The sequence below is a fragment of the Gallinula chloropus genome, assembly GCF_964237585.1.
Source record: "Gallinula chloropus genome assembly, chromosome: 7".
Lineage (NCBI taxonomy): Eukaryota > Metazoa > Chordata > Aves > Gruiformes > Rallidae > Gallinula > Gallinula chloropus.
The window spans coordinates 18,057,346-18,129,434 of NC_140092.1; the positions used below are offsets into that span (position 1 = coordinate 18,057,346).

The 72,089-nt window shown below is 44.0% G+C and overlaps 2 protein-coding genes across 2 annotated transcripts; one reads left to right on the forward strand and one right to left on the reverse strand.

Moving 5' to 3' along the window:
• Positions 1-15,778: 15,778 nt before the first annotated feature.
• Positions 15,779-42,771, reverse strand: CHIC2 (cysteine rich hydrophobic domain 2; the record flags this gene model as incomplete). The annotated part of the gene is made up of 6 exons (XM_084266945.1): positions 15,779-15,917; positions 18,663-18,722; positions 18,889-18,945; positions 35,136-35,291; positions 35,421-35,475; positions 42,653-42,771. The coding sequence occupies 6 exons, from the start codon at positions 42,769-42,771 to the stop codon at positions 15,867-15,869; spliced, it is 498 nt and encodes a 165-aa protein (XP_084123071.1). The 3' UTR covers positions 15,779-15,866.
• Positions 42,772-60,630: 17,859 nt separating this feature from the next.
• GSX2 (GS homeobox 2) lies at positions 60,631-61,640 on the forward strand (the record flags this gene model as incomplete). Its single annotated transcript, XM_084266740.1, has 2 exons — positions 60,631-61,087; positions 61,300-61,640. 2 exons carry the CDS (start codon positions 60,631-60,633, stop codon positions 61,638-61,640), a joined length of 798 nt encoding a protein of 265 aa, XP_084122866.1.
• Positions 61,641-72,089: the final 10,449 nt, after the last annotated feature.

Below are 72,089 nucleotides of genomic sequence, written 5' to 3' on the forward strand. Positions count from 1 at the left end.
CAACATTAGCTTCCTTTCCTTTCCCTGCCAAGAAGTGCTGCAACAAGGTAGAGAACTTACCTTTATAAACCCCTGAAGAATCAATGTTCCTTTTGGGCAGCCAAGCAACAGCTCGCAGGGGCACCTGCCAGTCTGCCCACCCAAAGGCTGGCCTTTTCCTAAGCAGGGAAAGTGGGAGCAAGGGAAGGATTAAGTAAAGAATCTGTTCTTACAGGTCTACTAGTTGCCTGCCAGAGTCCTTGAACAGGTTGGAGTAGTAAAGGGAAGGCAGCAGGCAGTGTGTGGAGCTGGGGAGGGGATGGAAAATCTGTAATTAATAGGCACCTTTTCATCTTTCTCTCTGTGTTTCCATTCCAACCCTGGCCAGACAGGGGGACAAACCTTCCCATAAACAGTAATCCTTTAGAAAGTGCTCGAGTACAGCTACTACTTAACTTCCTGATTAGTAGCGGTCACCACCTGCTACTCCTGCTCCTCATTGTCCGGCACAATGGAAGTGTTCATTTCCCTGGCTGTGAAAAGGTAACGGGAGGGGAGCCCCTCTTCTCTGTCGCGGCAAAATGAGCAACAGTCCCTCCTTTTCTCCTGTAACTAATCCCAGGCCATACTGATCCGAGAAAATAAAATTCTACTTCTGCTGACAAACAGCTGGATAAGGTGGATTATGAATACTAAAAATAAAATTAAAACCCCCACCAAAGCAATCACTCCAATGTCTTTGAACTGAATTAAGGGTTCCTGCTGCAGGGTGTTTTTATTGCCTGACCATGGCTTTGAGATCCCAGAAAGCACTAAGGAAAGGCAGTATATTCTGTATTTTTGACACCTCCAGCATGCAAAGACTTCACCAAGACTTCTGTTTTCTTCAAACCTTACTAGCTGAAGCTGCCAAGAGAGCTGCACATGTTGCCCTGAAAGACAGCTGTTAAAATAGTCTCCTTTGATCAGAATTCTTCCATGTTTATAGCTAGGGCAAGATAAAGTATTATGGGATTTTCTTAGCGCGGACTGAAAATCATAAAAAGAATGAAACTTGCAAAACCTGAGGAGTGCATTTGTCATGAGCGGGCATAACTTTTGAAATGTCGGTTAAAAGGAGACATCCCATGAATAGACTATGAGGATTTTCAGACTTTCCCTAAAGTCCTCTTTTGTTTTACACTGGGAGTGGTGGTGTCTCTTCCTAGGGAAGCACAGGCAGGCAGTAGATTAGTCTTTATTTAGATGGTAAGTTCCAGCCTATTTGAATTGTATTAAGCATTCTCCTTACTTCTGTGGGATTTGTCATAAATCTTGAGTAAATATACTTAGCACAATCTCAAAGACTGAAGTTTTGATTTCTCAGAGGGCTCAAATCTTTAAGCCTTAAAACTTCTCTTGTTTAAGAGAGATAAAGCAAAAGAATCTACTTGTCAAAACAAACACGGGGGAAAAAAACCCCTCAGTACAACCCTAGACATTATCTCAATGGGAAGTGGCACTCATTCGGGGCTTTCTGGTGGCGTTCTTTGCCCAGGAGTGAAATCTATTATGGGAATTAGTACTGCCCCTTAAAACGGTAGCATCGCTAAGAAGCAAATGAATCCTACTCTCTTTCCCTCTGTTTTCCTATCCATTCTCCTTCTTCTAAACAGTATTCAAAGGTTTCTTCAAAGGTCTTCATCCTATCTTTGTTGCCATGGTCTCTCACGGAGTTGAAACAACATTTTCAAAACTAATGCCTGCTCTAAATGCATTGTTGTTGGGATGCTGAGTCAGTTCTCTGCTGACTAGGGTGAAAGAAAAAGAAATCTTTGAAAATCAGTTTTAACATTCAACTAACCTGAATGGGGAAAAGCAAAGACATCTATACGCTGCTAGACAGAAGCAAAACTTTTCAGGGGTGAGATGCCTCGTATTTTGGGAAGAAAACAAAATTCTCTTGAGGTTTTTGTATCAGCTATGCTGGTTTTACTCTTTCTTTTTATTCATACCAGACCTGAGAAAGACAATCACTCCTCAGAAGGGGGGAAAAAAAACCCTCACAACAACTTCCCCCCCTCAAAACCCACAGAAGAATCCTGTTGATTACCACATACTCACCCCCAACTAAATCCTTGCTGGGGGCAGGAGGGGGGTGACAGAGGAGTCTTGGTATGCATTAGCAGTGACAGGCAGGGCTAGCTTTGGCACGGCTGAAATGAGTAGGGGGAAAACGATGAAGCACCACCATTATTTCTCAGGGAACTAAGAAGGTATTTTGCTTGTATTGAGCTTTTCTGCTTCCCTCTCTTGTCTTAACTACGTGCACGTTCTTTGAAACAAGGTCCATCTAACACACATATTTGTACAGGAGAACAAGTTTACTATCCCAATTTGAACTTTAAAGCTTTGCTACAGGAATAAGAACCCCACTCTGCTGTGTAAATCAGAGCGCCACTCACTTCCCTCATGCGTTTCAAGAAAAGACAGCATCTTTGTTGCAGACTCCTGAAGTTAAATCAACTTCAAATTGGTTTTAGCTGCCTGGCTTCAATTTTTTTTATCGATGCTTTGAACATCTGTCCTTAGCCCATGGTCTGGCACGGCACGCTGCGTTCTGTATATTTGTTCATTATTCCTAAGGGAAGAATTTGCATGAAAATTCTGTTGGTCTAATTACATGCCTCAGCTAGGGAAATTTTATTCATCTGTCTGCAGCAAACTTCACCTTTATGAAACAGATGATAACTTTGCCAGAGAATTTCTGGACATTGTGGTAACTGAAGGTTTTACAGCCTACATTTGTAACGTGGGTCATAAACTTAATTGAAGGAAAAAACAAACCACAACCAACCAAACCATCAAAAACTATAGATCATTATGGTGTTTTTGAAAACAGCCCTTCACCTTTAGGAAAAAAAACACCACATTTCAATGGGGAAAAATGCTTGCAACACTTTATTAAGGGCAAAATGCAGCCTCCTCTGCTACAGCTATCTTCCCCCATCAGGGAATTAAGGTTGTGAATGAAGAAAAGCTCAACAAGGATCTGAAATCACAGTGGAAGAGCATGCTGTGGGTCTCAATCTCGGAGACCAGCAGAGAACTAAATACTGGAAGTGTTTCAGGGTGGCAGGATGCAGAAAGAATAATAAAACGAGACAAGAGTTCTTCCTGTAACTTAAAAACCACATTAATGTGGAAGTGCATTCAATAAGAGGGAAAGGTAAGGGGCTTCCCTATTTTTCACTCTGTGGAAAGAAGACGGACACACCAAATCAGAGCTGGTGATCACGAGATTTGTGGTTTCCGGGGCTCTCCACATTTTAGGAAGTTTCACAGTATTCCTAGAGAGGCTGTATGCAGACTGCACACTGTACACTCCGCCTGCTCCTTTTTTCCCCCCTTCTCTCCATGACCATCTCACCTTTTGCTGCCATGGTTTTAACTCATGTAACCCTCACCTTTTCACCTCCAAATCCCTTCCCTCTTGGTCTTGGGAGTTTCCTCTTCTACTTTTCCTTTCCTATTTGGCTTCCCTTGCTCAGAATTTGCTCATCTTTGCTAAACTTCACTTTTCCATGTTCTCCTAAATTCTACCCTCCCAAAACTTTCCTGTTCCCCTTTTCTAGTCTGTTCTTGGCTTTACAGTCTTTTTTAACAGAGTTTACACGCTGCCTTTGAAGCTTCCATGGCCTTTTTAAGGTTCCCTCTATTTATTCCATTCTCGGATCAGCTGTATCAACCCATCAATCCTATTGCCTACTCTACCATATGCCCTTCATCCTAATCAACCTACCTCATCATCTGAAATCCACTTCTGCAACTAATTTCTTTACCAGATACCAGTGCAACACATCTGCATTGATCTTCTGACTTTCCACCACTCGTATCCTTCCAGGTTAATTTATTTTCTATCCAATAAGCATCTCTTCTAATGAGTAAATTCTCTTGAGCTCCTCACTATGTATTTCATAACCCTCCTCTTCCTAGGTGGGTTGCTTTGTTGGGTTTTTTTTTTTCCCCAGTTGACCAAAATCTCCTTCCTTTCTGTATGCATCACAGTGGCAATCGAAGAACCCAATGACAAGAACGAAATGGAGAACACTCTCCCTGCTTGCCAGCCTGGGCTTCCCCTGACGTCTTCTTTCCTTGTAGCTTGTGGACCTTCTATGGAAGTCATACTTTCCCAAGGGAGCCCTCAGCGGGATTCACGCAGCTGCGGGCAGAGGAGAGCTGCCTGCTGGATGCCATGCAGCCACAAGCTCTCACTCTCAATGGGTCACACCAGAAGAGTTCTCACCCTCTTCCCCATCCATACTACATGGCTGGCTGTCCTCCTCTTCTTCTTGGGCAGATTCACCAACTGCCGTGGCACTACCGCCGACAGAACGCAAGGCAGGGTTTGGCCCCAAGTCAAAGACCTCAGGGACGTGTCAGAGGAGCTAGCAGGAGTGTCTGTCTGTCTCTGCTTGGGAAGGGCTAAGAGCTAGAATAGCAAGGGTATTTCAGGTCAGGCCTGAGGCGAATTAGCAGACAAGTTGTGAAGCTTACACAACATGTGGCCACATTATGTGTGGCTCCAGTCAGCGCTAATAGCCTGTCACTGAGCTCCATGTTTAAACAATTTGAGCAAACAGCAAACACAGAAGATGGGAGGAGGGAAGAAGGAAAAAAAAAAAAGGCCTTCTAGGAATAAGAAAGATCAGGCTACTTAGCAGGCTGGGCAAGTGAATATCGCAGTGGTGAGGACAGCAGAGTACCTATTAGGTAGTTAGAGACCTGACCCAGTCCCTGCTGTGTGAAAGTAAAATAATATGCTACAAAAACTATACAAGTTGTCCAATTTTAAAATTCCCTCAGCCAGCGATTTCTAGAGCTACATAGGAAACCGACTGTTGGCTTAGGCCATGTCTGATCATGTGAATTATCTGAGAGAAAAAAAATAATATGAGTTTGGTTTAGCAGCAAGGAAACAACAACAAAAAAGTGGGGGGAAGGAGGGAAAAGAAAAACAAGTTTGAGTAACAACAAAGAACAAAATTCAGCCACATCCACATAAATAACGTTGATACTAGTGCAGGGAAGGAAATAGAAAAACATTTTAAAATAGAAGAACTTAGAAACCATACTGCATTGTTTAGTATGAAAATAATAGCCTTTCGAGCCAGTACTATTAGGGAACTTATTTAATCCAGCGCAGAATTGGCTATGAAACCATCCACTCTACCATGGGAATGCTTAGCTCAGTATCTGGTAGGTTGCCAGCCATTTAAAATGTTTTTGTGTTGGTTTAATGATTGTTCCCATGAGCACTGATGGTAAGGGTTGACATTAATTAAAATACTAAGTCATCAGAGCTTGCATTGTGGGGAGAGGGAGAATGGGCTGGATCCAATTGTCTTCAAGGTTTCTTTGGCCTTCCACATTTTTCTCTTAGATGCATCGTACATGCCAAGTATCCGCTTTGCTGAGGTATAACAATGTAAACAGACTGTCTCCACAAATATAAAGTAATCTTTTTAGGTTTTCCACACACTTTCATTTAACTGATTAGAGGACACTCATTAAAATCAGCTAATCATGTAATGTGGCTGTGTTCTGAATGCTAAACAAAATGCCTAAATGAAAGAGGATTTTAAAACACTGTCTGCCTCTCTTAATTTATTTCTACTGTATGCTCAATGGCACACAGTACAGTAGGAATTCTGGGCCCTATCCTCATTAACCTCAAAACTCATTATCTCATATAAAAACAAGTCCTTTCCGTACAGCGTGTCGGAAAAGGTATGAAAAACCATATTAAAGACAATGTGTTTAGGCACACGCTCTTGAACCACGACGAAGGATTCTGCTTAGAACTGGGAAATTAATACGGAATAGCACAAAATCCTGAGCGAGACCCACTGTTAAAAAGATCTCTGCAGAGTCTGTGTAGGCTTCCTGTTCTTACGCGATTCTCTCCTATTCAAAATAACCACTCAAGATCCAGATCCTCAAAGGCTCATAAATAGGGACAAGTCATTTAATACTTGGGAGTCCTCAAAGGGTCTTGTAAAGAACAAGTATGGACGCTGAGCTTTTGTAGTCCTCCCATCTACTCAGCAAACCCAAGTTCCCATCTTACTGGCAGGGGCTTATTACAGCAGACAGTGAGAGCCCAAGAAAGTTCATGCTGTATGTATGTATGTATATAACGTTATCTAGCCTAAAAACAAAGACCCCTGGCTCCAACAATGTGGAGCAATGTGAAGCAGCAAGCCAAGCCTACAAAAATGCAAGGGGACATTCTTCACAGTAAGCAATACAGAGGTGGTCCCAGCACAAAAAGTAGAGCAACCCTTTCCATTTCAAAACATGTTTTCTCCTTTGGATCAGAAGTCAGGCTACACTGTGACTTTGGGCCACCTTCCCCATGCCAGGGGAAACCCAAAGCCTAAATGAGGTGCCTGAAGCCAGTTACTGCCCCAGCTCGTTCACTAGCAAGCAGCATGGGGCACACGCTGCTTCCCTGGGACACCAGGGTGCCATGTAACAGAAGCTCTTCTCTCCAAATACCGCTAGCACAACCACCAAGGTGCTTTGTGGTACCAATGTGACTCAGCAAAGCCCCCTTTGCCATGCTTGCGGATGTAGATCCAGCCTTTCTCCACCCCATCCCATCCCATCCCATCCCATCCCATCCCATCCCATCCCATCCCAACATCAACCAGGAGGCAGGGGTTTAGATCACCACAGGATGAAGATTTCTGTGACGGCAAATCCTGGAGGATGGGGATGCTCTTTGGCTTTTTGGTGTGGATGTTCTCTGAATAACCAGTTCACACGAAAAGCTACCAGGCCTGTGAATCCTCCAGGAGTTCGTCCATGTAACAGGGAAGTACAAGAGCAGCCAAGGGAGGTCCTTGTCCATGAGGGCAAGAGGGCTGATGTCCTCCTGGGGCTTATCTTCAGTGGAGCCACCTACGAAGACAAGGTTTAAAGGCTTTGGGTGGGTTTTTTATTATTATTATTATTTTGTAGAGTTTTCTCATTGGGTGGGTACGTTTGGGGTGAATTTGGTGGGGTTTTTGGCGGGGGCTGTATTTGTTTGTTTGTTTGCAAAGTGCAGGCAGGCTTGGGCAGCGCCAGGCAGCCCCACCAGCCCATGCCCGGGGCACAGGAGCCCGGAGCGGCCGAGGGTAGACGCTGGGCACAGCCTGGCCACGGCGGGGCACGGACGAAGCAGGTCACACAGCATTTCTGCGCCCCGGCGGACCGGGGCACTGTACCTTAAGGGTCTCCGGCCCGGAGCGGGGCGGGTGGCTAGCCCGGTCCGTAGCTACGTTTCGGCAGCTCTCGCTCTCGTCCCGCCCCCCCTCCTTCCCAAAGGCAAAAGCGGGTCTCGGTGCGAGCGGGCGGCCCCGAGGGGGCCCGTCCGTACCCCCGGTGGCGGAAAGGGCCCCGGGGCCCCGCGGCGGCGGCGGCGGGACGCGCTTTGTGGCGGCCGGTCGGAAGCGGCGGGGTAATCCGCGGAGCCGGGCCGCAGCGAGTGGGTGGTCTGCGCGGACGGAGGCGCGGGCTCTCCCCGCTGCCCCGGCGCCGGCCCGAGCCCGCTCCCGCAGCTGGGCCGAAGGCGGCCCGCAGACCGCTCTCGGCACATTTCTTCATTTCTCACTTGAGTGCCCTTCTTTAGTTCCCTTTCAACTGCCCACTTTATATCGGCTTCATTACACCACCGCTCCGTTTGTGATGTAAATCGGGAAACTCGGGGAAGTTTTTCTTTTGGCCTTGTCTACGGAAGAATACCGAGAGGTATTCAAAACGTATTAACACAAATCAATGGCACCAATAAAAGCAAAATCTCCTTAGCAACATAATCTTGATTGCAAAAGGAGAACTGAGAGCATTTAGCAGAACAGTGGCCCACATGGAATACGCATTTGTCTCGAAGAATGCGGCACAAAGCCTAAAAGGGAGATGCTGAAAAAATCCAAAATTAACTCACACTGAACAGTTACTCTTTTTTTCAAAAGTACACAATTGGCTACATTAAATCTATCGTGCGCTTTTCTGCTCAGCAACATTGTATCATACCGCTTTGCAAGCCCGAATTACAACACCCGGAATGCTCGGCAGCCTCGCAGGAGCACCCCGTCCCCTGCCCCTGCCCCTGCCCCTACCCCTCCCCGCGCACGCTGCTTCTGCGTGTCTCACACGCACATCGATATATACACACATATAATATAATACAATACAATACATACCTAGCTCATACGCACGTTATAAAGAGCCTGTGAAGATTTCAGTACCCGAAGAGCTGCAAAACGCCTCTCTACAGCAAGGAAAGCAGCATCTGGGCCATGCGAATCCAGGCGGGATTAGTTTTTGTTCCCAAGGCTCAGGTTAAGCGGCATTTCGCATCCCAGCACCTTACAGACACACGGGTTACAGAGGTGAGAGTGGTTCTTCTCTGGGCACATGGTGCCTGCGTTAGCTCGGTAGGAAGTATATGGAGTATGTAAAGTTTGTGAACACTGGTGTATTAAAAAAAGCTCCAAGGTTACTGTTTAATGGAAATACATGTAATAAATCCTACACTGCCCGGGGCTGGGAAAGCTTGAGGAACTCCAAACGCAGACTTCATGAAAAGCCAGTTTCAAAGACTTTGGGGCAGGCAATGCCTCTAAATTTGATAACTAGTGCTAGAGCCACTTAATTACCCAAACCCATTTTCTCTTCCCCTCCCCCCTAGTTTAGACTAAAAGTATCAACAGGAAATTAGAAGAGACAATTGTATGGTAAGGCAGAAGTTTCAGGGGAGGTTTCTTTCTTCTTCTTCCTCTCCCTACCGCACACCCACCCCACGTATCGGATCGATGAGAAACGGAAAGGCTCAGTCAATAGGTTAACAATTATTTTATTAGTTTATAATACATACAACTTAAGAAATGCTTTAAAAAAATTTATATTGGAGTCCATTTCAATTCTGGGTCAGGTCAGGAAAAAAACAATGCTGATGTATTAAATAATATTCTATAATCCAACAATAGATTAACTTCAGTAATTTAGCAGACATGGTTAAATACTCTTAAATATGCATATATACAATTGTGCAGCCTTAAAAAAAAAAGAAATCCTTTTCTTCCTATCTTCTCCTCCCAAAGCCGTGCGCCCTGTGAACAACATAGTACTGGCCTCTAACCTTTCAGTCTCTCACACAGACTTAAAATATTTCAAGAGGAATGTTACAATAATGGAAATCACTGCAACCCTATCTTTCAAAACCCTTTATGAGAGGAGATGCCCAACAGGCAACATTTCCACCATCTCTCCATAAATAGCAGCTTCCTTAATATCCAGTTATAGGTAAATTATTGCTTACACATTTCTGCCCAAAATGGCTTTTTAGCATAGTCCAAAATATTGTTTGCATTCTTAAAAGGTAACTTACTATTACTCTCTATGCTTAACAGGTATTACCTAAGCACATAAAAACCTACGCTTTCCTCTGCAAATTCTTTTAAAGCAACATGAATTACATAGGGCTAATTTAGCACACAACATTTAGGCACTGCGTTGTGGATTACTGTCCTATTTTAAATTTATGCTTGGAATCGGTTTCATATTCTGACTGCCAGAACAAGAACTGAGTTAAACTTTTGAAGAGGGGAGCTACTCTGCATTCCTCGTTATCTTGCTGAACCAAGCTGCTCACTGGCAGCATTAACAAGTAGGTACACCACATATCCTAACAACTTCGCCTGTTGCAAGCACAGAAGGATCAGAGATAAAGAGAGGGGATGAGCAAAATATGTATACTGCTACAATTAAATCAGTGTAACCATAGAGTCACTAAAAATATCAGTTCTGTTGCATTAGGGTATCATATTGAAAAATTTCTAAACATGTTGTAAAAAAAATAAATTCACAAACCTAAAACTAAACAGAAAAAAAAAATTGTAATCTAACTACCAAGTCTAGTTTTCAACATGAGGCAGCATAGCTTTAATGATGAAGTGAGAAATGGGGAGCAGGGGGAGGGGGGAAGCAGCATGTTTCAATAAACATTATAAAATCAACTATCTGCCCTCCAAAAGTGAGCATTTGTCAATGGTGCCCTTCTCCGCAAGAGCTACAACTAGCTACAAAAGTCTCACTCACTTACCTGAACTTAAATTATCCTATCTGGATCCTACTCCTGGGCCTTAGATACTGTCACATGACAGGAGCTGTCTGGACAAGTGAAGCATTTTCTTTGGAAACAATTAGCTGTCGTTACAGGCTCCAGCTTAGGGAAAATCTGTTCTGTACTCGCTGCGCAGCTCTCATCAGCGATTCCGTTCTGGCGTGGATATTTTACACTCAGAGATGCTGAGTTTAGAAGGAAGCTTACCTCAAAATCTGCACACTAGCAGATCTGTCTACCAATTAGGGCATAAAATAAATTAACACACTTGCTAAAATAAAACATGTAATACAAATTAAGACACTCTGTAGAATTACTGAAAATAATTGCTGTTCAAAACTATTTTCCATCACACTGAGAATTCCAAACCTAATCCTCAAGTTTTATCTTTTGGGCTGTTGCTTCTCTGAATTCCTATGTTTCATCCTTTACCTCACTAAAGCCTTCCTAGCAGTCTGTTATATTTCTGGAAGTCAAGCATTTACGAATCTGTAAAAAAATAATCATCTTAATGAAATAGTAATGAGCTAAACAAAGAAGATTTTTTTTTAAAAGGACATCTTCCATGAAAATGGTAAGATTTAGTTCATATAAACACATCATCCAGGTGTCATGCAGTGGAAATAGATGCACCAGCACAACAAATGTCAACATACAAGTCCTTGCAAGAAACATTTTTTTTAATTAAAAAAAATAGTCTCTAATTCAGCCCATGCTGAAACATCAGTGTGCAAAAAGATGAGGTTCAAAAATTAATGAACTGCAAAATACTGTTAAAAAACCCAAATGGTTATCTGTAACTAATGAAGAATAAATGCATGAAGCTTTCAGCAAAGTTTTTGCTTCTACAGTACTTCTCCCCTTGAAATTTTTCCACTTCCTTAAGAATGATACCATTTTCTCATCACAAAATACCCCGGTTCACCCAGCCCACAGAGAGAACTCTCAAGGAATAAACATGGGAATTAGGAAGGTAGCACCATTAGAAAAAACCACGCTAGCCAAACCAGCAAAACCAACTTCATTTATCCTTATCCAACACCCTCTGACATTCCAGCAGCCTAATAATGCAGGGCACAGGGAGCTCTCATAGCTGTACATTGGTAACATTCATAATGGTCATGCATATTACAATCAGAAGTTTGTTAGGGTGCCGTTTGCAAAGTAAGCCTTCATGCAGACAGGCATTCAGCTCATTAACTCCATGTTCGTATTTCTTATTAGTCCCTGAGAAGTTAATATTTCTACCTACAATATGGCTATTAAAGGCATTGTAACGATCATACACTTAGCTGTTTGTGATGGAAATGCAACGTGGCTTTAGGGAGAAGAAGCAGAGAAATTACAGCAAATTAGCAGTGATGAATACAGATCTTATTCCTAAAATGCTTTCTTTTCCTAAACGAGGTTGCTGAAGAGCAACATAAATGATTTTAGTCACGGATACAAAACTAGCCAGCTCCACTTAGGCTTAATAAGTCGCTACTATGAATCCAAGACATTTGGGGCTCTGAGACCTCTCTAATTGAGCATTTCCTTTACATAAAATCATCTGGATTTTGACCTAATGTAGGGTCATCATGATCCTTCTTTTAATTACTCAACAACAGTGCTGGGAGAACTTAAAAGAACCAGGGATTTTCTTCGCTTAACAAGTCTTTTGCCTCTTCAATTAAAGTGATCTCTTTAAATTGTTCAGAATTCAAATGGGGGTTTTGGTGGACAATTTGCATTATTGCCAGCTGCTCAAAAACCATAAGCTAGGGCTCCCAAAACAAGGGGGCCGATTTAAAATTAAGACTTTGGGGTGGGGGCTGTAGGGAAGGGAATAAAGACAAGTTCTTTTTCTTTCCTTCTTGCTTTTGAACAGTTACAGATTGCGCTTTAAAGCTCTTCCCTACAATCTTCAGGGATAAATAATGACTTTTATGGGGAAAACAAAAAAGAAGAAGAGAACTGACTTCTAAGTAAGCAAGTATCTCAGAAATAGAACATTATGTTTAAACACCGTGGTCTTAACCTTTACCACATAAGTATCATTTAACAAATCAATTTAGAGATTATCATTTACATCTAATGACTGTTAAAAGTTTTTACACTCTTACTCTACTTTCGGGTATCGTGGGAAATTGTGGATCTGCATACAGATTATTAAAATGACTCCTACTGAGCCATTACAAAAAAATTACTGATTCTGTGTAACCTATTGCTACAAACATTTTAATTTCTGGTGAAGTTTGCCAATCCCAGTGTAAACTTTGAATCCTAGCTATTTAACAACTGATGTGCTCTACAGATTTCTTCATATAGTATCAGAGAGAAAGCTCTTCTCCCTCAGGATTCATTTCTACCTACCACTAAAAGGTTAAAAATAATTTATTTCTATTAAACTACAGTTAAGAAAGAAATCTTTCTTGGCCAGTTAAAGGCCACTATGCCTACAAATAATAACTAGCTTTCACATGGAGCTATTTATTGATGCCTTTGCCATTGTTTTTTGCAGGCTAAGGGTGAAACAGACATAATTAGCATCATTTGTTAAATGATGGTACCTCATGGGTACCTAACTCTTACCATTCAAGCAAATTAGAAATAGGCAAGATTTGCTGAGTTGCAAGAAGCTGAACAAGTTAGTACAATGTAATATTTATTTCAGCATTGAGTAGGCTATCTCCTGGAAGTCCTATTACAGCTTCTGGACTGCCCAAACTGTTGCAACTTTATCCTTTGACAACTGAACAAAAAAAGGTAACGCATGTCTTCTCACTAGCACACAACATAAATAGATTTAGTATTTTAGAAACAACATGAAAGGAAAATCCTGATGACTGCTGCAGGCATTACATAGTTGATTAAAGCTCCTGCCATGTTCGATTTCTATCACTGTAATTAATGAATTGAAAGGGATTGTCTGGAAATGTTTTATAACATTCTTACTAGGTGAGTGTACTGCCTCATCAGGGGAGGAAGAATTTTGAGATTAAATCACCTACATATACACAAGCAGTTTCTCAGTTGCATTTTAAGTCAAAGACATTGTTTTAATAAAAAATCAGAAAGGCTTTAAGAGGCAATTAGCCTGGGCCTCCTTACTAAGGGATTTAACTTTTTGTTTGCTCAGAGCTTTACTTTGAACCCCTACACCACACACAAGAATCCTTAGAAAGAAAGCAATAGTTAAAATACAGAAATGCCTGCTAACCAAGTAGCTGACTGCAGATGCACCTAAAAATGGACAAGATCTTAACAGTGCTACGACTTATGTGGAAGCTTTACTAACAAGATACTCTTGGTAAACCTGTAAGGCATTCTCTAGTCACTTCTCTGGTTTCAGCACACATCACACGCAAATTAGCTTTACTACAGGTAGATTTGGGTGCTGCTGGCAAAGTAGTTGTGTCACAGAACACAGTATGGGAAGTTTGGGTAGTAAACTAAGGCAAATAGCTCACGCTGAATGCAGTTCTGCTCTGAACGTACCACAAGCCATACCCAACCTATCCCTCCACACTAATGAGCTAACATTGGAAAACTGCAACCTTGACACAAATGTATCTATGCAGTCAACTGAGAATTTAGATAGTAAAATCTAGGCCTTGTATGATTCAATATTTATTTTATTGAAAACTGCACTTGAAGAAATCAGCACATACTTCTGGCCATCAGTATTTTCACCAGTTATCATCTCTGTTCAGCTCCAACCCCTCATCTCTGCAGCTCCAACCTCTAACAACCTCAACTGCCATCAATGTTGGGCTTCTGGCCGCCCTCGCAGGCTGAAACTGGTCCAAGATTGTAGAGTAATACTCTTGTCTGAGAGGAGGGGTGCTGCAGTACTAAAAGAGGCTGAAATTCATTTTATATAAATATAAATATAACCAATTACTTTGGAGACATACCGTTGTGGGACCCAGAAGACTGAGGTGGCACAAAACCAGTGTTTGTTAATTAAAAATCCTACTCCATCAAGTCAAAGAACCACCCTTTAGGCTTGTATGAAGAACACAGCCCAGCTATTTTCCAAGTAAACGGCAGGAATCCAGACAAAAGTTGAGGAAAGGATGAGTTTCAGGAACAGATACAGAAGGTTTGTATTTAAGGAAACTTAAAACTTTCTAGACCACTCCCACTATCAACAGCTTAGGAATATAATACTCACTAGAGAATATTTTACAGAGAATAAATATTTTGAAAACATAGAAAAATAGTTCACAGCATCAAGGTACCTGTAATATATTACCTTGAAATAAAACTTGTATTTAAAAGATTAAAAAGAGATTATTCTTGTAGTGGTATCAACTTTTCATTCATACAAATATTAAGCAGAGTATATCTTTTTTTCATATATTCACATTATTGCTTGCTACCATAACTGTACAAGGAACATACTCTTAATTTACATTGATGGTCATGTACAGGAATTTTAGATATCTAAAGCAAACTTAAAAATATGATTGAGTTTCAATCTAAAAAAACAAAGAACTGTGTGAAGATATGTACAACTAAGATGTAAGTAGAATAAACAAAATACAACTGGCCTGACCCAAGCATATATCATATATCCAGTTTAAAAAAGTCTTTCCCTTGTGCAGAAAATAATCTTTGTAAACCAAAATGAGCAGAAGGGTACAATAAATAATTATCTAACACATTTAAATTTACACAGTTGCCCAATGTACCCTGCCTTGAATATATTTAATACACAGTATCTGCATTTGCATCTGGAACCATACTGTTCAAGATTTCTTGAATAACTTTTTTCTGCTTACATGGCTTTAAAACAAAGTAAAAAAAACAACCCAACATCCAAACTCTGAAAGGTCCTCTCCTTCCCCACCCTTGTGTACAGGATCTGGTAAACAGGGATAAAGCTGATACATGCCATTAGCCTGATTTAAACCAGCTACATTATAATCTGCAATACTAATAGATTTTTGTGTTCTTGAGGTCTACTAACCAGATGCATGCAATACTCTCAGCGATTCCTCTGCTCAAGAGTAAAATAATTCTGGTTTGCTGCTTATTTTTTTTAACCTTTAAATTAGAACTTTTTCAGAACCAGCTGACAGGACTTCAGGAAAAGCAGAGAGATTTCTATAAATGCAATGACATTTGGGTTCCAAAAAGCACAGTTTCAAAAAGAACTTTATCTCCTTTTTTTGTTTTTCTTTTTTGGAAGAGGCTAGCCAATAGCTCCAAAAGAAATATAAATATTTACAATCGACTAGTCACTGACAAAAGTTTAGGAAGATCTGAGAAAGTACTTCAGCATGTAAATGAATGATTGAAAGGACTTACACATTGTACAGTCAATCAGTTGTGTCATTCTGGAATAAAAAAATACCTGCTCACTTGTATACCATTTTCAGCTGTGTATTTATAGTCATATATATACGTACACGCGCGCGCACACATATAAAAGGCTCTTTGAAAATCAAGATACATTAATAAACAGAAGTAGTAAAAGTAACAATAACTTAAGTAGTACTTAACATTTGCATGAAATGACTTTGCAGAGTTTGACCAAATGCACTTAGAACATGCTCTTTTCTTTTTTAGAAAAAAAAAACAACAACCCAATAAACAGCAACAAAAAAAAAACCCTAAAGAACAAAAGAATGAAAACACCACAAGATTCTGTAGAACCAATGCTATGTCACCACCAGGAGAGCACCAAGCAAGGCACCATTGGAAAGACAACATACTTGAATTCAAGTCTCTATAAATAAATCAAATGTTAATCTGGTCGAAAAATCGGTGTCTTTGGTAAAAATTCTATAAGGATGACCTGTATAAAAAGAAAAATATATATTAAATGGAAGATGTCAGCAATTCTATTATCTATTGCAATGACAATTCACATAGCTTATTTTTTTAAAGTACAGTGAGTTACAATGATGACCAAAGATCACAGTGCTTAGGTAGGAGACCACTAGAAGAGTCATGATTGATATAATGGTTTTGGGGTACAAAACCAAAATGCTTAAAGGATCAAATTCAATCAGAAAAGTTTGCTTACCAATACCTAACGCATCTAAACAAACTGAAATAAGCCACTACATAATTATTAACGCAATTAATGTACTTTATTATGAAAAAATTATGAATGATATAATCATGCTACTTTTAAAAACCAGGAGGTACACCATGCACAAAGTTAATTTTCAATTACACGGGCAATTCCCTTTATTCCAAACTTCCTTCCACTTAACAGAGGAATCATGCTTATAGTTAAAGGCTTGTATAGAAGGGTGTATCAACCTTTGCAAAGTTCCTATATCTAAGAAATCAGCAAGTAGTTAACAAGAAACATGACTAATGATTTAGCACAGTTATTCTTACAGTCCCAAACTAATTCTAAACTATGTGCTTCTGAGCTACCTACACATGGTAGGGTACATTACAGAATACAATCCAAATATTTATCCTACTTTAAATAGAAAGCTTAAAGAAAAGGTTTGCTTGTGCATTTTCTTTCTTTAGACAGTCATAACACAGCAGCATGGTTGGAGCCATAAACAAATCTGGTAACATAACTGAGGATTTTATTTACTTGTAAGGGAAGCACAACTTGGCTGCTGAGATAGTAAACAGTCTATCTCCGATAGTATCCTGAACATCAGAAAAGACCCAAGTCTTTGATTTTATTTCTACAGCAAACACTTTTGAAGTAATATCAAAATTGGGTGCATAAGTTTATTTTTGGACATATTCAGAAGTGACTTATTTTCAGAAGTGATGTAGACTGCTCAATCCATTGACTGCTCAACATGAGTCAACCATTGGATGCTCCACAGATACCAGGCCTTCTGTTATGCAGGCAAGGTTTCAAAAGGGAGCAAGAATTAAAGCTGAAAAACTATTTATGCCAAAGGTGTAAAACTGTCACGTCTGTAACTTAAGTCAGGTAGCAAAGCACCACTTCTTGGGTGCAAGAGTAATTTAAATCACGTGCTTTGAAAAAAAAATTGAGGATAAGTGTTTATTGTTTAAATCCCAAACACAACATTAAAAATTATTTTTAGAAGACTAGCAAATTAGTTAACTGAAAATGAGAAAATGGTTCAGAGAAGTTCTCCAATTTTTTTCTCATTAACTATATCCAGATATTACATTAGACATTCCACAAATTGAAAATAAAATCTTCTGTCTCTATCCTGTAAAACTGCATGCCCATCTTCACAAATTATTAATGTGAACAGGTCAACTGATTTTATATTGTGTTTAATAGAATGTTCATCTATAAACGTTGCTGGGCCATAGTATTTACAAACTAGCATTGTATGAGGGTTTTTTTCATTGAATCTACAAAATATTTGATAAAAAAATCTTCTCTAGCAAACCAAAATTTTCAGTGCAGTAAAAATCCCTTTGTTTAGGTAAAGCACAAATCTACTTTCTGAAATTTGCTTTATTCCATTTTCAGTCACATCTAAACAAAAAAAACCCCATTGTAGAATAGTCTACTTATGCAGGGAATTGCAGGGAACTGAATACAGCCATTCCATAAAAAACACCTTTTAAAGCTCGTATGTTTAAGACCAAAAGTAAGATTTAATGTAGAAACACAAAAAAGGGAAAGACTAAAAAAGAAATATTCTTTTAACATAATTTCCAACTATTTAACCACTTTAAAAACTTTTTGAGGCATGACAGCTTTGTTGTTTCAAAGAACCAGCAAGGACCCCGATAAATCAGAACTAATACAGCAGTTATTTCTCAAGCACTAATATTTATTTTTAAAAAGTTATCCCTTCCTAGCACCTACTGCCTAGAGTATTAAAAGAAACTAAGCAAATTCTAATGTTTCTTAAATTTTAGCTGTTTATTTCACACTACTCTATGTGCCTTCAAGACATTTTGAATACAGAAATAAAAACAGCACCAAAAAGTAACACAAAGTTGCAGGCAGAACAAACTGAAATCCCAGTCTGGGCATCATTCATTTTAAACCATGTATAACGTCTCACTGTATATTTCCAAGAAGGGTTTATGGAATCTCAGCCAAAGATTGATAAAACTCCAGAGACTGGCTGAAAAATATTTTAGTGACACCAATTGGAGATAAAGATACTTTCAAGACAGTTGAGGTAAGGGGCAGTTAAAATCTAAAAAGGCTAAAGGTTTCTTAAGCTCCAACAGCTTAGTTGAAAGGTCTTCTTCCATACTTTCAGACTTGATTAGCATTATATAAAACAGCCATATCTGACTTGCTGCGTAACCAAAGTTGTGGTTATTCTTTATACAGCATCTAAAATTTCACACTCCATCAGCACATGTTCAAGCTATTTTATCTTGGCAATTAATTTATTATTTTTCAGAACACAGTGAAGCCTTGTTTTCAAGTCATTCATAACTTTATAAATCAGTCCTGCACATGAAACCATGCATCTGTGAACCGTAGAAAATCCTTGCACTCTGGCGATTAAGCTCCTGACACCTTTACTGATTAATAATCATGAAAAGAATAAGATCAGAAGCAAAATAAATGATCATTTAATAGAGAAACTCACAAAACAGCCCTTTAACTTACATATTCCATCATGTTATTCGTTTCACATTTCCTTTTGCTTAGTCTCCAATGCAAGCACAGCTAGACAAGGAGGAAAGAAAAAGAAGAAAAATGAGCTGTATTTTATTGCAGCACACAGACTAGCCCATTTGTCCACCTTTCATATTTTTCGTTCAACAAAAGCATCTGTTTCCATACTGTGCAATTCAAACTCCAACAGTACGAAGCTGCTCCCTGCGGCACTCACCTTGTGGTATAACCTATTGTTTTCCCATTCTAATAACTTCTCAATCGATCTTCGTGTCTGGAAGACAAATGAGAAAGAATTTTACTCTTGACTGGGTTTAGAAAAACTTTGTTTTGCAGCTGCTTTTGTGTGAAAAGGAGAGAGGTACAGGACAGTGACTGAGTACAGGGTGGTCTGGACTACTAGCAAAACTTCTCTCGTATTAAATAATAATAAACTAGAACAGAGAGACCTTTTGATGATATCCAAATTACTACCTTCCACCATTTTGGAACAAAAACTGTTCACATACATTCTTTCTGGTTCTTCGCAGTTATAACTTTAAAACAACAGAAAATTTTTAAGTGATCCAAGTATAAAAGCAGCAACACTGGTCTAAAGGCACTGCTGCTAATAAGGTCGGCAACTAAAATGTTGCAAGCTATTTTGCAATGCTGTAGCTCAAGTACAAATATGCAATGCTCTGAATAAAAAAAAAAAATTTAAAAAATCTTTGTTACTTTTATGTCCAGATTTTCAAGACTGAAAACCAAACCCAGGAAGTCACGATAAATTGCACAAATGAATATTACTACATCTGTGACTTGCATAACCCAACAGTTCAGATGCGAAAGCCAAGTTTTACTGCCTATGTTGTCCACACTTGACACTTCAGATAAGAGAATCCTGAAAGCTGTTCTGCACGGCTTTTTAAGATTATGCATGTGAGTATTAAAGGACATTCTGTGCTGTAAAGTCTCACAGCATTCTGAATATAATTACTCAGTTATATTTACATTTGAGAAATACATTCTGACATTTATGGTCATTTGACTGCCAGAATATATACTGCTTAGCTCTAAATGGGATTTGCTACTGACTATGAATAAAAAGAGGATAATTCATGATGCCAGGTGTTAAGATGAGACCAACAGGGCTGCAGGTGCAAAAGGACGGAGCAATGACAAGGATCAAATACAACTTAGTGCAGCTGCAGCTTCCTTACAAGGCAGAGAGAGGGGTGAGGGGAAGGGATGAGAAAGCATCTTGCTGTTATTACTACAAAATACAAGTACTGTAAATGAACCTTAACAAATCAAACTAAATGCTCTCAAGAGAAACACAAGGATGTCAGAGCAAAATAAAAATTAGGCAACAAATTATTCATTTCCCACCAAATATTAACATCACGATTTTCAAACATCCGTTCCTCCATCCTTAATGCCAAAGCGGTTGTGGGGAAACACATCTAAGCATGTACTGTGGTCACATGATTAAAAATTAGACCATTGCTATCTATAAGTAATCGTTACGCTGAATTTTTATTACCCTTTATTTTTAAAAGCTCAAGTCGAGGAATTATCAGAAGGTGGATGTGCCAGCGACTAATTTATCACATCAACTGGGAATTGAGTATTTTTGGCGTTATTGTTATTATTATGTTTTTAAAGACAGTGCCCTTTAACAATAATCAGTAGACCTCACTTGTTTCTTTGTAAAGATAGCCTTTTAGAGTCTGCTCTCCTTTTAAATGAAAATAGGGCAGCAGTTATGGTCACACTTTTGTTAATTTAGTTGCCAGTCAGCTCCAAATCAAAAGAAAATAAGGCTGCAGAGTGTAATTAACATTCAGTTCAGTCGTTTTGTCCCTTGTCTAGCCCCCAAGCTTTGTTAAAATTGCCATCTGAATGCTGAAGGCTGTAGGGAAATCGATTTGATTCTAATCGCACCATGAAAAGAACATGATCTAACTGCTTTCAGCCCTCCGTAAATCTGTACTAGGTCTTTAGCACAATGCAACTTCCAATTTAAAAAGCACTGAATGTCTCGTCAATGACTTTGTGAAGAAAAAAGAACAAGGAGCAGACATAAAAATTCCAATAGTTGTTTAAGCATTAAAGTTCATTTGCATCACAGCAAACCTGAAAAGGGCTGACCTCTCAAACCGCCTCTCAGGTCTATGAAGTTGTAGCCTTGACAAGCTCACATTGACAGAGCTCATTGACTCTGAAAGGCTACTCTATCAATGGTGAAAAATGGCAATAGGTTCTACTCTGAGCAGGCATCTGCCTGCCCACCCGCTGCTAAACCAATGGCAAAACCGATTCAAAACCTGAATCTACCTTGTAATCTTCCTTTCCAGGACCTTTTAATAATAGATTAAGATCACTATACAATTTAATTTCATTGTTTGCCCCAAAGAGTGTGAAAAAACATCCAAGCTTTTCAAATTCCAGTAAAATTACATATATATTACGATACATACACATAAATAAGAAATTGATAGGTAGTTATGTAGTATTAATTGGTTTATTTAAATAAGAAGCCAGTTTAAAGTCATTTGACTTGGGTGAGATAAAAATGCATGCAGCCTCAAGACCGTGATTATTTCTGTTCCCAGAGCATTAAATACCATCCTTCCTGTGGTATAATTTGGGATAGTCATAGGTATCATGCCATACCATCAACACAGAAACGTTCATGAAAATTAGACTGTACAATATTTCTGCAAACCTCGGAGCCTGGAATAAAAAGAAATGCATTAGACCGCATCACACAATTCACTATAGTAAGTTTTCTTCCTACTTGACAGGTGAAAAAAAGCACTTGCACGTGCAGCTTAATTAATCACTGCTCTTGACATCTCAATGATTTACAGTGAGGAGCAGGTGAGGATATACAAAACCAGAAAGGAACACTTGATTTGAGTGTAGCATTTCCAGCACACTAGGATGACAAGCTTATATATTCTATCAATGGTGTACAGAAAAACCCATACAGCAAATTATTTGTTAGCCATAACAAAAGCACAAATTAAGTGGAAGAGAGACTTGCTTATTAGGAAGATTTAATACTATCCAGCTTTTAATTTTTTTTTTTCATTAAAAACCTCAATCCAATATCTGAGCAACGCTCAAACTGCAATTCTAGTACACTTTTAGCATACTGAGGATAAGAAAGTATGCTTTGTAACAGCCTGAAAAAAGCAGAGTCTTTAGTGTTATCAACAGAACTTCCCAAAACAGCCTCTTCAAATGAGCTATCTCAGTGCAATATTTAATGAAACATTCCTGTAAAATATACACATTTTACAGTGTCTTTTGAAAAAAAAAATCAGGCTACCAAAAGAGCCCAGCTCAGAACACACAGTCACCAATGCTCACTGCTCACAAGTAAGTGCAATAAAGTTTTGCCCCTAAACATGAAAGAAAAAAACAACACAGGAAGACTAAGTATGAACTTCTCATGCAGAAATAAGGCAGTATGAATATAAACAGTGCATTACCTGTATTACCAACTGCAAGACCTTTCTGTTATGCCTTTGCAGTCCCTAGTCAAGTTAGTTTAGTTTCAACTCCAGATGCAGTTCTGATCTGAACTGGTAGGCTGCACAGCCACAGGGCCCCTCTTGCAGCACCTGACCTGGACCACGCACTGCTACACTAAACCCTACTAGTGAATGGGCCAAACCCCCTCAACTCCTGCTGTAAATCAAGTGAATGACTGGTACAATATTAAACAAAAGGATCTTACATGACCTCCAAAACGGTGCTAATTTGAGTAACCCCCTTTGTCTTTATTTAAGCTGGGAAACAATATGGACAGTAACACCACCATTCTCCACTATCAATTTTATTCCCAGCTGTCTGGGAACAACAGATCAATCAGGAGATTTGATCTTTGACATCTCATCTGAAAACTCCAGAAGGTATGTAAATGTAGCACAACGTTAATCCGACAAATAGTATATGGAGATTTTAAAATTCCTTCAAAGTTTACCACACTCAAGTATAGCGATTTTGAATATTACCCTGAAGAAAAAAATACTTTGTGCTCAGATTTCATACTACAGCAAGAGCAATTTAAACATGTTCTTGTTGATTGCCACATGGCCAGAGTTTGTATTATACCCCATGGAAGAAAGGCGAAGGATCCTACCAGAGATCCAAACTATAACATCACCACTCAAAGAGAATGCTCATTCTCCAAAAAACAGATATATACCTGACTACAAAATTAATACCCAAGTAATTTATCAGCAGAGTCACACTGTCAACACCCCCCCCCAAGTCAATTCTAAGGTCCATACTGGTGCCACAAAAACGCCCAAGCTGTACAGAGAACGTGCGTAACTGAATGACATGTTTCTGTCTTTGTGCTCCCCACCCCAAAGAGACCCTTCAGAAACTGTGACTTGCTAAGATTCCCATCTTACTGAGGATTCCCTATTTGTGAAGGGCAAAGATCACAAAGGTGAAATCTGAGTTGATTTCAGACCCTGACATCCTGGAAGACTTGCTTCAGCACATACAGTGGGATTTGAAAAGGTGCCAGTTCAAGCACATCAATGTATCTTGCATCTTCTTCCCTATTAGTAGCTAGGAATTTTCTTACTAGAGACTATTGTAAGGGCACTCATCCCAGACAGGAACCACTATAGCATCCATGCAAGAAACTGAGCAAAACCCAGACCACAGACTGACTGAAGAATATCTGGAAATAAATGTGGCATTTTGGTCCTTTTTGTATGATCTTGAAATAACTGGTTTGTCCAACAGGCCTACTATTAACTGCATCTTGCCTTGTCTTACAGAGGATTCTGGGCAGAAAATGGGCCCAGACCGAAGCACAGATCAAAGCTTCTGATTAGGCAAAGAGAAACATCAGCATCAGAATCCTGGAGCAGAACTGACAACATCAAGTTGACTACAGAAAAGCACCAGTTCTAAAAGACAGCCCTGAAGATACTGTCCCATGTCCTCACATTATCCATATACTGACCTAATTTGTATGTATCTCAACCATGAGTTGGTACATCACAGAGAGATTAATTTAAAGTTAGTGAATGAAATCAGATCAACTACTTTCTGGAAAGGTCTCTTCTTTATCAGGCATTACCTGACATTGCTGCATGTAACAGTTTTTTAATAGCTAAGCCAAAGTTGATTCCTCTGACTCCAGTTACCTTGATTCTCAAACTCGTAGACTGCTTAAGCACATCCTAAACCCATGAAATATGTGAAGAATAGAGAAGGTGTGCAGAAACATTCACCCCCACGTATCCAGGAGTACAATGGAGAAGATCTTGTAATATTATCACAAACATATTAACTGGCAGATACTGGATGATTATTTTCCAAAGTAATTTTGGTCTGCAGCAGAAACGCATGGCAGAGAAATTAAGGTAATTTCCTAAAAGTTGATTACAGAAGTCTTATAACTTTTTTCTGAAATATAGGTAATCTAAAAGACTCAAGACTAAGGCAAGTGGATATTTTAGCTATAGTCTGAAAGCTACATCACCCAATAAGTGTAGCTAGCTACTTTTGCCAATAAGATGACAGCAACTACAACCAAACATTGTAGAAACTTGTCTTGGTTCTGGCCAGGCCAAAGTTAATCTCCCCAAGCAGTCAGCACAGGTGAGCTGAGTTGACCTTAGTAAAATTAACACACCTCCTTGGGAAGGTCCAATTGACATGTGGAAAAACCCATTTCACAGGCAGACAGATGCTAAACCAATGCATGAAGCATCAAGATTGTAAGTAATGTTGCTGCTTGATTTTGTAAAGATTGTTATCTCTCTTATTCTAGGATTAAATTCTAGCTCTGATTCTCTGTCATTGTAAGGAAATAAAAGCCATGAAGCTCCATTCCCTCCAAGGAAATTATTTAAATCTGGCCATGACAAATCTAAAGCATCCGCCTCCTGCTAAAGGCCATTCTCACAGAAAGGGCTACAGAAAATGAAGACCAAATATAGAATTGACCGTAACAGGGTTGAAAATAGGATTGAATCTCCACCAAATAACTCATCTGGTGTCTTCCACTGTGGGAAACTATGAACTGAAAGTTTGTGTCTCCACCATTTATTTACAAAATATACAGTAGTATGCCATGGAATACAGTTCAAGGCCAGTGTAGGTGGAAAAACCAAAGCTTCTCAGGTTACATCTCTATTAGGAAATGAAACTGTGCCCAGAAACATTCCCATTCACTTGAAGCCAGCTGGCAGGGAACAGGTTGCATCTATATCAGTAAGTTTTCATAACCTCCAAATCACTCATAGTGCCTGGAGCATTCTGATAATGCCTAGGAATTGTTACACAATACAGACCCAGAGCCTGCCAGGGACTTCTCTAAGAGTACACATTATAAAGCAGCAACGCCTAGGAAACGCTCCCCAAAGTTTAATTTGTTAGTGCATAGGAAGCCTTTGATTCCTGCTGTTAGGAATGTCCAAGAATGGAAGAGAAGCTGCATGGCCAGAACCACTGAAGGCAGCACTACTTAAAATAACTCTACAAGGCCCCTGCTAGTGTGTGTGCTGAAAAGAACGATCGCTCTGGAAGGAACAGCATCTATGGTACCTTGCCCATCCCAGGACTGAATCAGATGGTTACATAATTCTAAGTAGGCTGATGCAATTCAGAACAAATATATCTGGCTACTTAAAAAAAAAAAAGATATTTTCTATCACCATCATCAGTATTGTTCCAAATTCAACAATTTGTTCCAAAGTGGAGCAAAAATAATTTTGATGGGGAACAGAATTAAAAGTAACACGCCACTTCACACATTTTGTTTGGTTCAGTAGAAGACTCAGACTTCTTCAGTCTTCTCTTTCATTGAGCTGCCCCCTTCATCTGCACAAACCTTAGGAGTATGCTTCTTGAACTACTTTTTTATTGTTGTTAAATGACAAGTTACTTTATTTACACATAGTGCTTGAGTTATTGAGAGTGCCCTACTTATGCAGAAAACAACGCTTTACCCTGGTTTGTTTAGCAAAGCAAAGAAGTGAATACATCCCAGAGCAAGACTACTTAAGAAAAAGCAAGAGCCACAGAAGCATCACTCAGTTGCCAACAGCCCTTTCAAGTTTTGTTTCTTTTTAGAGTAACGCAGTCTAGTAAGATATTACATGCTTTCCACTTATCTCTGATTTTATATGTATTTCAGATAATTTTGTAATTAATTCTTTCCTCAATAGTGTTTGCATATGCCATTTGGCATGATTTACAAGTTGCTAAAGAGAGAAAATACTAAAAATTGACCCTTCCTACCCCAATTTCCAAATCTGACATCCAGCTAGACTATTTTTAGTGTGGATTTTTTCAAAATGCCTCTATACAAATTTCAATTTAGCTCCCTTTTGTTTTTCCAGTAACACAACAAATTAGACATGAAACCAATACAAAGACAATAGTGAAACCAAGCCAGTGCATGCTCTATGGCTCACTCTATATACCTTAGCCATTGAAATGTAAGAAGCACAATAATCCTACATCCACTACTTTAATATCACAGTGGTCAGAAATACAATTCTAATTACAAATGCAATTTATAATATTCACTATAGAAAACAGAAGTACACGCTGACCTTAAGATTAATATAAAAACTATCATTAAGACTACATGAAATTAGAATCACAGACTGGTTTGGGTTGGAAGGGACCTTAAAGATCATCTAGTTCCAACCCCTCCCTTGCCATGGGCAGGGACACCCTCCACTTGCCCAGGTTGGCCAAACACCATCCAACCTGGCCTTGAATACTTTCCAATGATGGGGCATCCCCAGCTTCTCTGGGCAAATCACAAATTTACCTTTAGAATAAAAACATTTAAAATAAAGGGGTTTAGTTTGACCCATAAAGAAACAAACTAATATTTTGTGCCTTACTTAGAAATTTAAGTATTCTTCATGCCAATTTTTTTTTTTTTTTTTTTTTTAATTTGAGTACCAAACAGAACTGTGGATGTTCACAGAACCATAGAATGGTTTGGATTGGAAGGGACCTCAAAGATCATCTAGATCCAACTCCCCTGCCACAGCCAGGGGCACACTCCAATACACCAGGCTGCCCAAAGCCCCATCTAACCTGGCCTTGAACACTGCCAGGGAGAGGGCATCCACAAGCTTTCTGGGCAACCTGTTCCAAACCAATGCTCTGCCATAAAAACCACAGCCCAGACCACCACCACTTCTACAGGTGGCATTTTTTGTTGAAAGTCGTTTATGCCACTAGTACTTTACCTGCTTTTAATTCAACAATACAACATATTAGCATGTAAGCCCTAAGTACCCTATTCAACACAAGGTTTATAGTCCTATGAAGTTATTACGTGCACTGTTCCTCAACAGCCAGTAGTCAAAGAAACAAAAAATTTCTCTTCCATGTGACAATATTCTGAAAGCTATAGCTTCTGCCCTCCCCAGAAACCACATTACATGAACTCCCTTCTTGCCCTGCCCTATCCCAAGTAAATTAAATTTAAAATAAAAGAACATCTAGACCTGGTGTATTTAAGTTTCAATTTCATAGCTAATATTGAAAAAAAATATTAAAGACCTCTGAATGTCTTTGAAAAAATGATCAATAATGTGTATTTGATATATACAAGTTCTAGAAGTTTTACTAAACTGACTAGAGCAAATACAGAGATCATGTGTTCTGTTTAGAATTGACATAATAAATAAATTACAGTTTTAAAGATCCTTCCAAACTGAATACATATATTGTCACAACAGAGGCTTCAAAAACAAAGCAAAGGGTCTTACATAACTGCCTTGTGGAATGGCTTGGAAAAGCATTATTGTATCAGTATCTTCAGTTGGCTTGCAAAAGCATTATTGTATCAGTATCTTCAGTGCAAGTCCCCAACAGAATGGCAGAGGAGAGAAACACGTGTTCCTTCCACTTTTGAAAATAACTAATGTATTCATAGCTTCAATAAGCTGAGTTAATGTGTTTTAACAGCAGTATCATCCGCTGACAAGCAAGACTACTGTATTTAAGATGATTCTTTCCAGCTCCTGCAACACATTTAATTTAATCAATACTTTGAAAGTTGAAATGAGCTTATGTTTACCCAGCACACTGAAGATGTTAACTGCTACAGAACTGATAACTAATGATGAGGCTTAAGCAGCATTCATCGGCTTTGTGTGAATTCACAAACAAGCAGCTCTTGAAAGTATTACAGATTGCTTTCAAATATCTCATTCTATTCATTTTAAGAGATTGCCCATGAGCCTCCTGAAACATGCAATTTACATGTACAATATCAGCTTTTAAGAAATTTAGCGGTACAGCAGTTCTATCATAGCTCTCATTGTCACAGATTCTGGTGACATTATTTATCCTATTTACACACTGGGAACTATAGTATTTAGTTAATACTGAAAATGAGTGTCAATTCGTTTCTAAAAGTAGCTTCAAATGGGCACCGCAGCCTGCAGTGCTTTTTGAATTATAATTCACTATGTCATTCTTTTTATTTAAAGAACAATAACTTTAAAGACTTAATATTCATTTGTACAATCTGGAACTTGTCCCAGAAATGATGGTACAATCTGAGTAAAACTGCTGAAGATCACTGACAATCTAGATCTGCAAATGAGAGATTGCATTTCCTGTAATTTTCTTGCTGCTTTTATTCATTAAAATCAAATCAAGGCCACATAAAAGGAGAGAGGCAATAAGATACTGAATTAAATTAAACATTTATTCTACTGGCGAAGAGTAGCAGGCTTTTTGTCAAATACCTCAATGCAAAAGAAAGGAAACAATACTGTACAAAGACTTCCAAAACTAGCACTGAACAAAGCACTGAAAAGGAAAATACAGCAAAGGGAAAGCTTTCATGGCATGGAAATGCATTAAAGTGATATAATTAACAATTAACCTTACAAATGTCTGTGACTTAATAAATTCCTGGCTTGAAGCACCTGCTGATTTAAGGAGAGAAACCTGTAACTTCTTTTTGACTGCACAAAACCAAAAGCATATACTCCCATTATATCTAAACTTTCAAGAACTGTCTGTAATTTCAAACAATCATATCTACATTTCTGACAACATTCCCACGTTAGAATGAAAGTCAATGAAAGGTAGTAAAAATACAGAACGCAGAGAAAGATTAAGAGAATTATTGTAACTTCCCAAGCTCTGAAGCTGCTGTGTTCATTTTTTCTACAGGAAGCTTAAAAAAAAAAATGTTTTGAGAGCGGAGAAAGACATACCAGCAATTTAAGAGCATGGTGGAGTGATTCAGCCTCATTAAAACAGGCATTATTTAATTGGTCTGTATTAAAAGCAACTGAATAATTGAAACTTATTTAATTTAATACCATCCTTAACTCAAGAAACACTCCCACTTGTAAACTCTCTGTATATGTAAATCAACCAAACAGATTCGTTATTCTTCTATTTTGGTAGAAAAGGGCAGAGATGAAGGCTGGTATGTTTTTATTGTGTGATTAAAACCTGTTCTACACAATTTTCAGTTCTACACAGAACACTTCCGTATTGCTTGCAGAAATCAAGCTCTCCAATTACATGGTCTTGGGAGTGTTTTGTGATCACTGCAGCAAAGAATGTACCACAGGCCAGTTCCAAGTAACTGGCCTTTCAATAGGTAACACTTAAGATAGAGCTGAATCTGTAAAATTCTCTGGGCAACATTTCTCAGACAAGAGCACATACAGTGAAATAAGTAACCTTTAATTTATTCTTCATGTGTATTAATTGTTTCAGATTCTAAGTGTTACTGGGAAAGAATCCATGGTATCTAAAAGCTGAAGGGAAGAAAGAGACATATGTCACCCTGGATCCCCGTTTCCTCAAAATGTGAATCCTAGCTGCTGAGACTATACCTAAGGCTGGAGTCTGGCCAGTGAAAGGAGATCTGAAGAAGTCAAACCATGGAAGATCATTAACCTAATCGTCTTCTAAGGGCCAATAAAGTCAAGAGTCAAGCAGTACAAGAGTTTAAATGTGACTACTTCACACCAAACACATTAGTTTGCCTGGTGTCACCAGGACTGTGGCACTAGCAACAACCCAAAACAGTCTATGAATTATTTTTTTTTTTTAGTAGAAGGATATGAAGTTCCTTCTTGTCACAGTTCTACTGGAATCTACTCAGTAAATTACAGACTGCAATCTAGATGAGCCAGGTTGTATTCACAACTGCTGTCAATTTTCTGAGCAGCTCCAAGTAATTCACATCACGCACTGTCTGTCGTTTTCTTGATTTCTAGGAAAATGCATACAATTAGTCTCCTGTACTTGTCACAGCACTTTGACATAAACTGATGGAAAGTTCTGCATAAAGGAAAAATCTTACAAGCTGTGGGTACAATTCAGTACAGAGATCTTAAGATACCTAACCTGTAATTCCAAGTAAAAGGAATTTAAAGGCTTTAAATCACTTTGTACTTTCCTAATCTGGATCTACCAGGAAATGAAGTTGAATCCACCCATATCTATTCCATGCAACTCAAGTGGCAGTAACTTTTCAATGTGGTTCTGAAAGTAGCACCCCTGGCTAGAATCAACACAAATTCTTCTGCTTGTTTCCTACACTAGAATTTGCAAATTCCTTGAAAATCCTTGCAAAATCTTTGAAAATATTCCATAGTTTTGCTCCTTACCTCCTCTACTGGGAAAAGTCTTTCCCAGACAGGTCCAGGATTAAGAACTGCAATTTGGGGAAGCATTCTTGTCCCTTTGAATTTGTCTTCAGGAACAGAAGTTAATTAAGTTCCTTCTTTGTATTATACTCTCCAGATGCCCAACCGACACAGAGTTCTGAGTTCTCTGTCTGACAACACAGCCCTCTAAGCAGACATCCATCTGCTGAGCTGCTGACACGGACAAACGATGCTGTCACACGAGCTGAAGTCTCCAGACTGACCTAAATGGTTTTCATTCTGGAGGAATACTCAATCTGCCTAAAGACAAGTACTCAGTGCCACCAGTGTCCAGCACCACTGTGCCATCTGAAGTGACACAAGATAAGCATGTTTAGGCATGCGAGTCTTAACCTCAGTTTCACTCATGCTGGACATCCAACCTTGAGCCTGAGTCTCCAGATGCAGAAAAAGGTGTGAAGGTTCTTAAATGTCTCTTGGTATCAGATTTAACGGGGAAAAGGTAACATTTACTGACAAGTCTGCACCATACCTCTAGGATGACTTCTGGAACTTCAACCCAAAGTTTCCATCCTTGCTCTTGCTGCTCATTCTCTTTCCAAGACTCCTCTGTCATTATGCAGATGGCATATTACAGCAACAATTATATGATTAATCTCTCTCTAGTCTCCTCTGAACAGAGTATCCATAGGTTTGGTTTACTGGGGGGTTGTTTTGGGGGTTTTTTTTAAGATTTACCCTTTTGGAAGGGAGCTTACCTTAACTGAAGTTACACAAACTTCAACAGAAGCACTTCTCTAACTGTTGCTTTATCAGCTCTCAGCACAGAACCTCCTTCCTTAGCTTCAAACCTTCTGGCCTGAGACACTGGCCTGAGACACTACAAGCCCATGCCTTTCTTCTGACTTTGTTTAGCAATGTATATATAAAAGTTGATTACTTGTGACTTCTGGGAAAAGGTTAAGAGCCTCGGTTTAGAAGAGCTTCAATCCATCCCACTCCTACCAGTTTGATGCCAGCACCAGCAACAGATGCCCAGAGCCAGGACAAGGATCACGGGTCAGCAGAGAGCACCTGAAGTGCGGCACAAAGGAATTCCAGCCACGCTGGCCAATGAGGCAGCTTCATCAGGGGCCCAGCTTAAATGTCTCTGTGCAAACACGTGGGGAATAATCAAGAGCAGTCACAGATGTGTGCACATCTGCAGGGCTGTGATCATATTGGAATCAAAGAGACATGGTGGGACAGCTCCTGAGACCGGAGTGTTGGAATGGAAGGATACAGGCTCTTTAGGAAGGACATAGAGGGAAGGAGGAGATGTCACCCTTTATGTCAGCCATGATCTGGAATGCACAGAGTTCTACCTGGGCATGGATGAGGAGCTGACCAAGAGCTTATGAGTCAGCATGAAAGGGAGGGCAGGGTCAGACGACACTATAGTGGACATGTGCTACAGGCGACCTGACCAGGAAGATGGAGTGGATGAGACCCTCTATAGAGACAGATAGGAACAGCCTATCTGTCTTCACAAGCCCTGGTCCTCATGGGGGACTTCAACCACCCCAATATCTGTTGGAGGGGCAACACAGCAGGGCACAAGCAATCCTGAAGGTTCCTGGAATGTGTTAATAAATTCCTTCTCTGAGTGATAGAACAATCAATGGGAGAAGTGCTATGCTGGGCCTTGCTCTTACCAACAATGGGGGCTGGTGAGGGATGTGAAGCTCAGGCCTTGTCTTCAGTGACCACAAAATGGTGGAGTTCAAGCTGCTTAGGGCAGTGACAAGGGTGCACAGCAAGCTCACTACCCTGGACTTCAGGAGAGCAGGCTTTGGGCTCTTCCAGGACCTGCTTGGTAGAGTACCATGGGACAAAGCCTTGGAAGGATGACTGATCCAAGAAAGCTGGCATTGAAAGATCACCTCCTCTGAGATCAGGAGCAATCTCAACAAAGAAGTGGTCAAGCAAAAACCTCAGGAGGCCTGCATGGATGAAAGAGGAGCTCCTGGACAAGCTCAAACACAAGAAGAAAGCCTAGAGGGAGGGAAGGGAAGAACAGGTAGCCTGGGAGGAATACAGAGAAATTGTATGAGCAGCCTTGGATCAGGTTAGGAAAGCTAAAGCCCTAATAGAATTAAACCTGGCCAGGGATGTCAAGGACAACAAGAAAAGCTTCATATGTACATCAGTGACAAAAGGAAGACGAAGGAAGATGTGGACCTGATTACTCAAGATATGGAGCAGTCTGCAGTACTCACTGACTTTTTCCTCAGTCTTCACTGGTGAGTACTCTAACTGCACCACCAAGTCACAGAAGGCAAAGGCCATGACTGGGAGAAGAACTAATCACCCATTGTAGATCAGGTTTAAGACCATCTGTGAAACCTGAAGGTGCACAAGCCTGCAGGACCTGATGAGATGCATCTGCAGGTACAAAGAAAACTGGCAGATGAAGTAACTAAGCCACTATCCATCATATTTAAGATGTCATAGCAGCCACTGACTGGAAAAGAGGAAACATAACCCCTGTTTTTTTAAAAGGAAAAAAGGTGAGCCAGGTAACTACAAGTCAGTCAGTCTCACCTCTGTGCCTAGCAAGATTATGGAGCAGATCCTCCTGGAAACTATGCTCAGGCAGATGGAAAATAATGAGGTAATAATAACATGGCTTCAGTAAGGGCAAAGTGTGCCTGGCAAATGCAGTGGCCTTCTGTGATAGGATTGCATCACAGATGGATAAGGGAAGAGCAAGCGATGTCATTTACCTGGACTTGAGCAATCCACTTGACACTGTCCCACACAACAGTTTTGCCCTAAATTGGAGGGGCATGGATTTGATGGATGAATCACTTAGTGAATAAGGAATTGGCTGGGTGGTTGTACTAAAAGAATTCCAGTCAGCGGCTCAATGTCCAAGTGGAGACCAGTGATGAGGGGTGTTCTGGTGGATCAGTACTGGGACCAGTGCTATTTCACATCTCCATCAGAGATACGTATAGTAGGATCAAGCACATGCTCAGGAAGTCTGCCAACAACACCAAGCAGTGTGGTGTGGTCAACATGTGTGTCCAGAAATACCTTGACAGGCTTGAGAGGCTGGCACATCAGAACTACACGCAAGGTCCTGCACATGGGTCAGGGCAATCCTAAGCACAACTACAGGCTGGACCACCCTTGAGAGGAACTTGGGGGTGCTCTTGGACAAGAAGCTCAAAATGGCCCAGCAATGCATACCTGCAGCCCCAAAAGCCAACTGTATCCTGAGCTGAAGAAACAGTGGTGAGTCGCTGGCACAGGGTGCCCAGAGAAGCTGTGGCTGCCCCATCCCTGACAGTGTTCAAGGCCAGGCTGGATGGGGCTTTGGACAACCTAATCTAGTGGAGGGTGTCCCTGCCCATGGTTTGAAACTATATGGTCTTTAAAGTCCTTTCCAACCCGCTCCATTCTGTGATTCCACGATTCTAAGGTGAGGGCTTGTGGCATCAGTCCCTACCATGCTATGTCCTGCCATCATTTCCAGCTACAAGAGCATATTATGTGAGAAAAATAAGTTCAACTAAAGAGCACGAGAAGCTTTCTCGTTTGGAAGTTAAACATGAACAGTAGCAATGCAAGTTTCCTTGTGTTTGCAACAAGCACGAGGTAGGCCTAGAAAGATAGATAAAGGTAGTCTTCTCTGCAAGGTAGTTAAGTCTCCAGCTTTTGCAGCAATCAGCAAATTCTAAGTTCTTGTAACTGGTTTTCAGGATATGGACATACAATCAACCTACAGCAGCCTTACTAGTTTCTGACAGCTTAAAGACTTTTTTCTCCACAGACTCCAACATTACTAGAGGGGATGCTATCTTATTTGGTACACAATTAAAACTAGCCTTAAATAATCTCTCAAACAGACTAAGCACAGAAAGTTAGATGATAAAAAACACATTCACATTTTATGATCGGTGCTCATCCTGTATTTTTATGATGCTTTGATGAACTGACCAGGTAAAATGAGGAATTTGATAAAGAAAATCATGGTAATGTTCAGCATACCAAATCATACACAACTAGTAGCACTGAGAGAGAAAATATACACGAGCATTGCCATCAAATGGAAAGATCAACAGGACTAACAGGAGAGGATGGGGAGGCACAGACTTCTTGCAAGCTAGTGAAGTAGGACTAGACAAATACAACTGTTATGCACATGAAAACAGAAGAGATGGGAAGGAGCTTAACTAACTGCTGGGGGAAGTGAAAAACAGGTGCATGTAATGAGCTTCTGTGTGAACAATACACTAAGGGCCAAATAGACACAGACAAAACACAGCTTTCTAGTTCTTAATGTGAAAAAAAAATCTTGCTCATTGGCATCTTGGAAAGAAAGTCCAAAAGAAACATCAGTTATTATCTTTTTTAAAACTGCTTTAAAAACATATGGCTATTCAGGCCACAATGTAATCAGAAGCTCCTCAAAATTAACTGCTACTCAGTCATTGCCAAATTCTGACTATCCCAAAGAGCTTATCACAGAGAAGATGCAGCTACTAAAAAAGTATGCTGAATGTTAGTTCAAGAGCAGTAAGTGCTGTACTGTACATGGTTCTAGCAGAGACATTCAGCTCCATTACCACTCATTGAGTTATACGCTCAAAACTCTGACTGGTGTCTATTGTAATTTTAACTAGTATGAGAGACAACTGTATGACAGGCAAAATGCATGAAATCAAACCAATTTAAGTAAGTTCTAGCACACGGTTTTTACAGATGGGCAAGGTAAATACAAAATGAGAGTAAACCCAATGCAATTATAACTATCAAACATGGTAAGATTAGTTCAACTTACTCTTTTACTGAGGCAGATAACTGGCCACATACTACAACCTAAAGTGCAGCAGCAGCAAAGGCATCCACAAAGTAGCCATCGTACATTAACTGGAAGGTTCTTCTTAAGACAACTGTTAACTCTACTGATGCTGGCTTTAAATTCTTCAGGTGCAACCTACAAGGAAAAAACACCAAAAAACTAGTACCACAGCAGTGCTATTTATTACTCTTACAATGGACTACACCTGGAACTCATTTTCATAATAAAAACACTAATTCCAAATTCCTATATACAGGCACCCACCTTTCCAGTTAAAGATGAAGGGAATTCTGCTTCAAATTTGTTGCTTAGTCCAAACCTGCAAAAACAAAACGAAAATCATACCAAAATTATAAATAACCCAAATCTATGCCACAATGTACATAAAAAGCACCTCATAACACTCTCCAGGTTTCTATCAGAAAGGCAGGAAATTTCAGGAATTTTATTTATAGCAAAAAAGTTGCTATTAAAAGTAATTCTTAAAATTATCCTGACAGAAATACACCACATACATAAATATTCATACATAGTTTGAAATCTACCTTGCTCACAGTCTCCTCTTGAAGCTCTGTGAATACACTATTGATTCTTCTCAAAACTCAGCAAAATCTTTATAAGCTATAGTGGGAAATATGGTCAATTAAGGGAAGTATTTCAGGAGGAAGTGAGCTGATGCCACATTTTGAATTACCAGCACCCTTCTCTCCTCCACCAGTACAGATCTATCTTGAGGAAAAGTTAATTTGGTGCTATTCCACTCAGGCCTGCTAAATTACCTTTCTAAGCATAATCAATACTAGCTTGTTTATTCAGAAAAAAGTACACTAATTATGTTTCAGAACACAAAATGTTACCATGAAAAAACTGATTTAAAGGCTAACTAATTAGAAAGTAACACACCAATTGCAAATATAAAGTTACGAAGGAATTTGAGACAGGCTGGAGTTACTGACAATTCTGGGCTTCAGAAGATCAAAAGATTTGAAGTTTCACGTTGTCTATAAAAAAATGTTTTCTTACAGGTGGATGGTTTGGTTCAGGAATGGATAAACCTCAGAGAAAATCTGAGTGTTTTTCTAACAACCACTCTGGGCAATAACTTCAAATGGTGACTACATGATCTAGTAAAATCATTAATGAAACTATATGACTGGCTACTAATTTACTAAACAACAGCCAGTGTAAAGTTTCATTTGTCATTAATAACCTTCTGAACACAAACCAAAGCAGTCTGACTATCAGATACTAAAAACAATACAAACAAGAAACATAACTGCTCAAGATTTGAATATTAGCAGCAAGATCTATCACACACAGCTCAGCTGTGTACAGAAAAGCTTATCTGAGTCTTGATAGCTGAAGAACTTAAAGACATAATTTGTTTTGACAGTATGTTTATGGAGCAACTAAGCGCTTCTCATGGTTGCTATATTTTTTTCCTTATTCAACTGAATGATCCAGTGCCAATGGAGAACCTGGCCCAAGTAATCAAATGCGCAGTTAAGTGCTGTGCCATGGTAAGCCACTGTGGAAAGACTTTACAAAACCCAGTGGCAAAAGGTGGCAGATGAGCTTCTGTGTAGATAAATGAAAGGTGCTGAATCGTAGGAAAGCTAAACTATGCTTATGTGACATTCAACTGAAGTTCAGCAGCTACAGCTCATGAGAGAGATCTTTTATCACCACTCATAATTTTCTTAAACACCAGGTCAATGCAAGCACCAGACACCAGAAATAGGAGTAAAAAGCTGGGCACCGCTAGGAAGGAGGTTAAGAACAAACACAGGAGGCATTTTTCCATTCCCCATAAAACCCTCTCAATACCCACACCTTCAGTACTGGGTGGGGTTCTGGTATCCACATTTCATGGAGGACTTAGTAGAGCTAAGAAAGCAGAGAGAAGGAAGACCATAATAATTAGGGAAATAAAGCAGCTGCCTTAGGAGGCTATCAAGGCTGGCACTGCCTTGGAAAAGAAAGCTGAGGGGGATATATGATTAAATTGTAAAGATTCAGAAACACGGTGGATAAGGTGAATGATTATCTGATAATCAAAGCCCACAACAGAGGGCCCTCACTGGAACTACCAGGAAATTGGTTTAAAAGATATTAAAAAGTACTTCTTTAAGCTGCAAGTGGCAAGGTTTGTTACCAGTTAAGCTTAGTGACACAGACTGTGCCACAGACTGAAGAGAGATTACACAAATTCTCTGACAGACTAAAGGAAAGACAATGCTGAAGTATACATCACCTCACACAACTGCAGATGCCAGAGACTATGAGGAATGAGGACAAGAACAGGTAGACTTCCATGCAATCCATCAGCAATGCCTGCTGCCACAGCACTCTGGGCTAGATAGTTTATAAATTTGACACTGTAGTCGACTTTTACATTTACTTTTCCTTAAGACCATATAAGTCATCTCCCTACCACTGACTGCAGGCAGTAGAGTCATAAAATGGTTTGGGTTGGAAGGGACTTCAAAGATCATCTAGCCCAACACCCCTGCCATGGGCAAGGGCATCTTCCACTCAATGAGGTTGCTTGATGCCCTTTCCAACCAGGCCACACTTCCAATAATGGGGCATCCACAACTTCTCCTGGGTGACCTATTCCAGTGTCTCTCATCCCTCATCATAAAAAAGTCTTCATGATATTCACTCTAAACCTACCCTCTTTCTGTTTCAAACCATTGCCCCACATCCTACTGCAACATGCCCTAGTAAAAAAATCTGTGGCCATTTTTCTTATAAGCCTCCTTAATATATTGAAAGGCTGCAACAAGACCTCACTTACGCAGTAAGTTACTTACACAAGGTAACTAGTGTATTTGAGCACTTATAATTAGAATAGTAGCTCTGCAACTCCTACAAATCTCTCAAAACTGGTAAAGTAACAAAAATATTCACTAGAGAAATCTGGTAGCTCTGCCAGCACAACACAAGACAAAGAAAACCCATACTTACTAGAAATATTTCTACCACTGAAAATCCTATTGAATACTCCATGACAGGAAGATCATACATCCTTCCTCCCAAAATCCTGAGCAAAATCAAGTGCTGAGGCAAAAGTTACATAAACATCAGAAGGAAGTGCCATGTCCTTACAGTTAAGTCACTTAAAATTGCCAATATGTTGAAGTGGGAAGCAAAGCCTGAAAAAAGTCTCTTGGATCCATATAAATTTCAGGAAGAGCCATGTCTGGTGAAGAACTCTAAGCTCAAGATACACAGCTGCCATCAGGAATCTCAAAAATATATATTTACTATATAATTAATTAATAAACACCACTGACGAATGTCTAAAAGATGCATCTCTTCAAGGAATGACCTTCATGTACCTGGTGCTTCAGCATCCAGAAGAGATTTATTATGAATAATAGAATTAAAGATAAATTTGAGCAGTGAGTGCCCAACTACAGGTAATTCAGTCCAGAACAGTTCTTGTTGCAAGAACTAGAACAAAGCTGATCCCCAGACCAAGACACAAGACACGTTTTCAGCTGTCCCTCTACCCAGAATAGTAAGGAAGACCTTTACTCTGAAGCATGAGGTAACACAAAGGCAAAAGCAGAAAGAAGTCTCCCTGCTCTCAGTTAAGTCACACAAGATGTAATTGAGGGGAAAGCCCTGCTCAGGCTCACGCTGAAGTTTGGCTGGGAAATGAGGAGGACAGAAACAAGGCACTTTTTTTTGTGAATGTGTGCTCCAAAAAGTACTCAAATGTCTACAGCTTCATCGATCATAAAACCCATGCCTAACAAAGACAACCCTACTGGCTAAGCTCTAGAGGTGTCTGAATTTACACACATGCTGAGGCACAGACACTTCTGACCAACGCAGTCACGCTCTGGTGCGGTTACAAGCAAATGAGACTGAAGCTCCGTGCTCAAGGTTTGTGGTAACGTATTGCTGCACGGTGAGGTAGCGAAACTGAAACATCAAAGGTAGCTCAGACAGCTACCAACATCACTCTGAGTCTTCCATATTACAGTCTGATCACCATACACAGGTAGTAAAAAATGGTGACTCCATATACAAAAAGTTTTGTTAAGTAATGGTGTTATCTCAGGATTATCACTTTTAACTGCATACTGCCACTTGGAAACTAAGAGATTAGTAACTCCATAGAACACTACTACCTGTTCCTGTAAAGACAAAACAGCTCTGCCAAAAAGCAGCAAAAAGCATCTAAAAATCAAACATTGGAAATCCATATTTTGGAAACACATCTCAAGACAGCTGTCCTCACATAGCAGATTTCTTTTGTACAATACTCCATCTTCAGTGACATGATCTCTTCCCTGCTTGCTCTATGCCTTTCCCATTCTACATCACATCTTCAACACATCCATGCTCACCTCATGCATGAGTACTTTCTCTAACCTTCTTGGAATCTAAAAATAGTATTTCTTGAACACATCTCTGAAAGGTTTAGCTGAGTTCCTGCCCTCTGTACAGTGAAGAAAGAAATCTCCAAATGTAGAAGTCTACAGTAGAGGACACAGCCAACCTGCAACTTTCTCTCAGCCTGCAGCTTGGGTCTTCCTAAAACATAAAACTGACACACACTATCCTCCTCTTCTTGGTCCTCTCTTATAGGAACAGGAAACCATTTTTCTCATTGCTGTCAACAGGACTCTTGAGTTCCACATGTTCATAATCCTTATAAAGCAAACAAGATATTCCATAGATCTTAACACTTTTCATGTACAGTGAAGAAATTGCCTTGTTTTCACAACAGTATGTCCTTGATAAGGTTAGAAAGCACACAAGCAGACTTAATATTTTAAAAAAAAATTACTTGAGAGAAATGCATTGAGAGGTTTTTTTACCCCTCTAAACAGTTATCTTGCATCACCACACGATGCGCTAAGATGACAAACAGCACAAAGGAAATTCACTAGTACATCAAAACAGCTCTCCATCATTCAGGCACTGCAAAAGACTAATAAATCCAGTATTACTGGCTAACACAATCTGGTATATATAAAAGCATATATCTCAGCCACTCAAGGAACAGAGAATACCAGGAAAACAGTCACTGAAAAATACTACCTATCACAAATATTCTCTTCGCTATTTCAAACTCATCACTTACCTCTCTTTCCACCCTAACACTATTTCAAAAGCAAGCATGAAACACCTGGGATTTTAAATTCTGTTGTAAGTAAAGTTCTATATTCTCTCAGCTTTCAGATTTCCTGCCATCAGAAGTGATCACCTGAAGTAAGCGGACACCAGGTCAAACAATTCTTGTGACTACCAAAACGGCTGGTGTGAAAAATGAACATTGAAAAGAAAGTTTTATAATTGTGTGCAGCATGCTCCAAAAAGTGACTTGAAGAGAACTCTCAGTGCACACCCTGGAACGGCAATGCCTTCATAAGTTTTATTTGGATAGTATCTACCTGCTTGCTTTTAATCACTTTTAACTACTCAGCTTAGAAAGGACTCTCACACACTTCCATTGTCTGTTGGATGAAATCAAGTAATAGTAAATGCCTTTCTGACATTAATCTGTAGTCATGGAAATGACACATTTCAAACTCAACATTATGATTCCTATGTAAGATCAGAGAGGATATGACAATAGACTATGAAAAGAGAGCTTCTGTTTAAATACACACACCCCAGAAGCAGTCAGCAATTCTTTAAGGTGCAGAGGCAAGGACAGATCAATCCAGTATTTAATTGCTGACAATTTTTGTCAGTCCTTCAAAATGCATACATGCTTTTATACTAGGCAAAACTAATTAATTATATACACAGGGCTTGACCTGTTCCTTAAATCCTCCAAGTGAATGTTCTGACAGTGATCTAACTTTTAATAAGTTGCTCAATCTATGATCAAAAACAAGTTAAGCCATACAAAGGTAAAAGTGGCTGATGCTGGTTCACAAAGTGTTCACACCTGGTGCAATAAAGTAGATCAACTGCCTAATTTTGGAGGTACATGTTCATATTTCGCTACTCATACAAAACCTAAAGAACAAATATTTTAAGGAAGATCTTCAAGTAATAACGAACTAACAGCCATTAATGAACAATTAATGAGGCAACCATCCTTCAACCACAACGCCCTTACTCGTCACAGACATGCTATGCGAGCTTCCTCACAGTTCCACTAACGGGCCTCGATTTTGTCTCACACAACTTACCTTCCACCTACCATCAGAGCAAAACCCAAGTGCTTGCATACTGGCAAATGCAAAAGTATTGAAAACTGGAGTCAAACTATTTAATTGTGGTTTTGGTCTGCTTAAGAGAAACAGGCTAAGGCTACCAGTTTATTTTCAAAGAAGTCATTGGAGGGTAACAACTTTTGTTCACAGAGTCATGGGCAGTAAGCCTTAGCTACATGCCGCTGTTCCTTTACAGGGCCTTCCCAGCCTTCTGCCCATCCATATCCTTCCAACTCTCCAAACATTTATCATGTCTGCTGTCTGATTCAAAACAGGAAGTCAAGCAGCACAGCCCAGCTGTATCACTTAATGCCAACCAAATATTAATGCAGTAATGTACCAAACTGCCACCAAACTACTAAATTTAACTCCAGGTTTCTGGACAGGTCAGTATCTGATGGGACTCAGAACAGAAGACCACAATGCCTTCAACTTCTATGCTTCTGTTGCTAGCCTTGTCCAGCTGAATAGTGAATACAAAAAGGGGAAAAAAAGCTCTCACTGCTGCGCTTTGTCTCCAGGTTGATATCTCAGCCTCTGAAATTATACGGCATAACTGACAACCACTACATTTCAGTAAAGTGAGCCTGACAGAACTCAGTGAAGGAAAGACACTCTCATCTGTTCCACTACTGAGAAGTATTACACTAAATAGTGGTCACCAGCCACTAGGTTGTCAGAGATACCAAACATTCGCAAATCAAAACACAGTCCCTCTTGTGCTAAACACAGCAAAACAGCACTTAACACCATTTTACATGTACCTATCTAACTCACGGATGGTTTTTCTTTCTTAAAAGCCCCCAGAGCTAGCATATGTTAAATGGGGGTGGGCATCAGAGACATAAACAACCCTAAGCAACAGTCCAGCAGGTCATGTGCTGGCACATACCTGTTATACACAGGAACCAGGGACCTTACTTCCTGACAGCTCATCACCTAGGACAAATACCTTACATTCCTCTGCCAGTCACTGCCCAAGTCAGCCTTGTTTCCTCACCACCTCGTTAAGAGGTCTGCGCCCCTCTGCGAGTCCCAGGCGGCACCCAGCTGCCCGGCGAGGCCGAGGAGAGCCCTCTCGCAGTCCCACGGACGCCTGGGGATGGAGGGCTGCTGAGGGCGACACAGTACCAGTCCGGTACTCCCCAGCCACCTCCTCGACCTGCTCCAAGTTGCACCGACCGGCTCGGCGCCCCTGGGCTTCCCCCGGCCACCGCCGCCCCCAGGCCCGCCACGCAGCCGCCCCCATCCCGCCGCCCCGGCCTCCGTCACCCGCCCCGGCCGCGCAGGCCCCGGCGCGGCCCTTACACGGTGACATGGCCGGAGCCTCGCACCACCACCGGGTCGGGGGAGTACTTGAGGAGCTGCTCCTCCAGCGCCCGCTCCTCGTCCTCCTCCTCCTCGTAGATCTCGTCAAAGTCCGCCATGGCCGGGCCCGGGCGTCCGCTAAGAGAGAGGAGCCGGGGCGACGCGCCGGGGCCGGCCGCGGGGGCCCGGCGGGAGCGGGCCGGCGGAGACGACCCGGTGCCGGAGCGGGCGGCGGCAAAGCCGCGGCGAAGCGGAGACAGTAACGGCTGAGGCAGCAGCGGCGGCGGCTCCGGGCGAGGAAGCGCCCGTCACCCTCCGCGGGGGGAGGGGACGAGGGGCGGGGCAGGAACAACAACAACAACATCCGGCCGCGGGGCCCGCCCCGCCCCCGTCCCGCCCACCCGCCGCGCCGGGCGGTGCGCGCTCCCGCCCGCCCGCTTGAGCGCAAGGGGGAACGGGAGCGCGGGCGGGGGTTAGGCAGCGGGGGCGCGCGTCGCTCCCTCCTCTCAGGGCAGGGCGGTGCTTGGCGATGCCTTATGCGAGGTGCCGGCGGTTCGCTGCAGCCCGGCGCTTTGTTCCCCCGCCCCTTATCCCCCTTTTGGAGTGCCTTTGAAGGCAGCCGAGGGGTTTGGGAGCTGCTGTTAGCCTGCTGGAGCCTTTGGCCTTGGCCTCTAAGGAGGGCTGGGCAGTTCAGGTGAGGGCTGGCACCAGATGTTGGCACATCCCTGGGTGCAGTTGGTGCCCAGGTGTGCCATGCCTCTGGGAGCCCCTTAGCCCTCCATGCCAAGCACCACTCGGGCTGTTGTGCACATGGGGTGCGGGGCAGACAAACACAAGGGCACTGCAGCAGAACAGCCCCTTTTAGGACTGGATACCTAAGGGCTAACCGGAAAACCCTGAAGATTCACGGGACTTGTTCTCTCTCTGCAGTTTTGGTATTTGTCATAGCCAAAACCTAGAGCAAAGGTTGGGAAATGCCAGTGAAAGCCTAAAGGCCCTAGCAACAGCTAGGCCGCGGGCTGTTGCGACAGCAGGGAAAGGCAGCGCTGATGAGGGGTTTAGCAGTAGCCAGGTGACATTTTGAAAGGGGAGAACAAATCTTTTGTGTTTGTCAGGGTGAATGGATGGATCACATACTCAGGGCGGTATATGCTACGTAGATGTGGCACTTAGGGGGACATGGAAGACTTAAAACTTTGAAGGTGAACCTGCTTTTCCCAAGTCTGTAGAGAATTCTACATTCCCCTTTCCTCACCACTTTACTCCATATATCTTAATCACAGTAGCTTCTTTCTTGTATCAAAACCCTTCACTGCTGTGCTAGATCATTTTAATTTTGAAACCTGCAGGTTTTTCCCGTCTTGTTACAGTACATACCTATACTAACCAGCCTATTTTCTGAGACACTACGTCGCTGCTTAGTCTCCATGACTCATAAAGATCATCCTGGTGTATTTCTCAGAAATAAAGTGTATACAAAGATGGGGTGGTGCTTCCTGCTCTCTGTACAAGCAGGGTAGAAGCAGTATAGTTGTGTTATAGTCCATGACACTGTCTTTGCCGTAATGGAGAAAAGCAACATCTTTTACTGTCACATTGGAAAACTAGGTACTAAAGTGTCATGAGCTAATTGTTACAGGTTTCGTTTCTGAAATAACAAGATTCTGTAGAATAGCACAGCATTCCTCTAAGTAATAGCTTGTTTTCATACTAGTATGCTTAGGTGTGTTCTTTGCCTGGTTACTGTGCTTGCATGTGTGTCTCACACACAGAGGATTTCACGGGACTGATGACTCCTTGCTTCTGCCTAACAGTACGGAAATTGAGAAAACGGGCCAAATTTTATACTGCAAAGGCAAAAGGAAACCTGCTGGTTTCGGTGAAGCTGTGCCTCCTTGTGCTAGCTCGCTTTATGTACCAGTTTGGTATCTTGTTTGCTTTCAGATGACTGATTCACAGTAGCAACGAGGTAATCAGAATTAAAGCTGTGCAGTACCATGCTGGAAATCTTAGAAATGATGTTGAAGGGGTGGGCTTGGCTACAGCATGCTTACCTACATCACACTTGAGTCCTCATGGTTGTGCTGCAGGGGCCAGCTCTCCTGTTTGTGGCCCAAGATCCCTGCGCTGCATGGCATGACAAGCTTGCTTAGCTCACTGATGGGTCTGAGCTAAGACAAGGAGAGAGTCCCAGGACCCTCAATAAGCTCATTGCATTAGGTGTACGTTACTTACCTAACAGCTGTATGCATGTTCCGCTGCTTCCAGATGTTCAGTATGTGGTAACCTTTAACGGATGAAAAGCTCTGATGTTGAACCAAAGGGCTATGATTCTGGGTCAAGATGCCCATGACATTTCAGCACGTGTTCTGTAGCACCTGGTGTACTCAAAGCACTGTGACCAGTGGCAGTGGGGAGTGCAAGGTGCTTTGGTGTATGGGAGCAAGGGGGCAGGCACACAACCTGAGATACATGTAGCTACAGCCACCTATGGAGAAGTCAGTTTAAGTAACGTTTTCATCATCTCACATGAGCACTGTTGGAATCTTGGTTTTCAGGCAGAAATTAACTGCTCTACTCTTGAGATTGCTGTGTCTCTGTCTCATTTCAGTACTGGACCACCCTTAGAGGCAGGAAGTAAACTCCTCATTTAGTGCTGTTGGCATCCTGCCATGCACCAAAGAAGGCCTTACTGTGGGCCTCTCTCCTCCATTTCACAAGTACTATGTCAGTAGTCACTCCTTCTCCACTGCTCACCTTACAAGCACATGCCAGACCCCACTCCAGCCATGCATTGCAAGTCCATGCCTACACATCACAGCATTTTCTTGAGCCTGTTTTGGTGTGTGCTCTAACCCAAAATGGTGGGACACGTCGCCTGTTCACAGTGCACTGTCACTGGGAACAGCAAGAGGCTTGTAGTGATTGTATTTTTAAGCCACTTCCTCTATTCATAGCTAAATAAAAGAGGGTGGGCATAAAGTCCAGCTTGAAGAGCACCATGGTGGTGTTCCACGTAGGACTGCCCTCTCCAGTTAGTTTGTTTACTCCACCTCACAGTGAAGAGGGGCAGAACTGATGCCACACACAACCCTGACTCAGGTATTAGCTGTCCTCAGAGTGGTTCTGTAAGGGCTGCACACTGTAATTCAATGGGGATTCTAAATCGTTGTCACATTTCTTTTTCTGTAGCTTTTTATTCCAGTTTTCTTTCTTTTGGTGCATGCTTTACTTCTTTTCCTCTCCTTTATCATTTTTCACTCTCCTCTCCCTGTGTGTTTCTTTTCCCAGTACCCCCTTTGTCATTGCTTCTTTCCTCTGCCTCCCTCTAACATCTCTGTTGTCACTCACCTCATTCCTCCCACACACTTTGGCTTGTTTCTCCCTGTCTTTTCCTCAGTTAATTAGTGCATTGTTGGACTTCTGAAGGAAGCTGTATCACACAACAGGGCTTCAAAGAACAAGCAGCAGGTGCAGGAGTAACCTTGTTCTTTGAACTCCTACAACCACTTGAAAGCCAAGCAAAGCTGGCAGAACAGCTCCTCTTTTTCTTTCCCTGGTTAATTAAGAGAAGAGGGGTAGTAAGAAGGAAAGCAAGAATGGGTGGCAGTAGCAAGGAAAGAGAGCAAGCAGGGGAGGATAGGAGGTAGAGAAGCCAGAAATAGTAAAGTATAACTTGCATTCATTGATGCCACAGAGGGCATTTAGCATAGCTATGGGGCTGTAGCAAACCTCCAAGGATACTCACATCAGGCTGTGCTTTGGTTTTTATGCTCTGAGACCTCCTCTCGTATCAGTCCCTTCCCATGACACAGAGCCTCTTGTCTGTGGGTTGGCTCCTCTGTCTTGCTTCAATGTCCCATTGCTCTTGACAAGCCTGGATAAAGTGGTACTGATAATGTAAATGTGCCTGCTAATGGTCTCAGTCACCAGCACCCCTTGAGTTTCAACAAAGCAAAAGAAGACAAAAACTAAAAATGAGATTTTAGTTACAGTATTGCAGAAATGTGGACAGGCAAAGTCAGGAATGGGTAGTTAGCTACAAATAACACAGCAGAACTTGCTGTTAGAGCTACAGGATTGCATTTGTTTCTCTGAACAGTTTTTTTGTTTCTTGCTAATTAATTGATTATTTTTCAAAATCTCTGTAAAACCTCAGATAAACTAACCAATGGGGGGGTTTGTGCAAAAAGCAAAGAGTAGGCTTGACACCAAACCATTGCATTAAGTTAGAGTTTGGTTGCTGACTTTATGATGCAGAACTGAGTGTGCCCTTAAAGAGATATGGTGAATAGCTCCAATTGACTTCATGGGTTTATTACCTTTTTTTCCTCCTGCCAAGCAATTTATTTTGTTTTCCTTTTGGTCCAGCTCCCTATATTGCATTTATATGAGGTTAATGAGGAGACTTCAAAGGATACCTCTATACAGAAAACAGTCTTTCTGACAGACACTCTATAAGCCACAAATAAAAATACAGAAAACATAGATCTTATGTGAAGAGGAAAGTAGATACTTCCTTTTCAAAAGTAGATACTTCCCTTTCAGAATTTCCTTAACATATACTGAAATAAAGAATAGAGTCCTTGTAATTTCAAGTCTGCTACAACTGTGGATGGGTGCACTTGGATACTATTGCTCTTTCAAGGACCATGTGAAAAAATGTTATTGAAGGCAGAATCTGCTAATCCAAAGGGGATTTGTGACACGCTCGACTTAAAGAGCTGCTTGTGTTCTACATAGCCTACAGCCAGGATAAACTCCTGATTTTAGGCATGACACTGGGGTTTTTCTCTCATCTTCAGTAGGGCTTGCTGACAAAGGAAGTATGCATGGTCACTTGTTGCTTCCCTTCTCATCAGTACACGAGCCTAATATAGCAGAATCCTTGCTCATTTTTTCCCCCCTCCAGTCACATAAATTAAAGAGAAATACACAAACTGTCCCTGTTTTCCTGTTTCTGTGAGATGGAGGTAGCCTTGAAATCAATGGGGGGTTTCGATGCCGCCAGTACAGAAGTAAAAAGTCCACTAAAACCAAACATATAGCAAAGTCATATAAACATACAAACAGAACAGCAAGTTGTAGGTTTTTAAGATGTTCTTAAGCTGGCAAATGTACAGTACCAAACCTTTCTCCATGTCCTGATTTCAGCAGGGATAGAATTAGTTTTCTTCCTAGCAGCTAGTACAGGGCTGTGCCTGGGATTTAGGATGAGAGCAATGTTGACAACACACCAATGTTTTAGTTATTGCCAAACAGTCAAGGCCTGTGCAGCTTCTCATACTGGCCTGCTAATGAGAAGATGGGGTTGCTCACAAAGCTGGGAGGGGACACAGCTGAGACAGCTGACCCGGACTGACCAAGGGGATATTCCATACCATATGACATCATACTCTGTCTATAACTGGGGGGTGGGCTGGGAAGTAGCACAGCTCAGGAACTAGCTGAGCATCAGCTCCAGGTGGTGAGAAAAGGTACTTGTGCATCACTTATTTGTATATTCTTTTGTCATCATCACCGTTATTTCAACTCAAAAGATCTTTTGGGGGCTTTTTTTTCCTTTCAATTATTTCCCCCTACCCACAGGGAGCAGGGGGGAGAGAGTGGGTTTTTTAGCTGCTGCTGGGTTAAACTCCGACACCTCAGAAGATCATCTTTAAGAACAGTATCTGAAAACAAGTACCAAGGAATATGGTGGACTGAATTTTCTGCTGTGTCTGTTGGAGATAGAGATGTTAGTTCTGCAAAGTTGTTGTGGACTTCTATCCTAAAAAAAAACCCAACAAAGCAAACGAGAGCTGCTGTTGCAGTGGACAATTATATCCCCCTTAACATCAGTAGAGATTTTAATTTAATGTCTTTATTTTTCTTTGTTTTCTTTTTTTTTCCATCCTTTGATGCCTCACCTCATAGTTCATATTTATTACAAGGCCAGTAAGTTTTCTCTTGGTAAATATGACTGAATTCCTAAGATGTTTACTCACCATCTTAAAGAAACAGTGAGTTAACTACTGCAAAATTGACACAAGACAAGGCCTTTATTTGAAGAAAGCATTAAAAATCAGTTTTGCTAATCTGTTGTTAAGATAAAATGTCTTCATGTAGCATACTTCAGAGAATTAGATGATGCCTCTGACCATTTTAGCTCGAAAATAGAAAGTGCCGAAGTTTTTATCCTGCTTAAAGGCAAATACCCTCTGCTATGCCACCCACATGTACCGATCTGTTGGAGAACTAGAACTATGTATTCCTTTAGGATTGAGAACATAATTCTTTGCCTGTCAGATTATTCTGACAAATTACATTATAATGACTTCCTCATTAATTACTGTGACAAATGTTGATCTAAAGAGAACAGGAAAGGATGTCTTCCATTTAAAATCATCAAAACATGAACAACTGAGATTTCCACTGAACACTTTAATGTTCATTAATATTTGGGTATGCTAACTTAGAACCATAGAAGGCATTAGGTTGGAAGGGACCTTTAAAGGTCATCTAGTCCAACCCACTTGCAACAAGCAGGGACACCTCTAACTAGATCAGGTTGCTCAGAGCTTCATCAAGCCTGACCTTGAATATCTCCAGGGATGGGGCCTCCACCACCTCTCTGGGAAACCTGTTCCAGTGTCTCACGAGCTTCATAGTGAAAAACTTCTTCCTAATGTCTAATCTAAACCTCCCCTGCTCTAGATTAAAACCATTGCCCCTCATCCTATTGCTACATGTCCTTACAAACAATCCCTCTCCTGCTTTCCTGCAGGCCCCTTTAGGTACTGGAAGACTGCTATAAGGTCTCCCCAGAGCCTTCTCTTCTCCAGGATGAACAAGCCCAGCTCTCTCTGTCTTCACAGGAGAGGTGCTCCAGCACCACACATTCATTCTTATTGTATATAAGCAAAGAAATATTTCTAGTACCCATATATATTTCAGAGATGGCAATTTCATTTCCTTCTAAACATTTTAAAAGAACATATTTTCTTTTTTCCAAGGAAATATTTTCTTTTAGATGGTGTGAGGTATGATCCACAGTCGGTCTAACAACATGAAAAAGGAGATGCTCTTGTTCTGAGAAGTTGTTCAAAGTGTGGCAAAAGTACTTAGAGTGGAATATATTACATTCCTAGACTATGAGGTCCTCAAAGAAGGTAAAGAACAAGTAACAGCTCCAACTTTTGTGATAAAGCATGAGAGAGAGGAATTTGCAACCTAAAAAGAAACTTTCTTTTCTTTCAAAGCAAGAGAGAGATTGGAAAGGAATTGCCTCTCTTCAGGATCCAGTTCCCTCTCTGAGTTCATTTTTGGCTGCTGGAAGTCTTGCCCTAAGCATCAAGCCTGATCTTGCAGAGTAAAAAAAATCTGTGCATTATTCCATTACCATAGAAATGCTACAGATTCTTGATCTATGTGTGAAAAAGCAGAAAAGAATTGCAGATGATTCAGAGGCACTTTGTGATCAGATTTGTAAATCTTGTTGTTGCAGCTCGGTGAAGGTATTGGACAAGAGTAGTTCTCTCCCCTCAAGGAGACTAGAGGAACAATTCCAGGCTGCAGCAGAGATCAGTTAAATTTGGATAACTGATCTGTTCATACACAATGGATGACTTTTACCAGAATATCCTTGTTAGTGAGGGAATAACCTGTATAAACTCTTACCCACAAAATAACTGTGAAGCAGCATTAGGCTTGCTTGCCCGGCGCCTTATCGAAGTGCAGTCAGCCAGATTCAGCAGACTCCCTGCGATTCTGCAAGATTCCAAAAGATAGGAGACATTGGGTCAAATCCCAGTTCTGCAGCTCTCTTACTCTGGGACCTTGGAAAAAATTGATTGTTTGAATCTATACACCTTTCCCATAGTGGATGAATTACTGGCAGGAGCCCCATTGGTTGGGAAGCTCCAAGGGTTCCTCCCACTGGGTGATACCTTAGCATCCAAGCTGCGTTTCTATGCGTGCATCTAGGAAGTGTGATCATGGCTTTTATTTTTATTTCTTTGGTACCCTTGAAAGACCTTTTGTAGTTCTGGAGAATGAGCTGACCTCTTTTGTTCTCCTAGCCTGAAAAAGGTCATATTTTGTTTAACTAACCTTTGAAAACACCAGGCCAAATTCTACTCCCACCACAGCATTCAGAATCGCTGCAAGAGTAACACTGTCTTACAGCTCTGTAACCAGGAGGAGTATTTTCACCCAAACTTTTCCATCTTCTGATTTGTAACAAGTCTATGTCTTTGTATGCCTCAGAGTGCAGACAGCCCTACCTCATATGCTGTAGCATTAATTGCATTCTAGATGTATAGGTGCTTTAATAGGGGTATTAATTCTTCAGTTCAGCTGCAGGTAACAGAGAGAACCTCAGCTGCTAAAGTGGGAATACTTGAGCCTAAGCTGCTCTTTAAGCATTGGATTCTTTTTTTGGCTAATGGTTAATATATAATGGTAATTAGAATTTGTTTACTTTTTTAAACTGTGACTTACAGCTTCCTAGTTACATCTTCTAGCGGTTTAGGTTCCAATACTTCTTCCTTCTTCAGAAGCTTCATGCTGTATTTTTTTTTTCATTTGAATTTTCACTAGAAGATTGCTCTGAAAATTATAAATTAATTTTCAGGACTTCAGTCTGTGGTGGTTTGACCCTGGCTGGAGGTCAGATGCCCACCAAAGTCACTCTATCACTCCCCTTTTCAGCTGGACAGGGGAGAAAATATACGTTGAGAGGCTCAGCAGTCAAGATAAGGACAGGGAGAGATCATTCTACAATCAGCACCATGGGCAAAACAGACTCAACACAAAATAAAGGAAAGAAAACTCTCTAATTTATTACACTGCACACACACACAGTGACACCAGAGTCAGGTAATAAGAAGTGCGACCAGATCTTAAGGCACCTCCCCACACCCCTCCCTTCTTAGCAGACTTCACTTTAGTCAGGATTTTGCTCCCGTCTTTCCTCCCCATCCCCCCACCCCACCCCTCACTGTGGAACTGGGAGGAGTGGGGCCTGGGGAAATGGGGTTCTCTCGGTCAGTTCCTCACGAGCTATTTTCATTCTTAGCTGGGGCATGGGAGGGTCATTCCTCACACCCTTCCCCTGCTGCACCATGGGGTCCCACCCATGGGAGACAGTCCTCCGTGAACTTATCCAACGTGAGTCCTTTCCCACAGGGCTTCACCAGCTGCCCCAGTGTGTCTCACTTCTATAGAGTGCAGTCACAAATCATCAAATGTCTCTCACCCAGAGAGTCACTAGCCCAGGCTCCTCATCCAACCTGGCCTTGAACACTGCCAGGGAGGGGGCAGCTGCCACCTCCCCAGGAAACCTGTTCCAGTGCCTCACCACCCTCATAGTGAAGAGTTTCTTCCTAATATCCAATGCAAATCTACCCCCTTCCAATTTAAAACCATTCCACCTCATCCTATGGTTAAAAAGTCCCTCCCCAGCTTTCCTGTAGGCCCTCTCAGGTAGTGGAAGGCCCCTGTAAGATCTCTCCAGAGCCTTGTCATCTCCAGGCTGAACAACCCCAACTCTCTCAGCCTTTCTTCATAGGAGAGATACTCCAGCCCTCTATTTATCTTCTTGGTCCTCCTCTGGACCTGTTTCAACAGCTCCGTGTTGTTCTTATGTTGGGGACTCCAGAACTGGACACAGTACTTCAGATGGGGTCCCACAAGAGTGGAGTAGAGCAGCAGAATCACCTCCCTTGACCTGCTGGCCACGCTCCTTTTCATGCAGCCCAGGATACAGTTGGCTTTCTGGGCTGTGAGCACACATTGCCAGCTCATGTCAAGCTTCTCATCCACCAGCACTCCCAAGTCCTTCCCTGCAGGGCTGCTCTCTTATCACATCTCCCAGCCTGTATTGATGACAAGGATTTCCCCGGCCCGGGTCCAGGACCTTGCATTTGACCTTGTTGAACCACATGATGTTCACATGGGCCCACTTCTCCAGCTTGTCCAGGTCCTTCTGGATGACATCCCATCCTTCTGGCATGTCAGCTGCACCACTCAGCTTGGTATCATCCGCAAACTTGCTGAGGGTTATATAAAAGGATGAAACTGAAAAAGGGCTGTTTCCAGCCACATGCATTGGAGATTTGTTTTCACCTAACAGCTGCTTGAACAAAGCTTCATCTAGTTGTAAAAAGGGAGCAGAAGAAATGAGATGGTAGGTCTATTTCTTGTAGAAGTTTCTAGATAATATCAAAATCAGACCAGCATTTATTCTGACATCTGAAAAAACCCCACCATTTTTGCATACTTGTTTTTGTCTTCCACTATCTTTAACAGCAAATGTAAAAAGAAAAAAAAAAACCAACCCAAGGACCAAAAAGCAGAGGCAAGATTGGAGCAGGGGAAGTATTCAGAACACTAATTGGGCAATGAACTTGGATGGTACAGGTCAGGGGACAGGGAAGATGCAGTAGGGTGCTGCTTCCAGCCATGTTCCAGTTGCTCTGTGGACCATAGTTTCTAGGAATACCAATCCATCATGAACTTGATGATCTTAAAGGTCTTTTCCAACTTTGTAATTCTGTGATTCTGTCATCTTTCTTAGAAAATTACCTCAAATAATCAAAAGTTTAAGTCAGTACTATGTCAAAATGGATGTTAAGCTGTCCACTTCAGAAAAAAATACCACAACTTCAGGCAGTTATGTAACAGTCAGAACTCTACCAGGTGTTCTCTGAACAGTTCCTGCATTTCATATTCTCATTGGTAAATTCCACAGTGAGTTTCAGAGCTTTGTTTCTCTCCGAACCTTTTTATTTTTAATATACAGGCTAAAATTCTACATAGCCAGAGTATATCCATTTGTTCTGTTGGTGATATTCTTCTTTAGATGGAATAGCTCTTTTCCCTCTTGATATCTCCCTCACTGGTATAAGCAACAGTTGTGTCACCTCCCTTTGAGTCCTCTCTTCTCATAACAGTCCATGTTTGTCTAACATTCCTACAGCAGTTCTCTGGGCCTGCTCTGATTCAGTCTTTGCTGAAGTGGGAATCTGTCAGCTATCCCAGATAAGGTTTCCCCATGCAGTATGGCTTTAGTATTTCCACCTCCTTAGTGGAATGACCTTGTTAATGCTCTGTGATTGCATTCATCTGTCCCCTAACCATGCCACGGTGATGCTTCATGAACAGAAATTAAGGTGCCCCAGTGCCTCAGTCACAATGTCATCTTCAGCCACAGAGCTCCTGCCTTGAATTGGCGTTGCCATTACACTTCTGTGCTCATCAGAGAAGCCACTTCTTCCAGCATGGCACTCCAGTCTCTGCAGATACTGATGTCACCTTTCTCCTGTGAAGAGTGCAGTCTGTTGGCTGTGCCCAGAAAACAATTTAAGCCAAGTAATTCAACTGCTTCTGAGACTTATCCTTGAGGAACTCCGTGATTAACTATATCTCACTCTGCTTCCTGGGTCTGCAGGAGTAGTATTATCTCTCCTTGAGTGAGTTCCTTCATCACTGTGCACTTCTTGGGCTACCCCACATCTATGCTTTCATTCCAGGAAAAAGGAAAGAAAGTGTTATCTATTGTAGGCTGGATGAGATGAAATCAGATTTCATATGATATTCAGACTGTGAAACAGACAGCTCCTGTAATACCGTGATAGTTTTGATGACATCTTAATTTTTCTCACAAGTTGTCTTTAACTGTCTGTTTCCATTAATCTGGCTAAAAATGCGCAGCATTTCCTCCAGCAACAACAAAAAACCTGCTTTCTGGCCACTGTCAAGCAGAATGCTCCAACTGAAGCATGACTCTCCTAAGGATCAAAATTCACAAGAGTTGCATTTCAAGGATAGCAATTCAATAGGATGTTTAATATTGCACAGAATCTCGTGTTCTCTCCTGGATTGGTGCCTTTGTTACAACCAAGTGTCCCTCTCATATTGATTTGTGATGTATCAATGTAAAAACAAAACTGGTCGTGGTTGGCATGTTCCAGAGTCTGCAGCAGCATTCTGAATCCTTGTTCTGACTCCATAAGCTTGGACTTTCAGCTCCATAAACCTCCAGTGACCTGTTGCAGAGTTTTAGCTCTACCTCCTTTAAAGATACACCAACTTTTGTTTGTACACATCTTCTGTAGTAGCTAACAATTTTAGCTGCTAGAGCGCTGAAAAAAGGTAGGGTAGTTAGTGAAACCAGGGCCCAGACTGTCTGACCCAATGTTCCCCCAGGTCTGAGGAGTACTAAGGACATGGCAAAGCTGGGCTCAGAGAAATACCAGGCAAGACTGTGGATAACAATAATCTTCCTGCATTTCTCCTCCACTGGCTTTTCCACACCATCTCTTGTAGAAGCACAATGCAGAAACACTGTTGTAGGCTTCACTGTGGTGAGAAGGCACAAACAAGAAGCTTCCTTTGCATCCATACACTGAAGAGGACCCATCAACGAGCTAACTTAAGAGGGTTTGAAGAGGGAGCGGGTTAGGAAGAACCTTGCAGAGTTGAGGAATGAAAGTTCCTACTCCAAATGAAAAGCAGCAACAGAGTAAGGCCTGCTGGTTAGTCATTCCAGTGAGGGGAGTTACCACGGCAGACCTGCCGGTGAAGGTGGAAGACACAGTGAAGGGAAGGAGCAGGCTGCGGGCTGCTATTGAGGCGCTTTTTGAGGCACTCTCTCGGATGGGAGCGATCGCAGCCGCCCTGAAGGACCCGCGTAGAAACATAGATCTAACCGCAAAGTGAAGCGGGAGCAGCGTCATCTCTCCAAGGGCTGCAGAGGGGTGAAGGAGGAGGCACGTTTCTCCCCAGCAAGAAGAGGCCGCTCACGCTTCAGCAGGACCCGGGGCTGTCGCGCTGGGGCTCCGCGCCCCGCCGGCCGCCCGTTCCTCGCTCCGCCGGTGGCAGCCGCGGCGGCATGCGAGAGATCGCTGGGGCAAGGAGGGCTTGGTGGTCCCAGGGAAGGGGAGCCAAGGGCCTGTCCTTCCTCTGTGCAGGGGTCTCTCAGCCTGGTTTCCCCGGGCGGGGGGTACCGTGCCGAGTCGAGGTGGGGTAATTTATGACCGGGTATTGGGGCGAAGGAAATCTCCCACGGGAGGGAAGGGGAGAACAGTGTCCCGACCCCTCCCACCCCAACCCGCAGTCGGTCCGCAAACCCTTGGGCGAGCCCGCTAGCCGCCGCCGGGCTGCGAGCAAGTTTCCGGGGGGAGGCACCGCACCTCTGCCTGCCGGGACCGAGGAGGGAAAAGCGGGTGCCCGCAGATGGGCAGTTTAAGAGAGGGGGTGGTGGGGTCTCGGTCTGGGCTCTGCCCTGTCCCCCTGGGCAGCGAGGGGCGGGCGGCTCTGCGCGCCCCCAACCCCAGGGCGCGGACTCCCAGCCCCGGCGCGGCGGTCGTCGGCCCCTGTCCCGAATGAGATGCTTTGAAATCCAAAAAAAAAAAAAAAAAAAAAAAGAAAAAGCGAGTTTTAACGCTACATCCTTATCTTTGGAAGACCGCGGTTTTCTTGCCGCGGCGACGTCGCTTGTTAAACAATCAGCGACTGAGCCCCTGAAAAGAGAGGCATTGCACCCTTCTTGCTGAATGCCCTTCTTAGTGCATATAACGCCAGGGCCTTTTGAAGTCTCACAATGCGTGTTACGCCCAAAGATTGTCTCTTTGGACAGATCTACAACGCTTGGCTTCATGTTTGGAAGTTAAATGGACAGCAAGGTTGTTGAAACTCCCACGCTTTAAACTAGTGCAGACACTCGGTACATTCGCCCGTTACTTTCCATGAGTGAAAGAGGCAGGGGTGGAGGGAAGGGGCTGCTGCTTTAATCCGTGCTCCGAGGCAAAGGGGGGGGGGGGGGGGGTGGAACAACCCAGCCCAAACTTTTCCTCTCTTTTCTTTACTTTATTCTTTGGCAGTCTTAAAATAAGAGCTATGTGCAAAGCGTGCGCCCTGCGTAGGTAGCTTGTGGCTCGAAGTCGCTGGCAATGTTGCCGCTCCATGAAATCAAAATTTATGATTATTCAAATGTTGGGGACTGTGAAAAGAGAGGAAGAAAGAGAGAAAATTAATATTGCAGCTGTTCTTCTGATTAATGAGAGATAATTGCTCATGAAAAGTCACCCCTGTGGCATTTTGTTGTCTCCTGGATCTTTGTTCTTTTCCACTATTATTGAGGACTTTCTTGAAGACTAAGCGGTTCTTTTCAATTTTTGGTATTCAGAAAGTGTTGCTTGGTTACAGATAATGGAGAAATCTCGGGCTATATTGGGTAAGATGTGCCACAGACAGCAATATCACAATGCCACTTTCAGAAAAGGATGGATACAAGTTAACGATGCGCTTTCAATAAAACATTAATAGACTTGTTCACGCTTTTATAATGACCTACTTAATGGGATCTGGGGGCAAGTCCTGTCTTTTGCTTGCGTTCACTCCACAAAACCCGGCTTCGAGATCGCCGATCGCTTTGGAAACTAATAGGAAATCAATGCTAGACTACCGAATAAATGCGAGCACAGCGCAGGACCCCGCGGTCCCTCGCTTACCCACGCAGGGCTTTATTTTGAGCGGGGCTTTCCCGCCTGGGGACTGACCCAGCCCGGGGCAGCATCTTGCCCGGCGCCACCCCATGTCACCCCGGCGTGACGTTTGCGCCCACGGCCGCTCCGCAAAGGGTGTTTTGGGTTGGTGGTTTGTTCTTTGGGTTGGTTTTTTTTATTTTTCGTGGTCAAAACGTAGCCCCGGGCTGCAGCACTTTCCACGGAGCCAGCTCCTCCCGTGAACTCGGCGGAGATGCGCGCCTGAAAGCCGGTGCTTTCTCCGGGCGGGCACGGCTTTTTCTTCTGCCGGGAGCTGCGGGGGTTGGGGGAGGGAAGGGAAAGAGTTGCTTTTGTCATGTAAGCCGTGAATCTCTTCTACATAAAGGTGTTAGAGACATCTGGAAGAAAAGAGGGACCAGCACCCAGTCCTGCGCTCGGCGGACCAGGGGAGCGGCTCTGATGTTCTTTTTGAACTGCTCCACTTTCAAAAGGGGGCAATTTCGTTACATTCTCATTTGTTACACTGTCTTGAACTAAAGGCAGACAAAGCTATACTCTGTCACCCCGAGCAGAATGAAGGGAATCAAAGGATTTTCCCTTAAAAGGACTAATTTTCTCCTTGAATTATGAAAGTAATGGCTAGGTAACAGCCTGTGCTCTGTACCCAACTGCTTAATACCTTCTAAATCCTTCCACGTGGCTCTCCCAGTCGCAGCAATTAGAGCTCATTATAGGCTCATAAGAGTTCTCATTTCGGGGATTACTTAATGGACAATGAAATTTTATCGGACAGAATTATTGAAAAATAAAATTGTAACGAGGCCGATGTGATGTGGGCGCACGCCTTACATCATTCCGCCTGGTTTGGGATATCTTTGCTTTCAAATGACTTATTTTCTTGCTCCGTCTTCCAGGGGTAGGTTTTTCTTTGTGGGTTTGGTTAGGTCTTTCCCCCCTCCTTTTATCACTGCACTTGGTTTATTATAACAATTACAAATTGCAATTTTGATCCGACTCTTGCTCTGTCTGCCTTCCCCTACGACAGCCCCCCTCCCCAGATCCACTTTATCACTTACTCTATCACTGCAGAGATATTTTTTTCTACTGAAATCGATGGCGAGTTTTGTTGGGGGTTTTTTTTTGTTGTTGTTTTGTTTTTTCCAGAAGACCCTCCCGTAAAGAAAAATAAAATGAAAGAAAACGCAGAGATTAATTCACATCTCCGCCAGATGATCTGTGTTTTAAACAGGGAGAGCCCAGCATCAGCTTCGCATCAGCAAAATCCCATGCCCGAGCACTGTGACTGTGATTAAATCTCACCGACCCCACCGGAGCTCAGGAGGGAGACCCCCGGGAGGAGCACCCGCTGTATCCCGGGGGTCGCCGTCTCCAGTGCCTCGGCGGTCGGAGGCCTCAGCCGTCCTGGGCCCTGCTGCTGCCCGGAGCTCCGGGACCTGACGGCTCCGGGGCCTCGGCTGAGACCTCGGCAGCAGTTTGGGCAAAAGTAGGTGAGGTCTGAGCCGACCCGCCTAAACCCCGCGAGTTCCTAATTGTTGTCACAAGACGCGGGATTAACGCATTGCTGGAATAGCTGTCTGTTTACACTCCGGAGCCCCGCCGGCCGGTAAACACTTTCTAATTGAATTCTAATCACATTCAAATAGCTCCATAACCAGCCTCAGCTGCAATTCATAAAACTTTAATTGCCATCCATAAATCCTCAAATCGGGAGTGTCCCTAAAAACACCGGTGCATCGTCTCCGCTTAGGGCTGTCGGAGAGGGGACGGGGGGGTGGGCAGAGCTGGGGTCCAGCCGGCCCCAGTTTGGGGGGAAAATCTCTCCGTGGCAGCACTGCTCGCGGCAGGTTGGGTGACGGGACAGGCGGGGGAGACCTGGCCCCTCTCTTAACGAGGCTCGAGTTACACCGCTGAGCCTCACTGGTCCCGGGGGCGAGGAAACGCCGTCTCCATCAGAAGACGGGCAGCGGTTTTATTTGGGGGGATTTTAACAGCGGGAGAGTGGGTACGCGGGAGGGCTTGTAGGATGTCCCCGCGTCCCGGTCCGGCCCTCGTGTAGGGTAACTGCCTCTAAACGCTTACGGCGATTGACTCGCTCCCCAGCCTCTGCTCATCGCCTGGTAATCAGGCGTAGTATGTGTTTTCTGCTTTAGAGCACAATTGTCGCTTCCCTTTCCCGAGTCAAGTGGGATGGGATCCGCGGTCGGTTTAAACGCCGCTTCGCATCTGCCAAACAGGAACGCGATCGCCCTTCTATTAACGATAAGTCTCTTCTTAAACTCCCATAAAACAGGTCATTGGAAAATCGTGTAATACGCTGCGAATACCTTGGCTTTTAAATGCAATCTGAAATGCTCCGGAGCCACCGACCGTATTTAGCTGTTTATCCAATTTTACTTTGAATGATTGCTTCAGCAAACTTGGTGGAGATCAAAGAATCCCCCCCCCCCCGACATGTTCGCCTTTCATTAGCGCTCCGCGCTGCAGTCCTGAAGCGGTCGGGAAGTTCACTTGGAAGTTTTCCGTTTTGGTACCGTTTGGCTGAGAAGTGTCTAGATATTTGAAAGCTTTGTCCCTTGGAGTAATTGCCAATTTGGCAAGATTCACTAGGGGTGAAAGGGCGAGAGGAAAAAAAAAATTAAAAAAAAAACCCCGAAACCACCCCACCCGCCGTGCATACAGATGCACAGAGGCACACGCGCGCCATCCCTAACTTTATGTCTGAATCTGTGACCCTGGCTCCTCTGGTGTGGAAGGGGCCTCCTGAAGGAGTCTTGCGTGCAGAGAGTGGACCGACCTGGGGAAAGGTGTTGGTCCCACGCCTCCGTGGGAGTCACGGCCCCTCGGATGATACTTTACCCGGGGTGGGTGTCGGCGTTGACCCACTTGTTTCAGCGCATCACCTGCTCCTCTCTCTCCTTCCCGCCCTGCGGGGGAAAGGAACCTGCTCCTTGGGGGAAAAAGCCCTAGCAGAAACTCCCTCCGACTGATTTTATCCCCCACTTCCCCCTCCCTGGGTGTGTTGACAGGGGGATGTGCCTGCGGGCGCGATGAGTGACGGGACCCCGGGGCAGCCGCCCCCTCCCCGGCTTCCCCGCTCCTATAATTTATCTGGGGCGGAGGCGAAGGACTGAAGTCATCGGGCAGCGAGCGAACACGCACACTTTTGGCCCCCCTCCCCACTTTGTCGGCCCCCCCCACCCCCCCGGCAGCCTCTCTTGCCGGCCTGGGAAGCCGGAGAGATTTAGATCTGCGAGGCTTTCAGCCATCACGTGTTTAAATAGTTGATATAAAACCCCGGCGCAGGGGATCCAGGCGGGGGGACTTTAAGACCAGCCCTCTCCAGGGACCCTTTTGTTCAGCTCTCAAACATAAGCACCTTCTCGCCTCGCCAGGACTTCAGTGGCAACTTGGCCAAGCAGGAAAAACCCGACTTCGGGAGAGCCGCCCCGGCTTCGGCAGCCCTCCGAAATGTCCCGCTCTTTCTATGTCGACTCCTTAATCATCAAAGACTCCTCGAGGCCGGCTCCGTCCCTGCCTGAGCATCACCACGGCCAGGACTTCTTCATCCCTCTCAGCATGCCTTCCCCCCTCGTCATGTCGGTGTCGGGCCCGGGCTGCCCGTCCCGCAAGAACGGCGCTTTCTGCGTCTGCCCGCTCTGTGTCACCTCGCACCTGCACTCCTCCCGCGGCGGCGGCGGCGGCGGGGCCATCCCCTTGCTCAAGAGCCAGTTCCCCGCCGCCGCCGGCGAGGCCCAGTGCTGCCCGCGGGCCGGACACGCTCACCACCCGCCGCAGCACCCGCCACCCGCCGCCTCTGTGCCCGCCGCCGCCGCCGCCCTGGGGCACCCGGCACATCACCCACCTGCCTGCGCCGCCACCACCTACAGCGTCAGCGACCCCCGGAGGTTTCACTGTCTCGGCATGGGTAGGAGCCCCGCGGCCGCCGGGGAGGGGCGGGGGGGTTTGGGGGGTGTGCAGCGGGAGCGGGGGATCCCCACGAGGGTTCCCGAGGGGAAGAGGCTGCCCTGGGGCGGAAAGCTGCGGGAAAATGTCCTTTTTTTATCATTATTATTTTATTCTTTTCTCCCCTCCCGCTTTCCCCCGTCCCACTGAAGTTCTTGTTTCTCTCCCGTCCAGGAGGGTCCGATTCCAGCCAAATTCAAAACGGGAAAAGGATGAGGACAGCTTTCACCAGCACACAGCTCTTGGAGCTGGAGAGGGAATTCTCCTCCAACATGTACCTGTCCCGGCTGCGGAGGATCGAGATAGCCACCTACCTGAACCTGTCTGAAAAGCAAGTGAAAATCTGGTTCCAAAACAGGAGGGTGAAGCACAAGAAAGAAGGCAAAGGCACCCAGCGAAACTCGCACGGGGGCTGCAAATGCAGCACTAGCCAGGGGCATTATCCCAGGTCGGAGGACGAAGAGTCTCTATCCCCCTCATCGGCTACTGAGGATAAAGAGATCTCCCCGTTATGAGCCCGGCATGGAGCTCTGCTCCGGCCGCCGGGTCCCAAGCCAGAGCGGCGGCACGGGGGCTCACCTGGCACCGCTGCCCGGGGACAGCAGCCCGCCGACCTGGAGCGAGCTGGCCCTCGCCGGCGGGGTGGTTCATTTTAATCCCTTCGCAGTAATATATATATATATATATAAATATATTTTTGGAATGTAAATGTTTTAGTTGTGAGAGTTGAACTAAAACGTTATTTATGTCATCCCGGGAGCGGGCACCTGCTCTTCCTTAACATGTAACACGGGACTTGGACTCACTCGCACGGCCCAGGGTGCCTCCCCCCGCCTTCTTCCCCCCCCTTCCCCCCCTCCCCCGGGCAGTTCAAAGGAAAAAAATAAATAACAAAACAACCAAACAACGAAAACAAACCCACATATTTTGAAGCGGGAGACGAGACATTAAAAAAACTGAAAAGCCAACAAAAACCTGTGGGGCTGAGAACCTCCTGGACGGACTCCTTAACAAAAATAAGGAAAGAAACTAAAGATAAGTCGTTTGGGTTTGGGACGGCGGTTTGTTTGTGAATAGTTTTATATAAAATTTATATTTATATTTATTTAAATAAATGAGATCAGACGAGAATTTAATTTTTTCCCCTCCTCCCCCCGCCAAGCGCCAGCCTGGTCCAAGCAGAGAAGATGGACCGGCTGGGGCAGGGCGCGTTTCCTCGCAGTCCTTTGTACGGTGAAAGCATTGGTGTATATGTGTCAGACGCCCGAAAAGACTAGAAATAAATGCCATCGGCTACTAACCCGAATATGTTTTCTGTTCCCCTGTGACCCGGGCTGGCTGGGCGGGGGGGTGTGGGGTGTGTATAGCGGGGGGAGGACGGGGACGGGGGGGACGGACCGCGCTCCGGCCGCGCGGAATGCAAATGAAGCTGCTTTTCTGAGCCGAGCAGCTTTGTCTTACTTTACAGCCGGAGCCAGCGCACGCCCCCGCCGCGGCTGACAGCTTTCTCCCGTCTGCTCGCCCGGCGGCACCGCGCCGGGGACACCCGGCTGCTGCTGGCCCGGGGCCGCCGCTCCCGGCGGTGCGGCTGGGGCGTGGGGCTGAGCGCCGGGACACCCGCGATGCTGCCCGGCCCGGCGCGGCCACCCCGGCTGACACCACCCGGTTCTTTCCCCCACTGAGCTGCCTCCCCCGGGCTGAAACCCCATTTGTATTATCCCGGGATGGTGTTAATCAGAAATCGGGGATTTTTATTCTTCCTTTCCTCAGGGGCCGGGACAGTATCCAGCCTTCTCGGTATTGGTCTCTTTCAAACGCCTTAGCTGGGCTCAGGGAGCAGATCGGAGAGCAGACCTACTCGAGGTGTCAGGCTGAGATGAGATGAGATGAGATGAGATGAGATGAGATGAGATGAGATGAGATGAGATGAGATGTGATGAGATGATTTACAGGTTCACAGAATTGTAGGGGTTGGAAGGGACATCCAGAGATCATCGAGTCCACCCCCCTGCCAAAACAAGTTCCCTAGAAGATGAAGATGAGATGAAGTCTCTGCCTTAAGTGGTCCATCCTGAGCTCCTTGTGGGGGATTGGTGCAGAGTGGGATGGAGCTGGTCAGTCCCAAATGAGCCTCTTTATAACTTTCTTTCCTAGTTTCTGTAGTCCTGGCAGACAACATAAGAGCAGAACAGAAGTGCATCTTGCACACTATGTTATTCTCCACTCACACCTTTTCCTTGGGTGGGCTTCTCACTAACCCCACCTACACTTTCAACTTCAGCCTTTGAAAATATTACAAAACCTTTTAGGTAAATAATTCCCTAAACAATCCCTACATTTCTCAGTTTGGTCCCTAACCTCAGAGATATGTCTTCAATTCCAATTCCCTTCTCTGTTTCTAATCAGAAAACAACTAATACACCTGCATGGGTTTTGTGTTGCCATGTGAATAACCCCAGTCAGTGCCCAGGATGCTAGAGATGCTAGTTGAGAATAGCTGCTGAGAGCAGCCCCAGTGCAGCAACACACTGCTGGTCTTGGAAGAGAGGTCAGGTGCATGGGCAGGTCTGGGGTGGGATGGAAGGGGTCTGATGTGGGCACTGCCCCAAAGGCTATACCGGCTGCAGGGCTTGGGGCAGAGGCAGTCCCCAGCACACCCGCAGTGTGAAAGGAGGGGGAAGGAATGGCGGGACTGAAGTTTCTAGCCTGGGCTTGGAAAATCAATATAAAATCTCTTCTTGCACTTCACACCCATCACGCTACCTCAGCAAGGGCCTGTATGGAGGCCAGCAGCCCACATCCCAGCTGAGCAGGTAGGGATGTAGCAGTCCCCTTACCTCCCAGGCTGAGGAGACAAGAAGCCCAAAGGCTTGTGGGCCTTGCAACTTCCTCTCAGTGGACCTCATAGAGGGCTCAGTTGAGGGGACTGCTTCCTCAGCCTAAAATCTGCTGAGGTGGGCTCTGGAAACTGTTGTTCTGCTTCAGTTCCACTGTGTCTAGCTTGTTCCTATAATCCCAGTGGGTCTTTTCCAGCCTAGAAGCTCTAGGAGGAGGTGTTGGCACCACAGAAAGTCCAGTCCACCCTTTCAGCAGTGTCACCCCCTTACATGAAGGAGGCAACAGGCCTGCAGCAGCCTGGGAAGGTGAAGATTTGCTTGGAGAGAAAAAGCATAATGGTCTTTCAAATCTAATCCAGGTTACACTGCAGAACGAAAAGATACTTTAAATCTGCAAAGGTATTTCTTGGTAAAGTGCACTTGTTCTCAGTGTAACTCGGTGGAAATGTGCAGCTCGGTGAATAAATGTGGGGTTTTTCTCGCTGCATGTAGAATTCATCTCCTCCAAAGACACAAGAAGGGGTCTCTTCATTGCAGTATTTCTCAATTACTTAAAAATAAAACGAAAATTAAATACTTTGCTACTTCTTGTTGCAATCAATGTTTGTGTGTATCTTTCATGGGTTGAAAGGAAATAGTGGCATATTATCCCATGAAAGCTATACCATCAAGACAGTTGCTGTCATTACCCTATTCTTCTCTATTTCAGAGTAAATGTTTCATGTTTAAAATTTTGGAAAAGAGAAATGATTCAGCAGTTTGCACCAACATACCTTAGAAGGCTGGCACAACGCCCAACCTGAACCTAGCACAGGGGACTGAGTCCAAGCCAGTGTTGCAGGAGCACTGCTGGAAGTTGTACATTCCCTAACTTGCAGTAAATGTATTGTACCATTTCAAAGTCCAGAATGCAACAGTTAGAAATTTAGGCACATTGACATTGTAATGTGTTGTGGTTTTTCTTCTTCTTTTTTTCTTTCTATTCTTCTTTTCTCCCACATCGTATGAAGTGCAGGTTTCCCCACCTCACTCAGTGCCCAAGACAGGCAGTATTCAGCTCCCTATTACTTAATATTCCTCTTATCATTAGCTTTCTAAGGAAATAAGGATTACTCAGTTGCCCTGTTCTTCTACCACTTGCCCTCATTCCTTCGTAACTCTTAAACCCCGTGATCAATGCCCACCAGCTCTGCGAGGGTCTCCATGATGTCAAGTTCCTACGAGTTCTTCAGAGTTCATCAGCAGGACAGACCTGGAGAGGCTTCAGCTGCCGCCCATCCAGTCTGTCAGGAATCGGGTAACCCGTAACTGGGAGGCAGCGGGATGTCTTCTGCACAACAGCCTGTTGGAAGAGGGTGTCTACAGGGGAAACAAGCTGGTACCATGGAGGCAGACTTTGAGGAAGCGGGTATGGTCAGCAGCAGGGCTGGGAACAGAAGCTGGAGAGGAGGCTGAAGGGCCTAGAGGACATGGGAGAGCACACAGATAACAGCTTTTTACTTTGACGAGCCAGTGTCTTCCCAAACCTTGCTTGTTGCAAGAGCGGTGAATAAGAAACGAACGCTACCCTCCTATTTTTCTTAAGTACTCGTCACGACGGTGTTTGGGAGCGCTGGAAGCACGACTGCATTTATCTTTATTGCTCCCGTGGGAGCGAGAAGTTCACTTCCCTTTAGAGGTCGAGAACGAAACCTCGGAGAGATTCCGACCGCCGCTGCGGCACTGCCCTCACACCGTGAGGCTCCATGCAACTTTCCAGCCTTATTCCCGCTTTTTTAGCACCGGATATGACCCAGGCACGATGCCGACATACTCCAGCTGCAGTTAGCGCCCTTAGTGCGCGTTATCCACCAGATGCGCCCAACTCCGAGGGGCCAGGAAAAGATGCGCATATGGCCGCTAGCTGCGCCCGCCGCTGCCGCAGCCGCTCGTCTAGGCATGACTCCACGGTACAGGAGCTGCCGCTCCCCCAGGGCTGCGGTTTCAGGCGGCGGTGTGTGTCCCAGGGGGGCTTTCAGGTATGGGACGGTCCCTCCGGGCCACCGAGACCCGCGAGCAGCCGCCGCGCCGAGCCGCCCCCGCCCCTCCCACCGCTGTCCCGCAGGCGGGGAGCCGCAGCAGGAAGGTCGCGCAGTTAAACCCCTGCATTTGCTCGAGGGACGCGAGTCGTATTTGTATGTGACCCCGCTACCGACCTTCTATAACCTTTCGGGGCTCGAATGAGCAAACATAGCATTCCTTCAACGAAGCTTCCCCCCCTAGACTTATATTTACTTCCTTTAATTCCCTTTAACTCTTTCCAATTAAAAACTCGGAGGAGGAAAACATCCGTCTTGAAGTCTCCCTGACCTCGGTCCTCACTCACGTCCGAGATCAGATCCACAGCACCGACCTCTTGGGTTGTGAATCCCCTATTTCACCCTCCCACCATGCTTTGGTAGGACATACTTGCTCAAGGGCAACGCCAGCCGCGGGTTGCTGGCACTTGGCAGCGCGGAAGGCACCCTGTCTCCCGGCTGCTCTCTCCAGTCTTGCCGTGGAGTGCCCCTGGGCGCTGCTGCAACCTTGCCCCGCTGCCGAAGCTCTTGCCGCAACGCCCACCACCGGCGTCTCGCACCTCAGCTCCGGACTTTGAGGAGCGCAGCCCTTGGTAATAGCTCCCTGCTTCCGTCGCGCTGTCTCTGTCGGGGACAGGGACCCCCAGAACAAAGGGCTCCCCTGTCCCGGAGGGTTGCGGATCCGCCCTGGGGTGGACAGAGCGGGCTCGGCGCCGTCAGCCGCGTCCGGAGAGCTCACAGAGAGGAGGGCTCACAGCGCAGGGACCCTCACGTCCAGGCCAAGGAGCCCCGGAAAACTTTCCCAGTAGCTCCGTTTTGGGAGCTGGGAAAGAGAGCGGGGCGATCTATCTAACCCCCTCGCATTCATCTCTAGCTTGTCCTAATTTCCTACCCCCGCCCCTCCGGCTGACCCGACCCTGCTGTGACATTGCCCCGGCACCGGCTCCCTGGTGCCTGGCGCTGTCTCTGCGGGCACGGCCGGCCGGAGCGGCGGCACCTCTGCCCGGAGCTGTGCCGCTGCCCGGGGCTCTTGCTCCCTCTTGCACGGTTCAGCCCGACGGCTCAGCCGCAGGAGGAGGCCACGACCAGAAGGATCATGCCCACGCGGGAAGTTCTCTCCTGTCCACAGCTATCAGAAGGCCAGGAAGGGGCGAGTCTGGTTGCTACTGCCTCGGGAACCCGGGCGGGCATCCTGCCACCAGCCCGGAGGATGCCAGATAGGGCGGGGACCGCTTCCCCCTGGGCCTGGAGATGACCGCACTCAGTATTTCGGGAAAGACACCCAGCAACAAAGTATTATTATTACTATTATTATTATTATTACTACTACTACGACTAACACCACTACTACTACTACTACTACTATGATGATGTCTTCGAAGAGGATCCAAGGTGGCTGTGAAGGTTTTCGGTAGGAGCGCGGTTTTCTTTCACCCTGGTGCCAGGCGGGACCCGCAGCCCCCGCGCATCTCCGTCGCCTGAACGGGGGTTCGGACCGGTGGAGAAACTCAGGGGCGAACTTACAGCCCAAGCCCAGGTCTGCCCGGAGGGAAAGACCCTCGCCCTGCCGTGCCCCCGCCGGTGGCTGGGCCGTTCCGTGGGGCGGAGAGCCGTGCGCTGGGCAGCTGCCGGGGAGCCCCGCATGACAGTGGAATAACAAACAGCCTGGATCAAATGTGCCACTCGGGAAACCTCGGGGCGTGTGTCCGCGCTGCAGCGCGCTCAGCCCTCGCCGTGAAAGCGCCGATTTCACGCAGGATCTGCTCCGCGCCCCTCTCCGCCCCCTTGCGCGCCTTCCAGCCGGCCCCGCTTCAGGCAATGCGCCGGCCCCTCCGCGCCTACACCACCACCCCACCCCCCAATCCAGCGTGTCCGGGAGGATTTAAACTCGTTGGAAACGAACCCAAAAGAGATCGGAAGCGTGTGCTGTGTGCTCTGGAAAAATAACTAGTTTCAGATTAATGAAGGAGTGACAATTTCAAGGCTAACGTTGGCATTGCCCAAGCCAGAGCGTGGGGAGCTCGCCAGGCTTTGCTTTATATTGTCTACTTTTCTGAAGAGCAGACAAAGATGGATAGAGAGACATTGAAAAGCAGGAGGCGTATTTCAAACAGTTCAATAAAGAGGGTTGTCACTTAAAGACAAGAACCATAGTGCTTTGATGACTTTGTATTAGCTTCACCGTTTCAAATAAGTGACTCTACTCTCTTTGCGGAATTCGCCGGGGTTTAGTAGATGACACTTCAGTGAAGCCGCTTTAGGCAGGAACAAGAGCTTGGAAGTGCGGGACAAAACTCTTCCCCGGGCGGGTTTTGCAAAGATTGCCGACCCGGGGCTGCTGGCTGGGTTGTTTTTTTTTTTCCTTTCCTCAAACTAAGGAACCTCGGTAAAAGCCGCGTTGCCAATTTGCGCGGAGCCACCGTGCGAAAGAGAGGAGAGGCTTCGGCTCCCTGCGAGTGTAAAGAAAGTGGTGGGGAGAGCTGGAAACGCCGGGGAGAGATGCTGCCCCCCGGCAGACCCCGGCAATACAGGGGCGGTCCTTTTTAAAAATCACTTTCTACGCCCTCGGAGAAAGCGCCAACACGGGTGTGTCTGCGTGTTAAAAATAAAGCTGCACGTCATTCCCGAGGCAGCTCACAGTCCCTCTCCCCGGGTCCTGTCCCCGCGGGTCGCCTTGCTCCGGGTGGGAGGATGCCTTTCCTCTGCCCGGGGGAGGCAGCCGGGGTGCCGCAGCCCCGGCGTGTGTGCTGCGGGGAGGGCGGGCGCTGAACGGAGATGGTTTTTTCCTGCCAAACACGAGGATTTAAACAATTTTATCATTATTAATACTATTTTTTAAATTTTTTTTTTTTTTTTTTAGGATGGGGACCCCCGACCGCTGCAGCCCCCCAGGCTTTGAAGGCACAGCGAAAGGGCTTCACTGCGGGTTTGAGCGAACCATTTAGTCACTGTTTCATTAGGCACTATTTGAACCTTGCAACATGTGGTAATTTCTGGGGCAAGCTGAAAAGGGGGGATTATGTAGGACGGACACAAGGAAATTAGCCAACGGTTAATTTAACTCGTTTTCTGCTAGAATTTTCGATACATTCCTAATTGACTGAGGAGGCAGGTGAAGTCTTCAGTTCCAGGCAGACTCATTCACGGTGAGAATAAATGGCTCTTTTTCAACTCACACTGCTCACAATATATCATCAGGGAAAAGACATGCAATGAATATGTTGATTTTTTTTAATTATTATTAATGGAATTACACCCTGCCACGCAGGTGTGAGAGGAAAAACCTATACTGCGGTGAAATCAGATTAACAATGAAATGAGAATTTTATTGGCTTTCTATGTCACATAGACCTGGATTTAAACTGTCAAAACAAGAAACAAGAGGGGGGAGGAAAAAAAGATACTCTGAAGGCAACAGTGGCATTCAACAGGCAGAAGTAGCAGCTCGGTATCCAAATAATAATTAGCTGTAATTCACGGTGAATATCTCCACCCCGCACTCTCCGCTATTTATATGATATAGAGAATGTATGATTAACCTATAATGGCAAATCGCTTTTGAGCCCGGGCTTTGCCAATTAACCCTAATCACCCCGATCCGCTCGGAAACGGGAACATTTGCTCACAGGGTCCGAGTTTTAATAAAACATTAGGTCGTGTCGGAAATATCTGAGACTCTTGCCGCTTTCGCAAGGTAAAGGGGCCCAGCTGAACTGGAGGGTCCCGGCGGATTTTGGGAGCAGCCCGGGGGACAGCAGCGGGGCAGGAGCGCCGGACAGCTCCGGGGACCCACGGGCTGGAGGTGACCCTGCACCGGGCAGCGCCGGGGAGAGGCGGGCGGGGGGTGACTCCGCGCCGGGGAAGCAGCATATTGGAGGTGACTCCGCACCGGGGAAGCAGCGTGTTGGAGGTGACCCTGCGCGGGCCACCGGGAGAGGGGGTGACATCGAGGGGGTGGGCGGCGGGTTGGGGCTTGACCGAGCACTGGGTTAGCGACTGGAATGGAGGTGACCCCGCACAGGGCAGCGGTAGCGGCGGCGCTACCTGCGCGGCGTGCGGAGAGGTGATGGGCGCAGCCGGGCAGGGCCCGCGGCCAGGGGACCCCGCCACGTCTGCCAAGGGCCCCTTTGTAACCTGCTATAGAAAATGGAGGTACTCTGCATGACAAAGCCCAATTAAGCTCGCTATTCAGGACCTCTGCAGCTGGTAGCCCATTGGGAGAGTGGGAGGAAACGGGGATATATTAATTATGCGAGGGGGCGGTGAAAAAATACCGGCAGCAACCGCGGTTCTGGGATGAGTGTTGGGTATGTTTGTTTGGTTTGGGTTTGGTGAGGGGTTTTTTTTTTGTGTGTGTCAATCTCGTTATTTATTTGTGTATGTATCTGGTGACAGGGGCGGTGGGAGGAGGAGGGACGGGGTGGGGCGCTGCCCGGGGGGCACAAGCCTCAGCCCTGGGCCCGTCTCAGCGCTGCCGGCCACGGAGCCCCCCCCAGGAGCATCCCCCGCCGGCCTCAGGATGTTGGCGAAGGCGGGCAAGGGAGATGGCAGGGGAGGGCCACAAGCTCTGGTAAACCCGTGGTTTAATATACTAGCAAAGCCGACAGTTTTCTCTAAGAATTCTCTTTATTTTTTAAATTGTCACTCAAGAGGGGCAACAGTGAGTCTGCCAAAGGGCTTTCACAGTCTGAGGGGCACCAAATCCCAGGGCAGACTGAAGGCCAACCAAGGAAGAGAAGCTACTGGACACCTAACTTTAAGACTGACCCAAACAATCCATTTGCTTTTCCGTTTTACCTTCCCAACTAAACAGGCCATAATATATGCGTGATTATAGCTGGCATGTAAAACACAATTTCAGACTCCCAAAATGCAAAGCATCTGAGAAATATCTTGCATGACATAGTCATCTTACTCTAAATAATCTAACGTTCATACTAGCAGATGAGTTTTAGTTCAGAACTATGTGCTACTGGCACACAGAACTGTGCTTGAGATCACCGAGTCTCCAACCCTGACCACAAATGCATGGACATAACCACAGATCTTTCCCTTTTCTTCTGTAGACCATGGTAGAGAAAATCCAAGCTGGTTTTATGTTACAAGTACTCCAGGTCTTCTCAAAACAGCATGAAGTTTCGGCCAGAATGTGGTCAACCGTACACGCAGAAGATGCAAATAGCTCTGAGCCAAGAAGTAAGCATACTCAGCACAATACATGTGCAATGCATTTGAACAAAAAAAATCGGTATTCTAATTTTTATCCAGCAGATGTAGACTTGAACTAACTTACCACCCTTATTCCAGTCTTCTAGAGCAGTTGTCAGAGCAGTCAGGGCCTCATATTCTCTGTGTTGCTACAGAAAAGCAAGTAGGCACCTCCAGTGTAGCAGGGATACATTGCTTTTTGCTCCAGCTCCCCTGAAAGACCAGCCCTAGCTTCTGATCCATGTTCCGGACTGGATAGACATGGATCCTATGGTTACTTGTATTAAACTACTAATATTAAAGACACCATAAAGTCTTTAGACCTGTGAGTGACTCAAGTGAATACAGGGAAACGGTGTTGGTGAATCGACCTTGCTTGTGTTAAAAGTGCAGTAGTTCTGAGGAGGAGCTGGGATAGCAGCAGAAAAAAATTGCCACTTGATGCCAACAGCAGCAATTTTTATATTGCCTTCATCATTTTCCCCTGCTCCCACAGCTTTGTTTTGAGGCTGCAATTTCTTTTCAGTCAAATGAAAGATGGATTTTAATGAGTTAATGAGCAGCCATCAGAAGTTCCTTTTTTTTTTTTTTTTTGTAGAAGAGCCTGCCAATTTTTTGACAGGCAAAAGACACCAGCTCTAAAATCATTATATTAAAATGTTGCTGCCATTAAGAAAAGATCACAAGACTGCAGGGGGTTGGTTTTCTTTTTATTGAATTTTTTTATAAAAACATTCTTCAAGATCTGATTTGTCTTTTGCAATTAATACAAGACCCTTCAGTCTGCTGGCTTTTCCTCAAAAGTTGTCTAATTGCAGTAAAGTTGTCAAAGTTTTTTCTCTCAGCCATGGATTGCATCTCG